At 35.4% G+C, this 72,089-nt stretch overlaps 3 protein-coding genes and 1 pseudogene across 7 annotated transcripts; 3 read left to right on the top strand and 1 right to left on the bottom strand.

Moving 5' to 3' along the window:
- Nucleotides 1-3,708: 3,708 nt before the first annotated feature.
- LOC116533279 lies at nucleotides 3,709-4,321 on the top strand (annotated as a pseudogene).
- A 23,619-nt stretch (nucleotides 4,322-27,940) lies between these two features.
- On the bottom strand, nucleotides 27,941-31,837 carry TFPI2 (tissue factor pathway inhibitor 2). Of its 2 annotated transcripts, none has more exons than XM_032252948.1 (5): nucleotides 31,642-31,837; nucleotides 31,159-31,341; nucleotides 30,129-30,236; nucleotides 28,757-28,927; nucleotides 27,941-28,395 (listed from the first exon to the last, which is right to left on the bottom strand). In XM_032252948.1, the coding sequence occupies exons 1-5, from the start codon at nucleotides 31,727-31,729 to the stop codon at nucleotides 28,319-28,321; spliced, it is 627 nt and encodes a 208-aa protein (XP_032108839.1). In that variant the 5' UTR covers nucleotides 31,730-31,837; the 3' UTR covers nucleotides 27,941-28,318. The 2 variants fall into 2 exon arrangements, with proteins under 2 accessions (XP_032108839.1, XP_032108838.1); XM_032252947.1 differs by having other exon boundaries at nucleotides 30,057-30,236; nucleotides 31,642-31,836.
- A 193-nt stretch (nucleotides 31,838-32,030) lies between these two features.
- Nucleotides 32,031-51,535, top strand: GNGT1 (G protein subunit gamma transducin 1). 4 transcript variants are annotated; one of them, XM_032252952.1, is made up of 3 exons: nucleotides 32,031-32,170; nucleotides 47,034-47,137; nucleotides 51,259-51,535. In XM_032252952.1, the coding sequence occupies exons 2-3, from the start codon at nucleotides 47,042-47,044 to the stop codon at nucleotides 51,385-51,387; spliced, it is 225 nt and encodes a 74-aa protein (XP_032108843.1). In that variant the 5' UTR covers nucleotides 32,031-32,170; nucleotides 47,034-47,041; the 3' UTR covers nucleotides 51,388-51,535. The 4 variants fall into 4 exon arrangements, with proteins under 4 accessions (XP_032108843.1, XP_032108842.1, XP_032108840.1 ...); XM_032252951.1 differs by having other exon boundaries at nucleotides 47,031-47,137; XM_032252949.1 differs by lacking the exon at nucleotides 32,031-32,170 and adding an exon at nucleotides 46,840-46,939 and having other exon boundaries at nucleotides 47,031-47,137.
- Nucleotides 51,536-57,901: 6,366 nt separating this feature from the next.
- GNG11 (G protein subunit gamma 11) lies at nucleotides 57,902-62,502 on the top strand. The gene is made up of 2 exons (XM_032252946.1): nucleotides 57,902-58,428; nucleotides 62,086-62,502. The coding sequence occupies exons 1-2, from the start codon at nucleotides 58,333-58,335 to the stop codon at nucleotides 62,209-62,211; spliced, it is 222 nt and encodes a 73-aa protein (XP_032108837.1). The 5' UTR covers nucleotides 57,902-58,332; the 3' UTR covers nucleotides 62,212-62,502.
- The last annotated feature ends 9,587 nt before the right edge of the window (nucleotides 62,503-72,089 follow it).

Here is a 72,089-nt window from a genome sequence, read left to right as displayed (position 1 = left end):
CTGCAGAACCCCACTCTTAACTCTATTAATGACAGATTCTAACAGGTGTTATTTTCTTGTCAAAATTTTCATTCCTCTCATGACTGTTAGACAGAGACCACCTTCAAACTCAATTCTGAAGATTCACAGTTTGACTTCTATTCTTCCTACCTCTCCTCTCCCTCCTCCCACATAAATCTTCAGATTCCTTTCTGAAGTGGATATTCCGATGGTAAACCTTCATTCTATGTCTTTCTATTGTCCCAACTTCCCCTAGACATTTTACAGTTTGCATTCTTTCTATCTCCACGTTAAAAATTTCTTGATGTTCTTTTCCTTCATAACCCTAAACATGATGTATTAAGTGACATCCTTCTGATGGTGATTAATTCTTTATGGAATATTAATGTGTTACTTTTCCTAGGCTGTAAACATTTTCTAACCTAGACTCATGACTTTAATTATGGGAATAACAGCCTCAATGGCATTCAGGTAGGAAAATATTTTCAAAAAGTCATTAAAAGTATTCACTGAATGTTGTGATGGACATTCTTAAGGGTTACATTTCAGATTTATCTCACCTGTAGGAATCTATCATGTAGCATAACTTTTCTACTAAACATTTTTTATAATTTATTGTGTTTCTTCCCAAATTAAATAAGTTATTTGGCAAATATCTGGTTTATATAATGATGATAAAATATTGATTATAACTATGATAAAATATTGATTTGGGTGACCCTTCCTAAAATGTCCAAATTATCCAATTTGGCTGTGCTCACACCTGAATTTTTTACACAAAGTACAAGACTTTGCTTCACTTTTAGCATTATAATGTGGCTTGTGTAGTTTTATTTTTTTTTTAACTTAGGCTGCCACATATTTGCTAACATACCTTATAAGAATGTGGTCATGAAAAGTAATAAGCCTAGTGAAACATTTCCAGGTTATCACAAACAAGAGGCATTGCCTGTGTGTGTACACAGGTATCACAGCTTGGTCTAATCTCATTAAATCCACTCTATAGGGAGGAATTGTTGCATTACTGCCTATTAGCCTCTCTCAGTTTTCATCAAAGACTCACTGGTAACAATTGTTGGCATAAAAAATTCCCCAAAGCAAAAAGTTTATTCTGTAAGTATCATTTCATTAGGAATTTACATGTAAAACAACAAAATCATAACATGTTTTATTATTTACTAACATCCATTTAACTATTTCATCCAAGTAGTTCAAAGTAATTAAACAGTTTAAAAATAGATAGAAGTCAAATTTCCCTTAAGAAATCCAATTTTAAATATTATAAGCATATGTCTGGTATGTTTATAAGGAAACTGATTTACAGTATTTACTAGCTAATTGATCTTAAATCTGATGTATATCTTATCACATCAAAGGTAAATTGAAAAGTGAATATATAACTAGTTTATCTTTTTATCTTTGGATAATTTTTTCTCTAGACTCTGACTAAAAACGTAATTTGCATGATTTTCTATCAGTCTGTTTATTAGGGGACTTAATGCCCTCATAATGTGATTTACTCAACATGGACAATTATGTATATCTTGAGCATTCCTATTCACATATGTGTTTTTGGGACTTTCTGAAAGATAACCCCATGCCATGTTAATTAGACCAAAATTTAAAATCCCACTAGGAACATAAGGTCATGTTCCCAAAATTCATCTAATTTCCTTCCTTGGCGTATATACAAGAAGATTTACCATGCATCTACATGCATTAATGAAACTTTTAGACAAAATAATCTTGTTATTCATTCTTCGTGTAAGGCAACTTTGTCTAGAAAAACATTAACCTCTTTCAGCAGTCACAGTAATGCTTCAATCATTCTTGGAAGGCTTAATATGAACATAACTCATGTGTCTGTGTGTGACTTATTCCTTCATAAAAATATTTTAAAAATTATTACATTGCTTAGTAGGAAGTTGGATGAGAAGCACCTCCAGGAGCCTCCTGAATAGTACAGTGATCTCTTCAGAGGGTATTATAGTGTACTCCCTTCTAATATTATGTAGCAATTTATATCTCCTTCTGTTTGGCGCCACTATGTCATTTCCACTGGAATTAGATTTACAAGTTATTTTTTTAGATTATTTTGGTGGTATACAATTAAGTTTTTATGTTCTCTTGCTTTTGGTAATTTTTGTTCTTTGTTTTTTGTGGATTTGTGGATGTTCATATAAGTTAACTCCTATAATTATCAAAATTCCTTAGGATAATGTGGTAATCTTCTTATTGCATTTTGCATTCCCCTTCTTCAATTTAGGGTAACTGGCCCTTAAGAATAAATGGATGCAAGATTTTAGGTATTTTTCTACCTCCTTGCATTTTCTTAGACTTGAGTTCAACCCTAATTTTGCATTTAGTTTGGTCTTTAAAGTATTTTACATTCTTGGGTTAGAAAGACTGTGAATGCTGAATAATGACCCACTCTCTTATATCAGGCTTACAGAATTCCAATTAAATTCATCTTGAAAAGGAAGAAAGTGCATAAAGAGAAGATTTCTAGATCTCCAGAACAATTCTTCTACCTTTGCATTGACTCAGTATAGCCATCTGTAATGAACTAAGGTTCAGCATTTTAAAAGACATGGCAACGCCAATTATAGTTACTGGGTTAAGCAAATAACTTTTCGGAAATAGAAAGGCATAACTCCATGGCTGTATCTTAGGGTGATATGTGCACTTATGAGATTTGTCATTATATCTATTAGACAACTCCCAAAGGAAATCTCTATGATGAGTTGTTTTCTATGCCATGAATGTATCCAGAGAAAAGTAATTTACTCCTTTGGTATGTTTCTGGAAACTTTCCTGCACTTTACTATTAAGGTGACCATGACAGTTATTACAATTTTGTTCTTTCTTTTCTTTGGCTGCCATCTTTTGCTCACCCAATATTGCAAGAAATAGCAATTGGACTTTTATGTCTTTGTTTCATAATTTTGTCTTCAAAGCAGATTCAAAGAAAAAATAGATGTAGAATTTCCAATAAATCTTTCTGATCCAATACAATAAATAATGCTACTACTCCCTGGATAAGCTGTGTAAATCAACTTCAGAAAATTATATTCTCATCTTAGACATGAAGTTATGAAGCATAAAACAACAACTGTTTTAAGGTAGAGGAACTAATTATATGCAAGAATGTGCTTGAAAATAAGCAGCAATCATGACAAATTATTTGTTTGTGTGTTGCAATCTAATCCTTCTTGGTTTCAGTGACCTTAGAGAGTTTATTGACACCCACATAATTTACTCTGGAAATAATGATATAACAAGCAAACCATTTTATTTTCTCTTTCTTAGCTGAGTGAATAAAGTCAACAAAAAGATTTTATTGTAACCATAGGAAGAGTCTGAGAATGAAATTTCTCTTTTTTTCCAAAAGATGTTCAAAACCTGAGATGTTGAGAGAGAAAACCTTATTATTTCAAATTTGTTATTTCCCAAAGGTTAAATAATGGGTGAATGGTTAATCTTAGAATATACAAGATGGTATGTTTCAAGGATTAGTCATTTTTGTCAGCTTCGCTATTTTTGGAGTGGCTTAAATCAAGGTATTGAATATAATTCTTACAAATGATGGCACAATGTTAAGACCAGTTAATTGCATAAAGTATTATAAGAATTCTCAGTTTGCCGGAGGTTTCCTGAGCTGGTGTTTCCACGTGTGGCATGAACCTGAGGATATCATGTTAGGAGGAGATGGGGGCTGCGGTGATTCTCGGGATCAGGAATTTCAACTAGAGAACGCAGCGGAATGGGAAACCAGCAAGATGAAGTCCTCTCCGGCTGCCAGACACCCCTCTACCAACAGCCTCCTGCGAGAGCAGATTAGTCTCTATCCAGAAATTAAGGGGAACTTTATTCATAAAGATGACAAGCTGCTGTCATTTCTAAAAGATGTGTATGTTGATTCCAAAGATCCTGTGTCTTGCAGGTAAAAGCTACTGAAACAGGTCGAGAGCCAAAGGAATTCAGATTGCCGAAAGGCCATCTCTTTGATATGATAAATATTAAGAACATTCCCAAAGGCAAAATTTCCATTGTAGAAGCATTGACATTTCTCAATAATCATAAACTTTGTCTAGAAACATGGACTGCTGAGAAAATAGCACAGGAATACCATTTAGAACAAAACCATTTTGAATTCTTAAATATTTTGTTACTTTTGAAGTCACGATCTTCCCTCCTGAAGACAAGAAAGTAATACAATCAAAATGAAGAAAATCACAAAAATTTTCTATGTGTAGTCCTCAACCTTCATCCTGTATATTTTCTCATTTTTCGCATATTCAATTATGTTAATTACCAAGTGTTCTCTCATTGTGCAGCATACTCTTAGTATTTATTGAGCTCCCTGACTTTTCAAGATTGCCATAGAAGGTATTTTGTTTTCTTTTAATTTGGTTTAGGCATATTTCATATGTACATGTCAGCATGACTAATCAGCACATCTGTACCTTTATTAAGAGTTAATTTGTTATTTTAGACACATCATAACAACTTTTAATTTGGTCATATGACACCTTTCAGAAATGTCCTGAATCCCTCATTTAAGTTTTACTTTCCAAGTTAGGTGTTTAGTTCATTCTTCATATGTGATAGTGAAAGCAAAAGCTTTCCTGACTCTTAAGACTGACGTTTTCTTGTTAGGGAAAGAGACTCGATAGCAAAGTAGGCTAATAGTATTTCCCAAATAAAGGCACACAGTAGAAAATAACGAATCAATAGAGTCTAATTAAAATTACTACTCCAGGGAATAAGAAGTATTGAGGATTTATTTTATTTTGAATTGGTTTTGATTATGGAATAATTGTCTTTACAGTTATAAAAGGTAATTAGTGTGTTTACAAAATGCTGAAAATTTCTGCTTTGACAAATAGGTAAGTCCTATAGCCTTCAGAGAGCCAGGCAGCAGTAGAAACTTTCAAAAAAGGAACATTTCTCTGAATTTAACATGGAAATAGAAAAATTTAAAGAATAATTAAATCAAAACATCATGGTAAATGAAATTTGGTAACTATGTATAGTTTCGGATATTAACCCTAGTTGAGACAAGAGAGAAAAAATACAAGTAGAAGCAGAGAACAGGGTCATTGGAAGGGACCTGAAAAATTGCCGCATCATCCATTTTAGCAAACTAACTAGCATGGCATGTACCAGTACTGGGATCTTGAGTGAGAGTATGTGAGTTTATTTAGCTCTGCTTAATATATTACTACTTGTGGGATCTTTGGGAGACTATATCCTCTTTGAGATTGAATTTCTTTTATAAAATGAGTATAATGCTACCTTACTTAAATTTAAGGGTTATCTGAAGATAAATGAAATAGTAAAGGACTACAAAGGACCAAGCAAATATGAATTATTTTTTGCAGTGGAGAAACAAGCACCTAGGGAGAATATGTGACCTAAGGTTTCTATAGTTTATGACCTAACCAGGACCAGAATTTAATTTTTCAAATCTTAGTAGTATGTTTTTTCTGTTGTGACAAAAAGCAGCACACCTCAGAGAAGGGAAAGGGTGTGAATTGTGGATGTATTGAGGTTATCAGTGTGCTTCTGAAGGAATATAGGCATCCCTATATCCCAGAGATGCCCCTGGAACTGATATAGAAGATGCTGAAGAATTCAACATGATGATGGAATGAGGCATTTGTAGTAATGGTGTGAGCAGAAAAATAGACTAAGTGGAAAATTTGTAAGCATGTCTTTTGAATGTAGATTTGTTATGTGAACAAACTACCTAGTTTATTTCAATAAAATTGCTCTAAGAAACCATGACATAACTACTAAATATTAAATACATTTTAAAACTCCTGTAAATCAGTCAAAATTTTATTCCTTTTATCATAATGGTCACTAGTTGAGTCACTAATACGAGTACACTCTATTTCTGGGCCATCTTCTTTATTCACATCTACATTGTGTGGTTAGGCAGCTGTTACGTGACATCAATTGATAAAATAAAGGACTTCTTCCCATACCATTAAAAAAAAGAAGAATTCTCAGTTTCACAAGAGACTTCTGATAGACAAATTAAGAGATTATCTCAAATGTATTATTGAATGCAATAATTATTTATCATAAGTCTTATCCACAGTCTCTAACCATTAGGTACAGATGCACTTTTCTCAATGTTGAAAGATTAATTCTATTAACAAATTTTAAAAATCAGATTTTATTTCTGAAGAGGAAGTAGTCTCCTTTGGCATTTCTTTTTTGCTTCCTAGTCAGATTTAATTTGCAATCAAATTAATTCAAATAAATGAAAATCGTTAAATGTCATAAAATTAAAGCATAAGGGAAGACAGCATGAACAATGGAGACACGATGGATTTGTCAGTGGAATTTATTTATTTATTTGGAGACAGAGTGTCACCGTGTCACCCAGGATGGAGTGCAGTGGCACCATCATACATCACTGCAGCCTCAAACTCCAGGGCTAAAGCATTCCTCCTGCCTTAGCTTCCTGAGTAGCTGGGACCACAGGCATGCACCACCATGCCATGCCAACTAATTTTGTCTATTTTTTGTAGAGACAGGGCCTCGCTTTGTTGCCCAGAAGTTTGCCTAGTCTCAAACTCCTGGGCTCAAGTGATCTTCCCATGTTAGCCTCCCGTTAGCCTCCCAAAATTTTATGAGCCACTGTGCATAGCCAGTGGAATTTTTTTGAAGGCTATTAGAAAATACAAATTTAAAAATTGGTAGAAATGAAGAAGTACTTTCTTGGCCAAATTTACATGAATCTATATACTATGGAAGCAGATGTGATGGGATGATTTCCAGGTAAAATGTACCATTTAATTACACACATTTAGAACTGGAACTTTCTAACACCCTCCTAACTCTGTAGCTATGTAAACTGTTATGGTGTCTAAAACAGTTTGAATCAATACAGGTGAATAGGATTTACTTTTTTATTTGCCTATCTATTTATATGCTCTCTCTTATCCATTTGACATAAACTTATTGAGCATGTACCATGTGCCATGCTAATCCTTCTTGGTTTCAGAGGGTTTATTGGCACTCACTTAATATACTCTGGAGGTAATGATATAACAAGCAAACCATTTTTTTTGCTTGCTTAGCTGAGTGAATCTGGTCCCCCTGTATTAGGCACTGGGGGAGAGACAAAGATCAATAAAAAACAAACTTGCCCTTTAGTTGCTCACAGAGTCACTGGAAAAAGTAACATGTTAATAGTATCATAAGAGCAATAACAGAAGTATGTATAAAAATCAGCGTTCTTAACAGTGCAGGGGTTGATTTGCTCTACAAAAAGACCAGGAGAGAATTAATCTGAGTGAGGCTTTTTTCTTTTTGAGTTTTAGTTTATCGACAAACAATAATTGTATATATTTATGGGGTACAACATGATATTTAATACATATATACATTGAGGAATGAGCAAATCAAGCTAATTAACTCTATCTCTGTCACCTCAACATACACCTCTCAACATCTCTATCACCTCACATACCTATTGTTTGTGATGAGAACACTTAAATCCATTTTTAGCAATTTTAAATATAAAATATGTTATTAATGATAGCCATCTTGCTGTACAATAGATTACTAGAACTCATTCTTCCTGTCTAACTAAAGCTTTGTAATTTTTGACCAACATTTCTCTTTTCCCCACCCATTTCCCATGCCCAGCCTCTGGTAATCATCATTCTACTCTCTATTTCTACAAGTTTAGATTTTTATACAGTTTTACTTTTTTTTCATTTTTAATTTTTGTGGGTACATAGTAGGTATATATATTTATGGGGTACATGAAGTGTTTTGATATAAGCATGCAAGGCATAATCACATCATGGAAAATGGGGTATCCATCCCTTCAAGCATTTATCCTTAGTATTACAAACAACCCAACTCTTGCAGTTCTTTTAAAATGTAAAATTATTATTGACTATAGTCACGCTGTTGTGCTATCAAATTCTAAGTCTTATTCATTCTTTTTATTATTTTTGTACCCATTAGCCATCCCCCTCTGCCACCTACTTCTCCCACCCTTCCCAGCCTTTGGTAACTATTGAGTTCAATTTTTTAGATTTTATATGTAAGTGAGATGATGCTTCAAAGCATTGTTAACAGGAACTGACAGCCAACTGAATCTTGACAGGCCTATATGAGTGTGACAGACAAAATTTCAAGAAGGCGTAGGATGAGAAAATGCGTAGAAACAAGGAAATAAATTGGTTTATTCAGTGAGGGAGAAAAACATAAGAAAAAAGTGGCGAGAATAGAACCCTGGGAATCACCACTATCTCAGGAAACTAAGCAAATGGAGAAAGAGGCATCAGAGATACAGAAGACTAGGATAAAGTCATGTTTCTGAAGCCAAGGGAGAAAAAAATGATCAGAATGAAGGAAGCAATGTCTCAATGCTGGGGAATGGCACGTAAGATAAGCTTAAAAATTATCCGTTATCCACAATATTAGGAGATCAGCAGTGTTTTTCCAAGAGCAGTTTTAGGAGAGTGAAGAGGGCCAAGTTACTAACTTCATTTCCTGTTTTTAAATTAAACTGAAAATGAAGATAAGACTTCCGCCCTTAGAAATTAATTCATGTTCTATTTAGGAACATAAAATACAAGTGTATTTATCATATGAGTTAGCCCTGTGCTACTACACAGTTAGCATTATGCAGTGGTAACTATAAATAGAAAGGAAAAGTTTTGACGGAGGCTGGCAGAGGGACAATATGGAGATCTCTACAGAAAGGAGACCCCAAAACTGAGAGAGGGACACTCTGGGAACTATAGGAAGGAGGATGATATGAACCTTACAATTTCACTAAGTATAATAGAGCATAAGTGCAATCTTTATAAATGAAAGCACTTGGGGATTACTCTATTTTGAGAATGACATCCTATCACCTCTAAAGAGGGAGAATGCTTTTCTATCAGGGCAGTTCCATGAAAGTTGAAACAACTGACATGACAGAAAAGAGAATATTTGGAAAATCAAGGATGTTGAGAATATTTAGATGCAGTTAAGTATTTAGCATTCTGTGAGGTTTTTTTTTTTTAACTTTACTTTCTCCTTAGAAATCAAAAAATTAAATACATTCAATGAGATGTCATTCTATAATATTTTTCACAAATATGTCATGCAGCCATTTTTCTTTTCCAGATATCAGCAGAAATTACTAATCCTGAGTGATTCTCTTTTATTTAAACTTGGTCTTAAGTATGTTTCTAATAAGATGGATGTCGTTATCAAAGAACCATTGTATTCTTGCTCTTTTACTCACTGCATCCCTACTCAGGTCCCTGCATTCTTTGATTTACACAACAGAAATAAGTGTGGACTTACAAGTTATTTTCTATAATTTAAAAGGCCCAACAAAAGTTATATAGTTAGCTGTCATAGGACAACATAAACTACTGTCTAGCAAATGCGATTTGTTGTGGGAAAAAAAAGAAAACCTCTTAAAACACAAGTAAATGGTAAAAGGGTGCTTTTTTGGAGAAAAATTTTGGGAAAACAACATTTTATGCTATTTAAAATTCATGCTAACAAACACAAATCAATAACTTGACAGACTCAAAGTTCAAATCAACAGGAGAGGTGATTTACGTTACATCTATCTGCAGCTAGGACGTTTAGCAATTTAGCATCTGTGTTTTCAATAAAGGTCAATAAAATTCCTTTGCCAAATTCAAAAGCAAGATTAGGAAAGAAAAGAAACTCTTGTCTGAACTACAAACTCTGGCACATGTTTCTAAGAAGTGGGGAATTAATAAAAATTTCTTTAAATTTAATGAAATACTATATTTAATAGGGAAAATGGCCTGACTCGAAATCCAGCCAGTCTCTTTTCTTGTTTTCAATTCACACATAGAAACCAAATAATATGAGATTATGCATTAAGGAAAGATAATCTGAAATACTTTGAAAAGGTACGTTGCCCAATGTATACATTTTTATACTATTTATCTATATTTCTGTCTTCCATTAGCAAGCAAGACAAGATATACAAACATAAAGATATATTAATCAGTTCTGATCACCATCAGTGCAGGTAACTAATAAATATCCTTGGACAAAAAATGACTCTTATTATACATCAAAGATAATTGAAGATCTGTTGATCTAATAGTAGATCTCTCAATTGTTTGTATTGGTAAGATTTACCTAGAGAGAAATAACTGTAAAAGCTGAATTTGGTCTGTACCTCCCAATGCTTTTTGCATTCCTTAACACTTTCTGCAAGTTAGGTTAGTCACCACTGGAGCTGTATAGTGGCAAATCAAATTCAATGGACTGTAAATGAAAAAAAATTCAGCAGATCAGAAATTTATATAGAATGCTCCATTTCTACTTTGTAATATTACTCATTACTTTTTCAACTTGGTTTCACCTTGGTTTCCACTTCGTCCATATCCATAGAAAGGTGACATTAATTTGAAGGTTTACCCTGCCTCTTATGGTACTTTCCTAAGAAACACTGTATTAGCTCCTTGTGTGTGGACAATGGATACCTCAATCCACAGGAACTCAGATAACAAATTTCCAGCACAAAGAATACTGTTTAGTAGGTTAATTCCAGTCCCAGATGAGTACCCAACCCAGCAATGGAATGGTTTTTATTTGTAAGAGGAAAATATCAAACAAGCTATAACTCATCTCCATTGAGTTTCAGGGACTCAGTGTCACCAATCTGAGTCAACTTTGGTTATTCTGATAACTAGTCTTGCATGAGCTGTTCAATATAAAAAGTTTTGGCATGGGCATGTCTTCTTATGGTAATAGAAGGGTGGTTTGTGTCAGCATAACCATCCTGCAGTTATCAACTAAAAATTCTGGACCAAATAGAATTAAAAATCACTAATTTTGACTTTTCTTCCCAGGTCAGTAAACCCTGTGGGAGTCAGATAATAGAGTTTGTGGCAGTAATAATAACTGGAAAACCCCCAAATGAGAAAGCCATAAGAGAAAAGCACAGAAATATAAATATAAACTGGATATATGAACCACATGCATAGGAGAGATTGTAGGCAGCCCTCTGTAAATACCAACTGAAATTCTGAAAGCACTGAGTGGAGATTTTAACTCCTGCCCTCTACAGAGGAGACAAAAGTAGAGACTGAGGCCAGCCAAGCTCTCTTTCTGTTAGAACAAAGTTACTATTTTTTTTTTCAGATGAAAATAACCTATGGTCCCTATAGCATATCATAGACATTACTAACATTAAAAAGACTGGCAATGCCAAGGCTTATGAGAATATTGCGTGGCTAGAACATTCATATGCTGATAAATGGATTATAAAGTGAAGCAACCACTTTGGAGAACAGTTTTGTAGTTTCCTAAAAAGTTGATCACATAACTACCATATGACTCAGACACTCCCCTCCTAAGTATTTACAGAAGAGAAAATGTATATGTGCATATACAAAATTTGTAAACACATGTCCATAGAAGTGTTACTATAATAACCCCCAAATTAGAAATGCTACAAATGTCTAGCAACAGGTGAATGGATAAATTGTGGCATATCCATACAGTACAATAAAAAGAGAGTGATCTGTTTGTACACACAAAAACACAGATGAACATCAAGATAAAAATGCTAAGTGAAAACAAAGAAAAAAATATACTGTATGACTTTATATATATACACACATACACACTCACACATACATTTCATATATTTCCAGATAACAAAATAAGCCATAGTGTGGGCAAAAAAAGCAGATTTGTAATTCCTTGGGGAAGCAGAGTAGTGGATGGATGAATAGATGGATAGATTAAAAGAATCACACAGAAAGAAAACTTAAAGATAGTAGATATGATGAGTAGATATTATATTGATTGTGGTGATAGTTTTATATATGTGTATATGTACATATTTGAATCCATAAATATGTGCAGTTTATCAAATGTTAATTACACTTCAGTAAAGTTATAAATGATTACCAAAATGTAATAAAAATAATAAATATAAGGGTTGAAATAAGTATAAAACAGAGAAACAATGGATAAGATTATGAAAGCCAGAAATTATTTTCTTGAAAATATTTTTAAAATGGCTAAATCTATAGAAAGTTTGATTTTAAAAGAGAGAACAAATACAAATAACCATCATCAGGAATAACAAAGGAGATCCTTCAGGCACTCTAAGGATAGTAATGAAATATTATAAACAGTTTTATGCCTATAAATTTGACCATTTATATGAAATAGAACATTTTTAAAAATACCATTTATCAAAACTCATTCAAGAAAGAATAACCAAAAAATGTCTCAGCAAAACAGGAGATGGTCTTTGCTATCTAGGAGCTTGAAAAGATTTTTTTAGTCTGGAAACAGAACATTTTAAAAAATAAAAGAAAACATGATAAACTGGACTTAATTGATGATCAAACTTATACTTCTCAAGAGACATTATTAAGAAAATGAGTAGCCAAGCCACAGACTGGGAGAAAATACTTGCATAACATATATCTGACAATGGATTTATATCCAGGATATATTTTAAAACTCCTGCAACTCAATAGTAGAAAGACAACTTAATTTAAAAGGGCAAAAGACTTGAACAAGTATTTAACATAAGAAGATATAAAAGTTGCCCAAATCACATGGAAAATTGCTCAATGGCATTTGTCATTAGGAAAATGCCAATTGAAAGCATAGTAAGATATCACCGCTAGAATGACCAAAATTAAAAAAACTAACAACTTTGAGTGTGGGCAAAAATGTAATCAAAACTTTTTTTTGATTACAAAATAAAGCCACACTGAAGTACTGTTTGACAGTTTTAAAAATAATTTTAACAATAACCCAACAATTATCTTCGTAAAATTTTCCCAAAAGAAATAAAACCTACCTTTTAAATACTTGCACAGATTATTCACAGCAGATTTATTCAAAATATCCAAACACTGGAAAAAATCTAAATGTCCATCAACAAGGGAGTGGAAAAATAAATTGTAGAATATTCATATGATGGAATAGTATTCAACAATTTAAAATGACTTATACATACTGTCTCACAGATAAAATGTTAAGTGAAAGAAACTGGACACAAAAGAGTGCATACTGTATGGCTCCATTTCATTAAGTTCTAGGACAAAGTAAACTAGAGGGGAAAATATCCTAGGTATCCTAGGAAGGTTATAATTGTATCCTAGGTAGGGTGTAATGGCGTGGTAAGGTCTAGAAAAGAACATTTTTGGATGATAAAAATATTTTTTGTTACCTTGATAGGGGTATGAATTACATGATTCAGTAGATTTATCAAAACATACTCAATAGAGTTATGCATTTTATTGTATGTAAACCTTACCTCAAAAAAACTGAAACAAAAATAAAAGAATAAATACAATAATAGGTCTTACATCGTAAAGATAATAAATATACATCTGTGAATAATTAAAATTGTCATGATGCTATGGAAATAGGTACCTATAGCTTAGGATAAAATATTCAGTGACCACACCACCCATGGATTCACCGTGCTACTTCTCAATCTGGACAGAAGTGAAAGTGATGCAATATGACCAATGTAATTGATTTGAAACATTGCTTCCTAGAAAGACACCAATTTTGTTGATGTGAAGAGTTTGAAGAATTGTTTCAGGAGATATAGGTAGAAAAATATCTTTGCAAGCATCTGTATAAACTTATTCACTCTGTATCTTCTTAGATAAGAAAACAATTAAAATGTTTCTAGAAAGGGTAAGGCTGTGTGCTGCAATTATCCAATTTTATGACAGATCAACCCCGAGTATTCATTTTCCTAAGAATTTATCTTTAGAGACATTTCCCAGGAGAAAAAATTTAAAAGTCAGATTTTTTTTTTCTCTGATCTTCAGTCTCTTTCTTCTCCATTCATGCTCTCATGATAGACCATCCGTCTGAGACAGAGCGCATCCTTCCCCCATTTCTGATGTTTTGTCTTTTTGCTAGAGCATTGAAGTTTCAGCATGTTTTACATCCAAGTCCCTGAGGACTGCACATCACTCAGGGAAACCTCTGGTCCAAGAAGTAAGCATCACCCCAAAAAGTCTGTCTGAACTGAATAAAGCACATCCTGATGCTCTATTTGGAGGTTTACAAGAGGTCCCTCCCAGTGGACATGCTTCTTCTAACATTTGCCACCACTCCCAGGGCAATCTTCTATTTGGCATTAGCCTGCCACATGACAAAATGTATTAATCTGCATAATTACCTAAAACTCTTTGACACCACTGAGGAACTGCTGTCACCATCCTCCTGACACACTAATGTTGCATCCAAACATAAGTGAGACCTGCATCTGTCATATGCCTCTAGTAGAGGCAGGAGGGGGCCCTAGGTGGGATGACTTTCAGCATCCCTTTCTTAGGAGGAATTTGATGATACCTGTGCTGTCTATGGTAGTCTCCTACCCAAATAGTAGATGGAGTGTTAGAGGCTTTCCTCCTCTCCTTAAATGAGAATGCAAACTAATCCCTTTACCAAGAATTGGCTGATAAAGATTAACTCATGTTCATTCATACCTATGTGCCTTCAGCTTCTGACCTCCCTGAATCTATGCCAACACCAGGTGCATTTATTTCCAAAGCACCACCTTTATCAGGAAGATAAAGAAATATATCCATTGCTATGGAAGTGCACAAATCTACCATCCTAAAACACTGGAGAATCTTGTTCCAGAACCTCTCACTCTGCCTGAAAGTGCCCCTCATCATGCCTTCTCTCTGCCTTCTCCCTAGGAGGGTAGATCCATCAGCCGCTCCCCTTCGGTCCAGTGCATCTCAAGCTTGTTTTGTAACTAAGAAAATCTAACTGCTCCATAACATCTGAACCCATGGTCTTGCAAACTGAACAAACTGATCTAAGATGATTATGCTACCACACCATTAAATAATGCAAAACTCACTGATCTACAAAACATGATTTATGCATTAGGAACATTTCAACATTGAGCAATCTAAATCTCTCTTTAATTATACTTAGCATTAAAAAGAAAGAAAAGGTATTTTTTCCCTTTTTAACATAAGAAGAAATGTTATTCTAAAAGAGAAAAGTTGATTTTTTCTCCTAATAAATGTAGTTTTGCAATTTCTATAGAAAATCAAAGTATCTATTTGTAATCATCCACTATTCATAGTCTAGGAAAAGCTTTAATAAGAAAATGCAAAAAGCAACCATTACTACATGCTAACTTGTACTTCCTAACTCCCTTTCTCTTTGAACCTTCACTATAAAACTAACAGACTTGAAACTCCATAGAATTTATACTGATCTTTTCTCTCATTCTATGTTATTGATGGTCATGAACTTAGCATTTTCTGCTCCTGATTTCTCTCAGGAAAAAAGAATATTTGTAGTATTTGATTCAGAAGTTTTATAGGGAACAAGCACTATCTGTACAAGCCTCTGTAGTTCAGGTAGTGATGATTAATCTCTAGGTACGAAGGAAAACATGGCACATAGAGGAAGCCAGACTAGTTATTTCTTGCTCAAAATAAATAACTATAATGAATAAGCAAAAAGTAACACACTTTGACACAAATAAACTTCTGTTTTTTATTCCCTCAAAAGGAATATTTGACAATTTACTTGATCAGGTAATTGACCTTTAAAAATGATTTTCAAATCTTATTTACAAACCAAGGAATTCAACCTAAAATAAAAGACACTATAATATAACCAGATGATAAAGACTTGAAATGTGATTGCTTAGTAGAAATTCATTTATTCATTCAGAGAATAGGTATTGATTGCCAATAATTGACATGGGACTATTATAAGCATTTAAATATACAGGGGAAAATGGAAACAATAAATGTTTCAGTGAATATGATGGAAGTTTCTAAAACCCTTAGAAAAGATGGCTGGGCTATAAATAATAAAGTCTAGGCCCTACTGGCCAAACCTTAATAGATTAATCTATACTTGACTTCCTTCATCATAAAATGGTTTAACCATTTTAACTATTTATTTAATAAACACCTCTGAGGAATTTACATATTTCAAAAAGAAATACAAATTTTTATATCTATACAATGAAGTGACTTACATGATATCAGTATAAGATATGGAGCAACTAGAACTCTTATACTGCTAATGGGGGTGCAAATTGTTACCACCTCTTAGAAAACAAATGGTAAATATCTTGCAAAATTGAACATGAGCAGTCTGTATACCCTAGCTGTAGCAGAACTCACTAACAGAACCAATACATATTTATGCTCCATTTCTGCAGTGCAGATTTGTGGTTGGGAAGCTGCTGTTCAGCCAGAAACTAGATTCCCCAGCTTTCTCACATCTAGTCGGGATCATGAGATTACTTCCAGCCAACTGAGTGTAAACAGAATCAGTAAGTGTCATTTCCAAGCCAAAGAGGTGATCTTCTGTGTCTTCCCCAGGATCTCTTCCAAGTCTACTATAACACCAAGTGATGAGGATTTTAGCAGCACCACTTGTGGCAATCTGTCCAAGAGAACCAACCAACCAGGGATATTCACATGGGGCTTGCAGTAATGAGAAGTAATATTCGTAGTGTTAAGTTAGTGAGGTTTTGTAATAGTTTCTATCAGCCACTGATCTACCCTAAGATACACTAAGCAATTCCATTCTTAGGTTTGCCTCTGAGAAGCTCTTGAATATGTGCAGAAGAAGATATGTTCAAGAATATTCATAGTAATATTGTTTGTAATAGCCAAAACAGGAAAAAAAGTTTAAATGCTCTTTATAAGAAAATAAATTGTCATGTATTTATATAAAAATCTATACAGCAGTGCAAATAAATGAATTTGTTCAAATACATTACCTTGGATGAAAATCAAGAAGCTAAATATTGAGTAAAAAACTTTGTTGAAAAATAGATACAATATAATTATATTTATAAAAAGTTCAAAAACATGCAAAACTATACAAAGTTTATTTAGAGATACATTCATATGTAGTGAATTATAAAGAAAAAAGAATGATGAACACAACATTATGAAAGTGGTTATAACTGAGAGGAGAGAAAATGAACAGAATTGGGAAGAGGCACACAAAGGACTTGAGAGTCAATGGTAACATTCTTTCTGAATTTCCTCTCTAATCAGGTCATAGAACTTAATGTTAGCATCTTGGAGTTCATCTAACTTTTCCTCAGGCTGTATCTAAGCTGCTGCAGGCTCATATCATCTCAGAGTCTTAAAAGGGGCACCTCTGACCTCTATGGTTATGAACAACTTTACATTGCCCTGCTGAGATTTCCGTTTTCTTCTATGGTTCCCAACTGCCAGCCACAAGGATCCCTTTGAATCATTCCCCAGTGCTACTGCAAGGTCTTGTCAGATTATGCTCTGTTTCTGACATTTTAGTCCCATTCCTGGATGCAGTGAAATCATCAGCTGTTCCCATACGAGGCTACCTAAAGTCTCATGTTTCTTCTAGGAGTTGGAAATCTAACTCTGGCTAATTTTTGTGTTTTTAGTAGAGTCGGGATTTCACCATGTTGGTCAGGCTGGTCTCAAACTCCTGACCTCAGGTGATGCACCTGCCTTGGTCTACCAAAGTGCTGGGATTACAGGTGTGAGCCACCACACCTGGCCTCTTTTTATTTTTAACATTAAATCAGACTACTTTAGCTTTGCCTCCATGTGATTTAAATCAAGTTACCTTCACTGCTATGACAGATATGTTTGAATTCTTTCATATTTTATTATATTGTTTTATTTTAAAATTAATCAAATTTATTTTTTAGAGCAGTTCTAGAGTTGCAGAAAAATTGAGCAGATAGTATAGTACAGGGGGTGCCCATATGTTTCTTCTTTCCATGCACACAGATCTCCCCCATTATTAACATTTTGCATTGGTGTGGTATATTTGTTACAATTGATACATTATTATTAACTGAAGCCCATAGTTTGCATTGGGTTCACTATTTGTATTTTACAGTTAAATTGGTTTCTACAAATATATAATGTCACGTATCCACCGTTACAATATCATACAGAATAGTTTCACCAATCTAAAATTTCATTGTGCTTTATCTATTTATCCCTCCCTCTCTTCTCTCAAATCCCTGGTAACCACTGATATTTTTTACTGTCTCTTTAGTTTTATCTTTTCCAGAGTGTCATATAGTTAGAATCATAAAGCATATAGCCTTTTCAGATTGGCTTTTTCATTTAGCAATATGCATTTAAGTTTCCACCATGTCTTTTCATGGCATGATAGCTCCTTTCTTTTTATTGTTGAGTTATTTGCTGTGCTCCATTCTCTGGATATACCACAGTTTGTTTATACATTCAGTTATTTTTTGTTTTGTTTTGTTTTTGAGAAAGGGTCTCACTGTCGTCCAGGCTGGAGTATAGTGGCAGGATTACAATTTACTGCAGCCTTGACTTCCCTGGGCTCAAAGGATCTTCCCACCTCATCTTCCCGAATTGCTGGGATAACAGGCATGAGCCACCGTGCCTAGCTAATTTTTTAAAAACTTTTTGTAGAGATGGGTCTGGCTATGTTGCCCAGGTTGGCCTCAAATTCCTGGGCTCAGGCAATCTGCCTATCTTGGCCTCCCAAACTAATAGGATTACAGGCGTGAGCCACCATGCCCAGCCCCATTCAATTATTAAAGGACATCTTGATAGCTTCCAATGTTTAGCAAATATAAGGAAAACTATTATAAAGATTTGTGTGGTGCTTATTCCATGACATAGTTTTCAACTCATTGGGTATACCTAGGAGTGTAAATGCTAGAGTATATAGTTAAACTGTATTTAATTTTGTATGGCTGGACCTCCAGCGTTTTTTAATCTCTTAAACTAGTCCATGCTCAGTCTCTAGCAGTTAATCAATTACCATTTAAAAGTGTTCCTACCAGGTGCTGGCTTCAGCTGTGGACTTCTGCTCCTTGGCCTCTGCTCCTGGGGACCTGTGATTCTGTGCACAGGTATCTGCCTTTCTTTTCAATTATCAAGGTGGAAGTTTCCCCTACAACCTCAGTTCTCTGCTCTAAGAAGAGCTGTTGATTTTCAGGTTGTTCTTTTATATTTTTATTTTTTCCTCTTATTGTGAAGACAGACAAAATAACTTTCATGTCTTTGTCAGACTGGAAACTAGCAGTATCTTCTGTTTTTATAAACATATGTATTTCACTATGTTTTATCATCTTTGCTTTATATTTCAGCTTTCTGATATTTCAGAGATTTTGTATTTTTTTCTACTGGGTATTTTGTAATTTCACTTTTTCAGCTTTATTCCATTGTTCTGACTCCAGTTGCTTGGGATAAAAATGATTGCCGGGCGCAGTGGCTTAAGCCTGTAATCCCAGCACTTTGGGAGGCCGAGGCGTGTGGATCATGAGGTCAAGAGATCGAGACCATCCTGGTCAACATGGTGAAACCCCTTTTCTACTAAAAATACAAAACATTAGCTGGGCATGGTGGTGTGTGCCTGTAATCCCAGCTACTCGGGAGGTTGAGGCAGGAGAATTGCCTGAACCCAGGAGGCGGAGGTTGCGGTGAGCCGAGATCGCACCATTGCACTCCAGCCTGGGTAACAAGAGTGAAACTCCATCTCAAAAAAAAAAAAAAAAAAAAATGTTTAAAGTGTCAGGTCTGCAATCCATTTAGTCTCCTGGCTAGGGGAGGAGGCACCACCAGAAACAAAGAAGGTGGTCTTATCTCTTCTTGTAAATATTCTAGTGACAGACTTCATGCCAAACAAACTAAATGGTTTTATAGAAAGAAAGGCCTCATCTACAAAAGGCTCAGCAAGGTGTTCCTGATTGTTTAGAATTGCTTAAATAAACTTGAAATCTATAGTAGATGTATAGGCCATGAATACTTGGGGAATATCATGTAAGCTACAACCATATAAGTATAAAACATAGATGGTTTATGACTTAAATAACTCCTTCCGTGTGGGTATTCTGGGACAGAGAACTTTGGATGCAGCTTAAAAAAAAAAAGAAGGCCTGGCACGGTGGGTAGCTCATACCTGTAATCCCAGCACTTTGTGAGGTTTAGGTGGGCAGATCACTTGAGGCCAGGAGTTTGAGATCAGCCTGGCCAACATAGGGAAACTCTGTCTCTAGTAAAAATACAAAAATTAGCCAGGCATGGTGGCGCACATTCTCAATCCCAGCTACTAGGGAGGCTGAGGAGAGAGCATCACTTGAGCCTGAGAGGCGGAGGTTGCAGTGAGCCAATATCGTGCCACTGTCTCCAGCTTGGGCAACAGAGCAAGACTCTATCTCAAAAAAATAAATAAATAAAAATAAATAGGTAAGTAAATAAAAAATAAAAGACTCAGAATGACCAGCTAAGTGTGCTAGACCTCTCTATGATTTGACTATATCTTTGATTATTTGTATTCTCGATATGATTAATAAAGCTTGATCTCTTCCTCATATAAATCTTGACAATCCAATTCTTTTTAAAAATGATCTCAATTCTTAGATACTAAACTTATTAAAGTTAAGCCTTTCATATTTTCTAATATATGCATTAAATGCTAACAATCTTTCTCTAAGTACCTTCTTAGCTGCCTTCTACAAGTTTTGATAAGTAATATTTTCATTGTTATTTAGTTCAAAATATTTTCTAATTTTCAACAATTTCTTTCTGACTTATGAGTGTTTTTCTAAATTTCCAAACAAAAATATTTTGCTAGTTACCTTCTTATTGCTGATAATCAACTTAATTGCATTGCTGTCAAAGAATGTAACTTTTATGATACCAATATTTTCAAATTGGTCGAGTCTTACTTTATGGTTAATGGTGATGATTTTATTAATATTCAGTGTATACTTTAGAGCAGGGATCAGCAAACTATGGCCCACAGGTTAAATCTAGCCAGATATCTGCTACTATAAATACAGTTTTATTGAAACACAGCCACATACATTTATTTATGTATGGTCTGTGGCTGCTTTTGTGCTACAATGGTAGGATTCAGCAGTGTATCAGAAACCACATCTCTTGCAAAACCTTTACCATCTGATTTTTTCAGAGAAAGGGTGCTGAGTCTTACTTTAGAAGAACATGTATTCTACTGTTTTGAGACAGTGTTCTATTTATCCATTAGATAAAACTTGTATTAACTTTGAGTTATTTAAATAGTCAACATATTCTTAGGGATTTTTTTTCTATCTTGACCTATCAATTACTGAGAAAAGCATATCAAGATTTCCCACTACGATGGTATATTTGTTAACTTAGCCTTATATTTCTGTTAAGTTTTGTTAAGATAGATATATAGATAGATTAAAAATCTGTTTTTAGGTGGGCAAAAATTCAAAATACTTACATGTTCCTGGTAAATTTATTTTGCAAATTTGAATATTAAATGGAATTTTGTTTATATTAATGGCCTTTTAATGGTTGGTATTTGCCAACTTTTTGGATTAGTATTTTCCTGGTATGTATTTAATTACTCTTATTGTCAATTTTTTTGGTTTTTCTTTTTGTTTTATGTATGTCTCTGTTGAACAGCAAAGGGCTGGGGTTTATTATTTATTCCAGAAAAATAATATTTGTATTTAGAATTTTTTCATGGGCATTTAATATAGTTACTATTATATTTAAATTTATTTCTATAAGCTTATATTGTGCTTTCTATTTGTCCTGGCTTTTGTATATATTTACTCCTTTATTTCTCCTTTCTCTTGCCTTCTTTTTAATTGATTATATTGTATTTTTATTTTTCATCTTTAATAATTTAGAAATTACATCATATATACTTACTTTTAGTGATTATACTTAACATTAAAAAATCAAATATCAATAAATATAATTGCTGTCCTAGAATGTCTCATGACAATTAGTTTCTTTTCCACTTAAACATTATTTTTGAACTTTAGTTCTATCATAATTTAACCCTCCTCCATAAAATTGATATTATTGCTTATTACATGAGTTGATTTTATTTTAACCACGTTTTCACTTTTTAGCTCATTTCTTATTACAGTTCAAACTTTCATTTGAGGCCACTTCAATTAAGAGAAAAACCCAGAGTACTTAAATAAACAAGATGGTGGAATTAATAAGAATATAGTTTTAAAATCCACTTATTAGAACACTTAAAAACAGTAGAATTATATTTAAGTATTTTATCTTATAAAAACTGCCCAATCATATGATTTCTTTTACAGATAGATCATTATTGATGTAAAGAAATGCAACTAATTTTTTACGTTGATTTTGTGTCCCACTATTTTACTGAATTCGCTCATTAGTTCTCACCATTTTTGTGGCATTTTAAGGTTTTTCTACACAGAGAATCATATCTGCAAACAAGGATAATTTTACTTACTTTCCTATTTGGATGACTTCTATTTCTTTTTCTTGTGTGATTGTCCTTGCTACTACTTCCAGCAATTTTAAAAGAACTGTTGAATAGAAGTGCAAAGAGTGAGCATCTTTGTACCTTACCTTGTACTGTATCTTAGAGGAAAACCTTTCCATTTTTTCTCACTGATTATGTTGGCAGTTGGCTTTTTATAAATGGCTTTAATTATGTTGAGGAAATTTTCTTCTATACATATTTTTTTTGAGAATTTGTATCAGGAAAAGGTGTTGAACGTTGTCAAATATTTTTTCTGCATCTATTGAGCTAATCACATAATTTTTATCTTTTATTCACTTAATATAGTGTATTACATTAATTTGTATATGTTGGCACAGGTACATATATAGACAATAAAGGATTTTTTTTTTACTATAACTACAGTTAGTAAATCTATTAATGAAGGCAAGAACAACAAAGTTGGAGGCATCACACATTCTGATTTCAAATTATACAACAAAGCAATAGTAATCAAAACAGTATGATTATGATATTGGCATAAAACAGACACATAGACCAATGGAATGGAATGGACATCCCAGAAATAAACCCAAGTATATATGCTCAACTAATTTCCAACAAGGCCACCAAGAAGAAATGATGAGGAAAGATTCGTTTTTTCAATAAATGGAGTTGGGAAAACTGGATATCCACATGCAAAAGAATGATACTGGACACTTATTCTTATACCATATGCCAGAATCAACTCAAAATGGATTAAATACCTACACATAATGTCAGAAACCAAAAAAAAACCTAGAAGAAAACATAGGGGACAATCTTATTGATATTGGCCTTATCAATAATTTCCTGGATATCACGCAAAAGGTTAGGCAACAAAAGCAAAAATAAATAGGTGGTGCTACATCAAACTAAAAGTTTTTTGCACAGCAAAGGAAGCTGTCAACAAAATGAAAAGTAAGCCTACATATGGGAAGAAAATATTTGTGAAACATATACCTCATGGGGATAATATCCAAAATATAAAAGAAATCAGTAGTAAAAACAAAAACCAAATAACCTAGTAAAAAATGAGCAAAAGAGCTAAATAGACATTTTTCCAAAGAAGACATAAAAATAGTCAACAGGTACAAGAAAAGGTGCTTACCATCATTAACTATGGAGGGAAATGCAAATTAAAACCATTATAAGATATCACTTCTGCTGTGCAGAAGCTCTTTAGCACTATTCACAATAGCAAAGACATGAAATCAACCTAAATGTCCATCAGTGAAAGACTGGATAAAGAAAATGTTGTACATATACACCATGGAATACCATGCAGCCATAAAAAAGAATGAGATCACATCCCTTGCAGGGATATGGATGGAGCTGGAGGCCATTTTCCTTAGCAAACCAGCACAGGAACAGAAACCCAAATACTGCATATTTTCACTTACAAGTGAGAGCTATATGATGAGAACACACAGATACATAGAGGGGAACAACATACACTGGGGCCTTTTGGAGGGTGCAGGGTGGGAGGAAGGGGAAGATCAGGAAAAATAACTAATGGTACTAGCCTTTAGTGATTTATTAATATTTTTCTGTTTATACCTAATGTATTGTCCATTTTCATATATTTTTAGTTGGAGATAGATTGATGTAATTTGTAATACACTTTCTCAGTATAAACTGAGAGCATTAAAATGTGTATATCTCTTTACTAAGTTATTTCCACCTTAAGAAAACAGACATGGGTTATTAATCACTTGGTGGTAAAATTCTGCATTACTTTTATTTTTATCCTATGTATTTTATTTTCTATCTAGTATACAATTAGTTTAATAATATATTTTGAAAAGAAAAAATAGCATTAACTTTACACAAAAAACTTTGATGCCCTCAGAATAAAACTTCAAGGAAAATAATTAAATACTGTAGTAGTACAACTAGGAAGTTGCACTAGGTTTAAGCAAGCTCACAGGAGAAATGATTAAACCTGCTTCAGGTTGGGCAAGGAATACTTTATCAACAAGAAGATTCAACTGGCCAAATAGTTACAAGGAGGGAATAATGTATATTTTTTCAAAGAAACTTATGGTAAGGCTTAGAAACAGTGTTCCTTAAAGTGGGATGTAAAGTGTACATCCTAATCATCTGGAGTTGTTGTTTATAATGTGCATCTTTGAGCGCCAACTCAAACCCACTAAATAAAAACCCCTGGGCACAGGGTATAAAAGTCTGCTGCACACCTGGCTCTACAGATGGTTCTCATGTACAAAATTTCAGAATCACGTTGTAGAAAAGTAAAGCAATTTGACATGCTTTGGAAACTGCAGATAATTTAGTGCAACTGAATAACAGGTTACAGATAATGAGAGATGCATCTGGAAAAGCATGTTATAGTACATGCATAACCATTCTTAAATGACACATGAGGAGCTTGGACAGTATGTGAAGATTCCATAGGAAACCACTGAAGAGTTTTAAGCAAAGGATTAACCTGATCATATTTTTTTTCCAGCATTACTCTGGCATCAGTGTAGATGACTAGATATGAGGCAGACATAGACTGGAAGAAAAACTTGGGAGTGTTTTAATTTTTCTGGCATAAGATGAGGATTAGGAAAGGCTTACCTAGGTTTACTTGGTGAACAATTGATCATGTGGGTGAAGTGAGAAGAAATAATTTTGTATGATTCTGATTTTGTGTTTGCCTACTTCTATATCTAAGTTTATAACAATAGATACGCAAAGGATATTTTAATGATACAACTCTGTACTTTTCTACTTTTCCTTATTTTTGTCACAAGACCTAAATTTTACTGGAAACATGAAGCTTGTAAAGATAAGTTCCTGCCACTACAATGAAGTCCATCCGTTCATAAGAAGGCTAATGAAGGATCAAGAGACATCCTTCTCATGTTGACTATTTTAGGTCAACTCCTTGGGGACACTCTAGAGATTTATCTCTGGATGCATCATAGCTAAAATTTTTACAGCCATTATTACAATATATTGACAGACATTCCATAGAATATTCTCTGACAGGATAAAATTGTTGGCTAAAAGCCTAACAAGACTGTTGGGGGAGACAGCATGCACACTTGGGGGTACTGTGATCCAGGCAATTTGGGAGGCCTCCATTGCAGTTTCTATGGTTGAATATTATGACAATGTATGTGCACCGAGGACACATGAGTGCTAGTCCAGGGTAATTTAAAAATATCGCCTTATTAAAAACCATCCCATTTCTGTTTTGACTTTTTGTGTCACAGAATAAGACATTTCTTTTAAGTAGGCTGTCTGTGAAACGACAGCTGTGACTTGCCTTCACACTGATTGTGGAAAGAAGGATTTTCTCTTTGACTGCAGAATGTCCTATGACCACTTTATATATATCTTTATTGAACTAGCATGGTAAAGGTAATAAGGCATTAGAATAATTTTATCCAAAAGATCTACTTCCTACCAATTCTAAACAGAGGGGTGCAAATGTAGGCTGAGTTGTATCTATGATCCCCTAAGGGCTTTGGCTACATGGGAGATAAAGGGAGCAAGTACCAAATCTGGCTTCCTTTTGGGATTTCTAGGAGCCACCAGAATCCTCAGAGGCTCTGAATCACTCACTCTGCAACACCAGAACACACACGAGATCCTTTTCCTATAATCATTCCCACCAAAAACTGTCATAAATTCAGGGCTTACTCAACTTTTTAACGGCATGCTGCTTCTGTCATTGCTAACTATTATTTTTTTCTTAAAGCACTTCTCCCCTTTGCCCTTTTTAAAAAATTTTATTCACTTGTTTGGAGAAACCAGGGTATTTGTCCTGTAGAGTGTCCATAACATTATGGATTTACTTCCTTTGGTTTCTTAAAACCTGCTCCTATATCCCAAATATTTCCCTATAATCTGGCAATATGTTAGTGAGATCTAGAAGATTGACTAACTTTGGGTTTACTGTTTTTATTTCTCCAAGAATACTTGATGGGGAGGGTGTACTTATTATTATATCATATCGGGAAGTAAATAATGTCTATGGATAAACTATTATGGATGTTAAAACAATCTGTGAGTTCAGAGACATCAGCTTGATTTCCCATGAGACTGTCCCCAAAACCTTTCATATAATGGTTTCAGCACCCAGTGACGATGGTTATTACCTAGATTCATACTTTCATCAGCAGTATTTTCCAACATTTTGATGTATGTATTAGGTGGAATTCTATGAACAACTTCCATATACTATTTTCTCTGTGGTACACTTTTAGAAAAAATAAACAACAAAAAAAGGATAAATGCTTTATTCTTTCTGTTAATTCATCAGTTTTCAAAGTAATGAGATAATGCCCTAGAAACCTCCAAAATGTACCAAGAAGGTGTGTGTTTATAATTATAAACTCAGATTTCTATATGTTTATATACATTGTGGCCATTATTTGTTTTGATCCTCATATCGTCTCATTTTAGGTTAGTGGGAGCTCCTAAATGTTACTCTCCTGTCTTTATGACGTGATTCATTAATCTTTGGTAGCTTTCTTGATTTCTGGAGTATGATGATCCAAGCTTGTCTTATATATTTCCTGCCCTGGACCTGGATTCAGCTATTCTCCTAAGAGAACTGGTTCTTTTTAATGAGTATGGAGAGACCACAGTCTTTATGGTAAATGTAACTACTGCTACTGAGTTGTCATTATCTCGAGGACTTTTCAACGGAAAAGTGGGAGATGCAGATTTTTTTATAGAGAAAATCAGTTACGAATTTATACAGATATTTCTAATCACAACTTAAGTCAAAGATTTGTACTTAATTTCTTTAATTTTATACTTATATCTCATTTTCTCTTAACATTGAAAATCCTGACTTTTACTGTTCTAGGACCTGTGTTTCTTACGTGTTCTGGGGGTCAGAAGACATACATATATAGATATTTTGCTAACTCTTCATCCGTAAAATCTTCAACCAGTCCCTTACTGGTGAGTATCTGGTTTGTTTCTAGTTTTCAGCATCAGTCAATGTTCTCAGGCACATACCTATTTGTCAAAATAACTGACATACATTTTTAAATGAAAGACTGTTCAAGCAAAAGGTAAATGCATTTATAATTTTTCCAAATAAGCGGCATACTTTTAAATATGTTCATCTTGCCATGAAAAATTGTTTTATTACAGAGAAAGAAAAAACCCGCTTCACTGGAATAATCATATTTAATCAATGAGAATTTAATGGTGGAATTTAAATTGTTAAACTTATGCATGGTTTCTCATGCATGGTTTATAAAAATAAACACCTTAAGCAGTACAAACATTTGAACAACTTTACTTTCCTTGCTCTCTTATAACTTCAGTGGTCTCCAACCCACTATGTCTTAGGAAAAATGTAACAGGAAAACTTTTAAAACCTTCTATCAATATGTCAACACAAACATATACATGTGAGTGGGGATTGATAGATAAATAGAAATTGTGAACATTTCTGGTTTTAATAAATTGATTAGCTTTTTTAATTGGTCAAGAAAGTTACAATCTTTTAAATAAATCCCCTTATTCATTCCTTGTACTGCAATCTAACACAATAAAATGGAAAAAATATTAGTTGTATCTGCATAATAGCACTTGGAATATTTTTTAAAGTGTTGGTAAATCTCCAACTTTGTCTTCTTGGGCCTAAAATATAATCCAACTTTTAAACGCAAAATGAGTTTTATTTGCTGGTCCTTTTTATTCTCAAATATGTTGAAAGCACACAATTATATTGTCTTGTGCTATTTCAGTTACTATCCTCTTCTGAAATCAGGAATACCATCCCAAGAAATGGGTGAATCATATTTGCTTTTATATCTCACACACTGCAGAATTCAGTCTCACAAACAGTTGAACCATAAATTAAAAATGGTAGACTCACATTTGAATAGCAGCCGGTTATATATAAAAAACATACAAATTTAAAAAGTGACTTGTATCAATAAAAACTGGTGAATAAATCACTAATGATTTGTTTCCTCATGCTGTCATATTATTCTTCAGATAAAACCACAAAGGCAAATAAGCATTCACGAGATGACATTAAAAATGCCTAAACTTGCTTCTTCCAAATTTTCAGGGTTCTATTGAAAAAGGGAAGCTTTGGCATCTTCCTTTGCTTCTTCAAGGCTAAAATCAATAAAACAACAATGAAAATCATACATCTTCCGTTTGTAGGCTCACTATAAATAACCATTTCTGATATGCTTATCGAGCTCACTTCATCTTTTTAAGGACTGTAAAGTCAAAACTCATTATACACTCAGTTAATAACACTCTACTTTTAAGATATGAAGATATAGCTACTGTTTACTGCAGCTAGCCAATAAAAGCATTTTGACAATACTGATTAACACCACGGAGATACTTATGTAGGGGTAGCCTAGAAATGGCTATTTGCTTTTAGTAAAATAAATAAATAAAAATATAATTTTGCTGATAAGTTATTTATAAAGTTTATCTAAAGGTGGAATAAGAAAACATTAACTACCTTTTTCACATGCATGTATGCAACCTTTCCTGCTAACGAAGTTATTGTCATTCCCTCCACAGCCAGTATAGGTGAAAGCCTCACAGGTTTTGTATCTTGGATTAAAATAATAGCGAGTCACATTGGCAGAGCACAGTCCCTCATCTTTTGGACTGTAGCAATATGATAGACCTTTGTAAAAAAGAGAAGAACATTAGAAATGTTATAATACCAGAATTTTAAAATTATGGTGATTACTGAAGTAACTGAAGAAAATCTAATCCCATAGAAGCCTTATTCTGAATCCAAGATATCATACTAAACCTTTAAAAGGTGTGCTTCAAATTGCAGGTAAACTTACGTGCTATATTTTGGTAACTGTAAATTTTTATAAACTGAATAAAATTTCTTCTGAAGCTACATCTTTGTAGTCTTTAAATATAAAAAGAAGTTAAACCCAAATACCAGATATGGTTAGGTAAAAATGGGCTAAGTTTCAAGGACAATATATGGCATGATTTAGTAAACTTTGTTGCGTTGGTAGTTTTATTTTAATGTTTTTCACAGCTCTCATTCTATTATTAATCAAGAATATATGTATATTAATTTCCAGATAACCACTACAATAAAACATATCTACACAAACAAGAGCACATCCACAGCAACCGTCGCCACATTAACTCAAGATTTTGCATATTCAATACAGTATAGCTATAAAGCTTTATCAAGTTCTCTGCCAAAGCAAGTTTTCCTTGTTTGTTGAACTTTTTAAAAATTTTTGTGTCTGGGGGAAATCCTTGTATTGTTTCCCCCTGCAAATAATAAATACTACTCAAGAGACCATCATTTCAAGGATTCAGGGGTGGTGGCGTGAGAGGTAACAGATGGATTGGACAGAAACATATAGAGTTGTTTGTGCTGCAATTTGCAATTACTAAAGAATATAGAAATCTAATCAAAAACTTTAGAAAGAAATTTTCAAGTTTCACCATCTTAATTCTGTATACATTCCACTATCCCACATGTATAACTGATTCTGTACAAGTCTGAGGTCATAACATTCATTAAGGAATAATCTTTTATGTGTGAATTGAGTAGATGAGAAATAGTTCTAAATAAACAATTCAGAAGAGGCAGAAAGCAAAAATTTGAATCATGGCTTTGTCACTTTCCAGTCTTAAGAACTTGACAAGTCATTAACTTGCCAAGTAATGTGAAATCATGAGAATGCAAACCACGTATTTCACATCAAATCGAATTTTTTCCACCCAAATGTCTTAATAAAAAAGTAAAATAGAACTACCATAAAAATAGTATTTACTTTTCTTTGGTGCACAGAAGCCCATACAAGTAGCTTCATCTGGAAACATGTTCACATTCCGGTGACACCAACCGAGTAAGAATTTTTCACATGTCATGGAGCTTAGATTGAAGAAATACTTTTCTATGGACCCCTCACACTGGTCCACATTCACTTGCAGCCGGCAAACTTTGGGAACTTCTAGGAAAAGGAGGGCAATAGAACAATGTTAGTCAAAAGTAGCCTTCTTATTATTACTTTCAAACTTTTGCTGTGTTTTCAGCAACATTCGGGGGCGCGGGGAGAAGTCATATTATTGTTGGGATAGTAAATCCCCAAAACACTCCCATGAATCCAGCTATTTACCTTTTTCTTTACTTTTTTTTCTAAGAGTCCATATTCAGCTGATTCAGCTGTGCTATATCTTTCAAGTTGAGTGGAAAGACTGTTTTCTCTGGGTGTTCTCTGATTGTTTGTACATATGCAGTTAATCAAAGCTTAGTCACATGAATACACGTTTTCTCCTGCCTCAGTTCCTTGAATGGCAAAGCCCCATATTCTCTTACAGGCCTTAACAGATATAATTTAAAAATTAAAAAAGTAAAATATAGCAGTATAATGAATCTCCACCATATCCCGCAACTAATCCAACACGTTTGGGTATCGGGACAAAAAAGAGTTGAGCCAAATCACACTTTAATAATAAAATCCAGTAAAAGTGTTTCAGTTGATGGATAATCGACAAGAGGAAATTATGTCCTCCAGGAGAGAGAAAAAACCATAGGTTTGGAACTAATGATAAATACAGAGAAGCACGTCTGTTGCGCCTAACACATTATTCTCGTGCATTTATTATACTCTATGATGAAGTAACAAATACATCCCTTAGTCTGCCCAGGCATTGAATTATGATCAATGTCAGTTGGGAGACAGGAAATGTGTTAGTGGTTGTAAATTAGTGAATACTTTTGAGAAACTGAAAACCATGGGGTTTGCTTAACACGAGAAAACCCAGGCTACAACTTCCTGTAGATAGCGATACTTTGGAAACCTGCGAAGTTGCTACTGGCCGCCTACGCAAGGCGCGCACGAGGGAGTCCCGGGTGCGCCCGGGGGCACTTACTCTGTATCCACCAGCAAGCGTTGTCGCAGGCCTCCTGGGTTTCGAAATTGTTGGCGTTGCCCTCGCAGCCCCCATACGTGAACTGGCGGCAGCTCTGAGTGTACCTGTCGTAGTAGTACCTAGGAATTCGGGACTGGCAGGGTCCCTCGTCTGGGGGCAGGAGACAGATCTCCGCGTTATTTCCTGCAGGAGGGGCAGAAGGAAAGCGAAAGACAGGGAAAGTGGTTATGTGTATCTCCTAGGAGGAAGGGGCATCCCGGGGAGTTCTGTCCCCGCCGATTCCTAGCGGAGGGGCCTCTGCAGAGAAAGTGCACACTTGGGGGCCAGTCCCACTTCCCCGAGGCTCCTCGGATCGCGCCTCAGGAGCCTGGAGGAAGCGAGGTTTGGAGGGCGGGTGCGCGGGGCCCCTTGGCCCGCTGCACCCTCTCCGCCCGCACCAGGGGAAGCTCTTTGGGGACAGAGGCTCCCAGAGTGGCCAGATACCTGTTGGCTCCTGAGCAGCATCGCCCAGTGCAGCCACCGTTAGGAGCAGGAGCAGAATCGACAGTCCCACAGGGCGAGAGGGGTCCATTGTGCAGGGGGACTAGCCGCCCGCTGGGCGAGGCGTCTTAGAAAACGCCGGGCAGGAGGAGGCGCGCAGCGTCCTGCTCCAGTCGGCCTGAGGTGTCCTGCTCCAGTCGGCCAGAGTGCCAGCTTTATGCAGGGCGAGCGTCCGGCCGACCCCCACTGGGGCGGAGCCAGAGGGGTGGCTGATTCATGCCGCGGGGGAGGGGACGGGGGCTGTGACCCCGCTGCCCCTGCTGCAAACTGTGTAAGAGGGAGAAGAATTCCCTGCCAAGTTGAAAGGTTGAACTGAACCTGACTCCCAAACTTTCTCCTGTTGTCCAGGCTGGGCTGTTCAGAGGGAGCGTTTGTGTCAGTAATGCGAAATCTCCAAGCTAGGCGGAAATGACCTGCGGGTGATTGTGCCTTGAAGAAGCCCGAATCTACCTTTTGAAGCCATGAAGTCCAGGTATTTGAAAGGCCGGTGGAGAGAAAGTGTGGAATTCTTGGGTCAGAGGGGAGCGGGATTCATTGCAATAGACTATCGGATTAGACTAGAAATGTAAATATGTGTTTATTTATATTTATTCATACAGATTTCAATTGAGTTCTAATTTACATTTAATACAGGCTTAAAATATATCGTAGGTGGGCAGTTTGATAAATTTTGACAAGCGTATAACCACCAACAAAGAATTAGAACATTTCAGCTGGGCGTGGTGGCTCACACCTGTAATCCTAACATTTTGGGGGGCCAAAGAGGGCGGATCACCTGAAATCAGGAGTTCGAGACCAGCCTGGTTAACATGGTGAAACCCCATCTCTATTAAAAACACAATAAATTAGCCGCCAGTGTTGGCAGGCGCCTGTAATCGTAGCTACTCGGGAGAGAGAGAGAAAGAGAGAGAGCGAGAGAGAGAGCGAGCGCAGAGAGAGAGAGAGAGAATTAGAACATTTCCATCACCCCAGACAGAAAGTTCCCACAGATCCTTTCCCAAACAATCCTTCCATTCTCAGGTCTGGGACAACCAGTCTTCTCATTTCTAGTACCACAGATTAGTTCTGCCTGTTCTTGAATTATGTATAAATGAAATCATAAAGTATTCACTGTATGGTATTTCTTTCTCACAGTTCCTGTTTTTGAGATACACCCAGGTCATTGCATCAATAGTCTGTTCCTGTTCCTTTTAATTCCTGTGTACTCGTCCAAAATATGAACGTACCAAAATGTATGAATATCCTACAATGTATATGTTTCTGTGTGTATCAATAGTCTGTTCCTTTAAATTATTGAGTAATAGTCTAACATATGAATATACCACAAATGTCCTGTTACTGGAATTTGTGTTTCTAGTTTGTTTGGGGGCTCTTTTAAAGCTGAGTTGTGTGGACATGCAAATTTTATTACTCTTGGATAAAATACTTAGGAATATTAGATACTACCAAACAATTTTTCAAAATGATTGTACCATTTTACACCCCCACCAAGCATGTATGAAGCTATGTTTTTGCATGTAGCTATAATTTTGGAGATGAAACATAGAAGTCCAGAGAGGTAGTCTTGGGGAGTTCTAAAGATTTGACCACATCAGTGCCTTCCCACACTTCCTTAATGTCAGTACATTCGTTAAAGTTCCCTGTTCCTTTGACATATTAGCTTGTGATATACTTTTTTTAAAATACAATTACCTACAGTGAAATTTTACATAAAATACTAAAGACAATTTTGAAGACATTTTAATAGATTCTGTTAACGAATGTCTCTTCCCTTCTTTTCTCTTGTCCTATTCAACATTCTCAAGTAAATAATTGTTCTTGACTTCTGAGGATACTGGGGCGAGTTTACAGGAGTTCACTTTCAAGTTTTCAGGAAGCCCTGAAACGTACAGGACAAACTTGCTCAAAGTGGGTTAATAATCCGAAGTATTTTGCACATTATATCCTTGTGACAGTTTTCAGTCATTCTCATGTCATATTACAGGGTCATATTCCTAGGAAAACCAGCTTGATCTGGAAATGCTGTCAGCTTTGATTACCAGATACCTATGATTAAGAATGATAGTTAAAACCATAGGGTAAATGTTTAATTTTTTTCCTACCTCTTCAGTAGGAAAAAAAAAAATGGGATAGGGATGGCTTGTATAGTTCACTGATTTCTGTGGTGTAAATGCTCTCACTAAGGTCAATTTCAAGCTGCCACTACAGAATCACTGACTGCAGAGGTGGGAAAAGATCTCCAAGAGTCAGAGCTCCCCAGAGCCAAAACCTGTGTGAGCTGGCTTTAAGGCACCAACTGCTAAGACACAAAGCCAGTTTTGGAATGACACATTCAGAGTAGTCAGGTTAGACCCTCCCAGTTCCTTCAAAATATTATTAGGGGAGGGAAATTTTACCACTCATTTACTGAGAATTATATTCAGGAGACAAGTTAACTCAACTTCAAACTTACCTATTTCCATCTTCTGAATATAATTAAATAAATCTTTAAACTAGACTAACATAAAATTCAAGAACTGATACTCAGTTTTCATGCAGCACTGACTACTGTCATTCCTCTTTGTTCTAAGCTGCTGGACACTTTTCGATCATCTTTTGCTAACACAGAAAAATGAACCCCTAGACACAGTGGCTCCTGCTAGTAATCCCAACACTCTGGGAGGCTAACTCAGGAGGATTTGAGGTCAGGTCAGGGGTCAGAAACCAACCTGGGCAACATAGCATGATTCCATCTCTACAAAAAAAAAGTTTAAAACTAGATATACACCTGTAGTCCCAGCTATATTGGAGCTGAGATGGAAGGATTGGTTAAACCCAGGAGTTTGAACTTGTGGTGAGCTATGGTCATGCCATGGCACTCCAGCCTGGATGAGAGAGTGAGACTCTGAATCTGACTAAAAATAAAGGAAAAAGATTAGCCCTTTTGAATGAAGACAGACGTTTTGGGAAATTGCATGGTGCTGTGGAAAAAACAGAGTTGGAATTCAGAGATACCTGGATTTTGTTCCTAGTTACATTGGACAAGTTACTTAAAACTCTCTGAGCCTCAGTTTCCTTTTCTAATAGTCATAACTCTACCTCACAGATGTGTCGTGAGGATTAAATAGAAAGTGCTTATGCATTCAAAGATGTTGTTTTAGTCCCTAACACAATGGTACAAACTTCATCCAGATTATCCCATATCCTACTTCCCATTGAGAGCCTTGGCATACAATTTTGAGATGGAGCATCAACTCCCATCAGGAAACAGAGCAACATGAACTGGCCTTATGGAACTGAAGCCTGTGGCCTTGCTCCCATCAGCTGTTCTCTTAACTAAGCTCATGAACCACGTCTCTGCCCACAAAGTGGTGACACTGATCAGATACCACTTCCTGCTAGTCTCTTCTAGGGCAATGAGCTTCAGGGGGATCTCATACAGAGCAGAGTCCTCAGCCCACTCAGGGCTGCTGTATAAGGCATTGAGTGGAAATGGAAGGGGGGCAAAAATAGGCCTCTCACCTTTCTATGGTGTGGTCTGTAGATGAAAGTTTTCCAACCTTTCAGTCCTGAAAGATGCTCTAGAAATGCTGGTTTCCTTCTCCTTTCCCATGCCAAACAGGGGAAACCTCTATGATGGCTGATGAAGAAAAGAGAATTAAAGAAGTGGAATTGGGAGAAGTTTGAGATTACCAAGCCAGATTATTAAAAAAAAAAAAAAATACTACTCTTAATTGCAGAATAACTGAGTGCTTTTAATATAAGTGAAAAAAGACATCTTCCAACATAAGGGTAATCTGAATTTCCTGGAGACTACTTTGACGTTACTGAATTACATTTAGGATATTTTGGAAAGAACAACATGACCACCACAATCAGCCTCCAAAGGGATGTCATAGCACTTCTATCTCCTTAACCCAGTCTCTAGGCCAAAATGTTGCCACAAGGCTGAGGAAAGTAATTCCTTTGCTCAAAGTCAACAGGAAGTGCCAGGCTAAAGATAACTGGGAAAAACAGTCATCCAGATTGATTTGTCATTGCTACACCAATTGACGGCTAAATTGTCTGTGGCTAAAGACAAAGGCTCAAAAGAGTCTGGGGTTCTGTAAAAATAAGGCATGAAATTGTTATAATTTGAATGCTGAATGGAACTATAATATATTCACTTTACAGTAGTGTGAACTGAGATTACCTGCCATGGTTGTTGGCAGACCCGAGACTAGAATCCACAGTTCTGGATTCTTAGTTTTATATTCTTTCTAACACACCCAGGCCTAGGATCTTTCTACCATACCAAGACCTTAGAGTAGAATATGAAATAACAGAATTTAAAAATGCAAAAGCTACAGTGAGTCCAGGAGCGCCTCTGCATGTGTCAAATTGCTGCCTCTGATCTTTCTCACTACCACTTCTCTGGGTCCCACAACAAATGAAATTGCTTTTGAACTGTTTAGCCCCTCCCATACCTTGAGTAGGATGCTATACCCACTGGGAGTCCTGCAGACTCAGTACATGAACCAAGAATTTAAGAAAGGGATTGTAGCAGATGGTCTTCTTCTCTTTCAGACACCTTAAAGAGAAGTAGCATGTCTGGCTTATGAGTGAATGATGAGAATTAACTGAGTCCAGTGAGGTGGGGATACATATTATGTAACATAGCTATTTAAGGAATTACACTGATAACTCCTCAAAAAACAAAGACAGTTTTTGCTGCCTGTTAGTTTAAGCCCTGCCAAAATAAAAGTTGAAATGACTCCAGCTGCCACTTAGGAGGATCTTACACATCTGCTAAGAAAGACAGTTAATCTCTTCTGAGCAATAAACGGTCATGAGGGTTTTGCTTAAGTTTAAGCAACTCCTTCACCAACTAGGTATTTTTCTAACTAGCTGGCCTATGTAAGAAACATTTACTCTAATGCACCCTTTGTCAGGCACAGAGTGCACTTGAGAGCTATACAATAAAATGAAGCCACATGAAAGGATGAGGTATCCTCTGTGCCTAATTTTATGAATCTCCTTCTCCTTAGAAAGTTATAACAAGGGTATATAACATTTCTCTTACTGTGTTCATACCTTCATTCATCTCCCTTAAAAGGAGCTGATTAAATGTTTAAAGTGTGACAAACTTTATCATAGGCATTTGGGATACAAATATGAGGGATTTCATAGCATAACAGGGTAGATGAATGAACACTATATAACCCAGTTACATTACAATGCTCTTAGTACAACATCAAAAATATGTACTAGGTTGTATAGGATTATAGATGAGGAAGTATATAAAATGTAAGCAAAGCTCAATTCCAAATAAAATCCAATCTATGCAAACATACCTGACACTACATCTTTTGAGCCTATGCAATACAGAGACTCATTCCTTCATCTATTTGTTTTGGTTGACTGTTTTAGGTGCTGTGGTTCTAACAAAGTATTGCCTTCTGCAGAAGAGCAGAATCTCAGAAACCTCTTCTCTCTGCTTCCTGGATGTACATTCCCTTACTCACGACGCAGACCATCTTTTCTCTCACTTAGATTGCTACGTCTTTAACTGTGAATGGCATCCAGAAGATTGGGGCAAATTTTAGACGATTTTATCTAAGACCTCCCAACTCAATGGAGCCTCACCACCTAGCCAAAATTCTAGACTTGGTTACTAAGCCCCTGGCACATCAAGAATGGAGAAAGAAAGAGAAATGTTCCCCTAATCCCTATATACCATGTGGAAATCTCCTTAGCAACCACAATACTAGTGGACATATACTTAGTGAAAGTTTGCACTATGCCTTGAATTTTTTGGCTCATTAAATCCCATGCAATAACCACTTGAGGGAGATACGTTACTCTCCCTGCTCTGCATATGAGAAAGCTGAACCTTTTGATAGATATGTGATTTTCCCAAAGGTATTCAGTTAGCACAGGCAGTTTAAATCCTGATCCCCTGGTCTCATTGACTAATATATACATTCTTTTGTTCCACATTAATGAAGGCCAAAGTCAAGCTTATTATATATGTTTTCATGACCCTCGTTCAGTACTCAGAGAGTGCTATATCAGTTTTCATTTCTATGCAAACATAAAGTTCATAATTCATTCATTGGGGAAACAGTTAGTACAATTTAAATACATTGCCATAATGCTTTAAGAGGAGCATCTGCCAAAACTGATAATCAGATTAGAGGATTGAGAGAGTTAATCACTAAAGTTCTCATTTTCAGGGTTATATTTAGCAGAAAGTAATGGACATTGACCTTTCAAATGTAAAGACACCTTTTCTTTCAAAATTATTGTCTTTTTATAATGTGGCCAAAATATTGTGTTAGTTATATATCAATTACTACAATGCTATATGCCCTCCAAATGCTCATTTGTTTTGGCTTATGTTGAAAAGCTTTTGTACCTTAAATCACACGTGAGGGACAATCTGCTATTTGGGGCAGGGAAAGGCAATAGCCGCAGTCTGAAAGGAACACACATCTCCTAGGACTCTCACTACTTTTTTCTCCTATTGACTATTACCTGAGGAAAAACAGTGGAGCTGAAAAGTTTGCATTAGAAGAGAATTGAATATGTTAGCCTGGACTACATATTCTGAACCAGCCAGGGAAGGGCGAGTTATTTCTTTCAGCCAGCTGGATCTCAGGTATCTTTGGTCTTCCTTTCTCTTACAATGGAAGTAATGTTCAGGACTAATCAGAGACCAACCTCTTATCTACTGCTCTTCATCCTTTTTTCTCTTATTTTCTCAATGGCTTTACTCCTTCCACTCTTCAACGGCATCAGCTCTGCCCCCTCTTACTCTTTGACACACACACCCGGGTTTTAATAATTTCCATCTAGAATGATCTGTCTCTGACTTTTCTTCAACCCAAAGTTAAAATTTATATTTGGCTCTACATTCTTCTCCTGTAAGTGTTCCCACTTCACTGCTCCGTTTTCCAGACAAACTTATCAAAAATTTTACTTCCACGTCTTCCTTCATTTCCTCATCTCTCTTGCTTTTTCCAGGTGCCTCTAATTAAACTTCCTTTGAGAAGAGTAAGAGCAGGAAGTGCTATTGTCAAGAGCAACCTTGACACATGCTACTAGACCTCTCAATATATGACACCCAAAGCAACTTTCTTTAAAATCACTTAACATCACATTTCCCATAATATTTTATCTGAATTCTTTTTAGTGTTTGACAATTGCAAATACTTCCTCATTCTTTAAATGTTTTCTCAGTCTTCATGATACCACATTCTTCTGTTTTTTTTTTTTTTTTCCTAGTTTGTTGACTGCTCTTTCTCAATCAATCTGCCCTCTTGTAATAACCATTAGCGGGTGGGTGACTCAAGGCTCAACCCTGAGAATTATTTTCTAACCATATTATTTTCTTGTGTAATTTCAAATACATATACATATAAACCTTGCACACACATATACACGTGTGTGTGTGTGTATATATATATATATATATACATATATATGAATATATTTGTGTGTTGTCTTGATCTCTCCTCAAAATTTCAAACATTCATGTCTATTTAGTATCTCCATTTGGATGTGTAATAGAATCGCAAATATTTTATGTTTTAAGGTCTTGATTATACATCCCCAGTCTTCCTCCTTTCTGTAAATGACCCTTCTACTTAGATTCTCAAAGCATAATCTCTGGAGTCATTCTTGAGATCTTCCACTGCTTAATTACTCAATCAGTCAATAGTCCTTTTAATTGTACCCCCAAATTGCTTTTTTTTTCTGATTCAGAGTTTCACTCTTTCATCTAAGCCAGAATGCAATGGTGCAATCTCAGTTCATCGCAACCTCCGCCTCCTCAGATCAAGTGATTCTCTGCCTCAGCCTCCTGAGTAGCAGGGATTACAGGTGCCCAGCACCATGCCCAGCTAAGTTTTTGTATTTTCAGTAGAGACAGGGTTTTGCCATGTTAGCCAGGCTGGTCTCGGACTTCTGACTTCAGGTGATCCACTTGCCTTGGCCTCCCAAAGTGCTGGGATTATAGCCAAATTACATTTTTTAATCTGTTCATATCCGTTTATAGCCACAACAACCAATGTAGTTCAGGTATGCAATTTCTAAGGAACCATTACATTAAGTTCTTACCTAAACTCCTTGTTTTCACCTTTGTTTCCCAATTAACCCCACACAGAAGTTGGAGTACTTTTAATACATCAAATCAGTAAAAAAAAAAATACATTTTACTTATCTAATCCTCTCACTGTTACATAAGCTCTGTGAGAGCACAAAGCTTACCTGTCCTATTTATCACTGTATTATGGAGCCAAAAATAAGACCTGGGAAGTAGGCTCTCATGTACATCTGTGAAATAAACAAATGACTTTGTATTAGCACTATCCCTGTTCTTTACAAATGTCTTGAAAACTCAAATGGCAAGTGGAAACAGAGAAATAAAGTTGTTCTGGGAAAGAAAGAAAGTTGTCATAGAATATATTTGGTTGTCTATAAGTCACGTGTATCTTGAAAATAAGCTAACATGTTGAGAGAGAATGATAACCATGTAATAAAATAGCAACTGTTAGAAAAGCAACTGCCTTTCAAAAATCAACTGTGATAAAAATTTGTGATCAACCTGACCAGTTGGAAAAAAAATAAAAGCTACCTTTTATTTGACCATAAAAATTCAACTGAAAAAAAATGATATATACTGAGGAGTTATAAACACAGCAAGAGATAAGAAAGCTGAATTTGCTGCTTTAACCTCAGGCAGTCAAATGAGTGCCTAGCTCATGGTAATCACATAATAAATATTTGATGAATAAATAAATACTAGGTGAGCTGCTGTCATTTTACTGGCCTAGGTGGAAAGACAGAGGAAAAAAAGAGTAGATACATAGAGATAAAGGCATTGCATGTTGAGTATTTATCAAAGTGTCTGTTATATGATAAATATAATATCATTTATTTAGTCCTCAAGACAGCAAACTCACTGTTCTTTGTAAATTTCAGCTCATCTCCCTGACTTTCAAGTGCTCCAGAGTTTAATCCTTTGTTCCCTTCTCTTTCCTATTTACCTTTGGTATTCTCCTCTGTTCTCATGGTTCTCCCCAAAACTCTGGCCTCTTCCCTAAACTTCAGACCACCTACTCAATGAATGGCTAACAAGTCTCTGAGATTCAGTGTTACCTTTTTATATCTCTGATCTCAGGAAATAGCAAATCCCTTCTTTTGGTTGCTCAGACCAAAAACAATAGTGTCATCTTGATTCTTCTCTTTTCTCTCCCTCCCTCCCTCCGTTTCTCTCTCTCTCTCTCTCTCTTTCATTCTACACCTGATCTGTCAGCACATCCTGATGTCTCTGCTTTTAAAATGCATTTAGCATCTTAGCACTTGTCCTCATCTTCACCTTGACTGCAATCGCCTCTTCTCTGCTTCTACACTTGCCCCCATGAGCTAGCCTCCAAATAGCTCCCTGCTAAAGTATATGATAGATAATGTCACTCTGTTACTCAGAATCTTCCAAACTTCCCTAAGTCACTCATAGTAAAGCAAGAGACTTTACAGTGGCCTGTAAGTCCTATACGGCCACTGGTTTCATATGCTACTTCTCCCTTGAATTCACTGGGCTCCTCATATTAATACTTGTCTACCATTGTCTTGTATTTGCTGTTCCCTGGAATGATTTTCTCTTTGATACCTACAAAGCCCACTCTCATTTCCCTCAGATCTTCACTCAAGTAGCATTGTCCACACAGAGGGCTTCTTTGGCCTTCGTCTCTATAATTTTTACATTGTTAACACTGTTCTTATTTCTTTCCTGCCTTATTTTTCTCCTTAGCACTTATCTCAATCAAAATTTGGCATATTTTACTTTTGTATTTTTGTGAGTGCCTATCTCCTTTACTGAGAATGTAAGTTACTCAAGGGGAAAGGTTTTTATCTGTTTTTTTCCTCTGCTGTATCTCAAGCACCTAGAATTCTGTCTGGCACACAATAGGCATTCAGTAAAAATTCTTAGCTGTTATCTTCTTATAATGCCAAGTAAAATGTCAGGATAAAAAAGAATAGTATAGAATAAGTAAGTTTGCATCCGTATGATTACAAGCTTATTGTGCATAATACAGTGGATTTATTTCTGAAAAATTATCAAACATGTATACATGTTTATAAATCAAATAATAATTAAAATGTGCTGGCAACATAACTATTTCAAAAAATCTGTAATTAATCCTCTAAAAAATAAGTTTTAAAAATAATTTGACTAATTTCTCCCTAATCTAGCTTTTCATAAATTAAATATTTTATTTATCAGGTATTCTTACTTCAAAATACACTTATGTGTAATGTGTAAAAACAAACAGAAAACAGGTGGCCTTTCAACTTTACCTCAGCTCATTTTTAATTCTAAAATAGCAAGAAATGTAATAGAAGCTCTGAAAGACATCATGAGACACTTAAACTACTCTATAGAGTTCTATCTTCCCAAAGTGTTTAATACCACTAAAATGTGGTGCGTTTAAGGAAGCTTCCCCACCCCTCTACTAATGACCTCCATGATCTGCTTGTATTGCTAAGCATAGCTGCCTTTCTTTTCTACACTTTGTCAATGTAACAGTTTTCTTTGAGAATTCTCAATGTATTGAGAAGTAACCATTAAAAATGTTTTATGTTTTTACAGAAATTGCCTCAGCAGCTATGCTGTGTTGAACTGCCATTTCCCAATGCGTAGCTACTCCTTTAACAGTCTTTAACAATCGTTTAAACTGGTATCATCATTGTGGGTCATATTTGGCTAATAAAAACTCATTCTAGTATTTAAGACCAAGAAAAGTCAAGGCAATGTACGTTTCCTCCACCACTTCTGGAGCTCTATGACCATGAATTCCATCTAATTCAGAGTCTCATTTGTCCAAGAAATGTTTCACAATGGCCTATTTAAAACCATCAATATAGGGAGGCTGAGGCAGGAGGATCGCTTCAGCTCAGAAGTTTGAGATCGCCTGGGCAACATGGCAAGATCCTATCTCTATTTAAAAAAATTTACATTCACTGGACATGGTGAATGTAATATGCCTGTAGTCGCAGCTACTCAGGAGACTGAGGTAGGAGGATCACTTGGACCTGGGAGGTCAAGGCTGCAGTGAGCAATGATTGCACCACTGCACTCCAGCCTGGGTGACAGAGTGAGACCCTGTCTCAAAAAACCCCACCAAACCCATCAGTATGGTACCTATATTAGTTAGGGTTCTCTAGAGGAACGGAACTAGTAGGATATCTATCTATCTATCTATCTGGGAGTTTATTAAGGAGTATTAACTCACACAATCACAAAGTGTACAATAGGCTGTCTGCAAAGTGAGGAGCAAGGAAGCTATTCTGAGTCCCAAAGCTGAAGAACTTGGAGTCTGATGTTCAAGGGCAGGAAGCATCCAGCGCAGGAGAAAAATGTAGGCTAGGAGGCTAAGCCAGTCTAGCCTTTTTATCTTGTTCTGCCTGCTTTTTATTCTGACCATGGTGGCAGCTGATTTGCTTGTGCCTGCCTAGATTAAGGGTGGATCTGCCTTTTTCAGCCTACTGACTCAAATGTGAATCTCCTTTGGCAACACCCTCACAGACACACCCAGGATCAATACTTTGCATCCTTCAATCCAATCAAGTTGACACAGTATTAATCATCACAGTACCTAAATTATATTTATAAAATACAAAAATGCAGCAAATTATATAGAGTAAATACAATATGAAAATATTCATCATGACTGTACATAATAAAATAGATATTTTTGTGTATAAAAAACATCTGGACATAGCAGCTGAGAATAAAGACTGACATATATATCAAGCCCATGGCTACAATGAGTGATATGATTTTCTGAAAGAGAAAAAAATTATTGGTGCATGGTCTTCCTTTTATTATATGCATTATTGTAAAAAGTATAATAACCATGAAAAATATTTTGTTTCTACGTAAAATAGAGTTTCAAGATTCAAAGAACTGTAAGTACGGTTTTTGCCTATGTGGAAGTCTGACATTATATTTGACAGTCATGCTGAATGTGTCACATTTCATCTTATGCAGCAAGATCCCGGAAAACGCAATATATCTGACCTTCCTTATCCATACCTACAAAAACGACAGAATACCTTTATAAACAAGCTGATATATTTTCATAAGGACCCCTAGGGGGCAGTATTGCCCCCATTGAGAACCAGGGATCTGTGAATTGGCTACAGCTCTGAAATAACTCCCCCACTCCTGCCGTCTTCTCTTTTATTGGCCCTTCAATACTCTGATGGTAGTGCAGGGTGGATGAAGAAGTGAAAGGGCAAACATCTTTTTACCTGGGGTATGGTTTCCCCTGGGGCTGGCTGTAATAGCAATCTTAGCTTGTTTGGCTATAGGTCTTCAGTCTTCCCCTTAAATTTTGACTAAAGGTGGGGTGGGGATGGTTGGCAAAAGGGTCAATAATCTGATCTAGTCTATTAGGACTTTTTGTGGAGAGGTTGACCAACCTGAAAGCTTAGAATATGAGAGGCAGCCTTAATGCTATTTGTCATCAACTCTGGACTTTCTATGTCATTCTGGGGTATGAAGAAACAAATCCACTCCTTTATACTAGTTTGAGAGAGATGTGCTGGAATGAAAAACACCCCATCTCAGAAAACAAACGCCTGTGTTGTAACCCCAGCTCAACTGCCTCTCATTGTGTAATTTTGGGCATTCAAACTCACTGGAATGCCTTTGCTGCATCTGCAAAATGGAATAGGGGGTAAAGTAGATGATATTATATTTGAATTATTTGGACCATTGACTTCAATAGAACACTAAACATTTGGAATCTCCATGCAGATAATATTCACTGTCCTTCTTTGTGTACTTGAAATAAATAAAAATTTTGATCCCCACTCTGATTTTTTCATGTGAGACCCATGCCATCAAATCTGGTAAGAATTCTAGAATATTCTAATAATATATTTGCTTTAAACAAAGTGATTTTAATGTTTAATATTATTGAGCATGGTGAATCACAGCATTTTAGAGTTAAGAAATTACGATAGGGCAAGAGGAAAAGTTAGCAAAAAGTGGTTTCAGAAGTCTAGCATCATTCTAAACCCATAGAAAGCTCTGGAAGTTTCACAATTGCAACAAAGTTTTTCAGCCCAGAAGCAAGGGGGTTAGGCTGATAGAACCCCACATCAGCCAGACTTTTGCTCCAAGGCAACCTTAGGGGTCAGACGGGAGAGCATAATCTCCCAGGCATCACCAGGAGAAGTGTTGCCCATCAGCCAAGAGCCAACATGTGCAAAAAGTTTACCCTTGATAGTCAACACCTGCAGCTGCTGCAGACTAGGTATCTTACCCTGGAAAAAAAGGAAAGCTGAGCAGAGCAACCGTAGCATCTGCAATGCATGATATCAAAGGAGCCAAATTATGTACACATGATCTCCTTTAAGCTTATCAATAATATTACCTATCTCCTTTAATAGTACCTATAAGATCACCTATATTATATGACAAGGGCCATATATGAAAGTACGGTTTGAAATTCTAGAAGTACAACAGAGTGAATAACACCAGCTAACACGTGCGAGTGCTTGCTCTGTACTACATGCTGTTACAAAGTCCTTACCTATGTTACCCCCATTTAATCCTCTCAGCAAATTTACAAGGTAGGTAATATTATTGCCCCTATTTCCCTGTAAACTAAGGCACAGACAGGTTAAGTAACTTGATCAGGATCTTACAGCTAGCAAGCACCAGTAAATGGTTGTTTTGTTGGCAAGTATGTGAGAGGGCTTCCTGGAGTACAGAAAATGAAATTCTAAACCCTACCCAAGATCTACTAAATTAGAATGTCTAAGGTTGGACTCATAGCTTTAATGAGTTTCCTTAAGTGATTCCTGCACACACTGAAGTGTGAAGAACCATTATCTAGAGGAATTAAAAGTTTTCCAAAATGAAGAAAAGTTGTGCAAAGAACAATGTCAAAAGGTAAAAATGATCATCAAAAATATGAACTTTTATATTTAGTCTAAAGGAGTGGGAAGGAAATTGAGATTAAAATTTGGGCTCCCAAATACAAAACAGGATTATACAGGAAGAAATAACCTTTCTATAGTCATACTGTTTCTTAAAGAACAGAATAGCAAAAATAAAAACATAGGAAACATTGGGTTCAGATACCTGTAGTGTATTATTTTCTACCTCTAGAAAATAGTTGACCTATGTAGGCATTTGTCCCTTAAAAATATCTTAAAGTACAACTTATCCAGAGAAGAACAGGGTATTATAAGACTGGAAAGGGAAAGAATCTTTCTTCAAAGGTTTTGGAAATGAAAACACCATCTAAATACAAGGAAATAAGTTAATTGCTGATATATTACTAGCAGAATATTTTCATGTAGATGTACAATGTTATGTTCTCTGAAATAGTGTGTGATCTGAATATGCTTACTTTTACAATCATACTTCATTGTAAAAATTGGACTAGGGAGAAGAGGGAGACACTATAGGCACAATGCCACTTGGCTACATTGAAATCTTTCCCAGGTAATTTCACAGGAATATCATCAGCTACTGAGCCTTTTTCCCAATTACCCACTGGTCTAACTGGGGAGAAGAGGAATTGTGAGGAGGGCAGAGGAGTCTGTTCTTCTAGTAGGATGTCTATTGGTAGATCACACTTGCTATGTCCCCTTTAACCTGCTAAATTTGCTCATTGTTGTTACTAGATTCATTGTGACAGTTACAGGCAAATTCCAGGTGTTGTCACAAAAACACTTCTAAGTAATACATTCATTTATTTCTGATTAAGAAGTCTGTTTGTTTACTATATTTCCATTTGATGGGTACAAATTTCAATCCACTGTTTATAATGAACTTATAGTGATACTTTTTATGTGGTTCCCTTTTAATACCAGATTAAATACTCTAGAGATTTAGGGAATTAGTGGACAGTCCTCCAAATGACCTCAAACTAAGTTAAATGACATAAAACATGTGGTTGAAGGGTTTTGGAATTGAAGGTAAGGATTGGAAACCCCAAATTTTACACTGTACGAAAGCCCAGGGGCGAGGAGCAGCTTTAAGTATTTTAAATTATATGCTGTCTAAACCCACCCCTCCGGACAAACCTACTGACAGGTGTCTAGGGTCAAATGCCTGACTTAATCATATTAGTGAAGATTAGGAAGAAGCTTTAAAATCCCAAGGCTAGTGTGCACTGCCAGAATTGTTAAGAGAGAGAGCTCATGAGAAATTGGTTATCGTGGAATATTTAAAATAAAACAAAGAACAGTTTACTTTGTAAGTTAAGAGCTGAGTGAAGTGTTGGCTAAGACTGACTTGAAATAACTCCAGCAATTCATGCGTAGGTGCTAACCTTCTACATTTTCAGCAGGCCAAAAGATGCCAGTAATCAATATTGAGGACCTGACAGAGAAGGACAAATTAAAGATGGAAGTTGACCAGCTCAAGAAAGAAGTGACACTGGAAAGAATGCTAGTAAGTTACTGCTTTCTTTAGAATTTTATTTTAAGCTAGAGATACTGTGGGAATACCAGGTTAGAAAATATTGACTGAAAAGGCTCAATGTAGTTATAACTAAATTGTTCATATAAAAATTATCAAAGATTAAGAAAATTAATAATAAATCACAATCATCTCTTGATTTAGATTCTAAATCAAGGATGTTGGTGAACAATTTTTTTTTAATGGCCAAACCCAATCCATAGCTTCTTTTTGTGTGTGCACTAAGATGGGAATGCTCTTATATTTTTAAGGACTTGTAAAAAAAAAAAAAAAGAGCAAGAAAGAAAAGAAAAACGAAGAGAGAAAGTGGAGAATATGAAACAGAAACCGTATGTTAGCTAAGCAGTAAAATGAATATACACATGCAATACATACAGGCATTTTGTTTTTACTTTTCTAAACCTCTCTTTGTAATGCAATATTTTGATATTGATATTTTGATAGAATGTTTTGATATTGCTGCAATACTTTAAGCTATGATTTCATCCCTTCCTGCACTGTTATGGTCAGTAATAAATGAGTACATTCTACTCTTCTTTGGTAAATTAGGATGAGTTCAAACATAAGTACTTACTGGTTTCTCCTAAAAACATCTGACAAATCTTGGAAAGGGTTACCTACAGTTCACTGCCAGTAGAAGGAGCAGAAATGGCAAAGGGATAAACTACTGAACAAACCAGTGACTGACAAAAGCTTGGAGAACGTGGATATGTATTTTAGATCTCTTCATTTTAGGAAAGTTATTAATAGTAGAGTAAAACCTCCACAAGTGGTAACAGCATATCTTACATTTTAAAAACATCTCATTTTATCAGGACAAAGTAAAAAAGGAGTTTGTGTTATCTTCATACCTTGTTCAAAATGCCTACTCCCAGTCAGAACTGGGATTTTTGGCTTCATCTATGTTTATAATAATCTCAAACTCCCCTGTTGCTCTTTCCATACAGGCAAAACATGTTTTGCTGTAAAGATAAAATTAAATCTAAAGCTTAGAACGTACACCAAACAAGTTAAAGTCCTTATTTTTACAATTCAGGGTAAATAAACTTTTGGGGTAAAGAAAAGTTTTCTCTTTTTAAGTAGAAATATCCAATTTTACTTTTTATTATCAGGATTGCTGGTTTGTAGGCAAAGTGGCTGTCTTCATGTTTATTATTCACTTGTGGTAAGTTCACCTTGGACTCTTTATTTTGGGTAAATATCACATACATCACCATTCATCAGGCTTTGGAGTTCCTTTTCCCTAGTATTCAGTGTCTCTCTTTTCTTGGAAATCAAAGCAATTTAATAGCAGACTGCAAAAACTCCATATATACATACACAAACACATACATATATATATATATACACACACACACACACACACACACACACACACACACACACACATACGTATACATGTACTCTCTTAGTCTGTTCAGGCTGCTGTACCAGAATACCATTGACTGGGTGTCTTATAACCAACAGAAATGTATTTCTCACAGTTCTGGAAGCTGGGTCATAAAAGATCAAGGCACCAGCAGATTCCTTGTCTAGCCAGGGCCTGATCCCTCCTTCATGAACACCTGTCTTTTCACTTTGTCCTCACCTGGTGAAAGGGGTGAGGAAGCTCTCTGGGGTCTCTTTATAAGGACAGTAATCCTGTTTATGAGAGCTCTGTCTTCATCACCTAATCACCTACCAAAAACCTCACCTTGGGGGTTAGGAATTCAACAAATGAATTTGTGGAGGACACAAATATTCAACTTGTTTATATATATATACACACACACACACACACACACACACACACACACACATATATACACAAATATATACACACACATATATACATATATACACATATATATGCATATATACACACACATATATACATATGTATATACACATATATGTGTATCAGGTTGAATATTTGTGTCCTCCAAAATAAATATTATATATATGTAGAAATATATGTAATATATAGAAATATTTATATAATATATAATAAATATACGTATTCTATTTAAAACGGAACTACCAGGTCCTGATCCCCTAGCTCTGATGTACAATCAGTACAGTATGGTTAAGTGGATATACTCAGTATGGGTAAGTGGTTAAGTGGATGATCCGTACAGTATGGTTAATTGGATATACTCTGAAACCATATTCCCTGCTCAGATTCTTGCTCCACAACAACTTTCTGCCTGTGTAACCCTTATCTATGTTTTATAATTTACCTGTGCCTCTGTTTCTTCAAAACAGCAGTAGTAATAGCTTCTAATTCAGAGGACGATTGGGAGGAATGAACAAGATAATATATGCAAAGCTCTGAGAACAATGCCTAGTAATAGCAGGTGCATTATGTCGTTATATTATTATCGATTTTATGAATGAGACTGATTCATATTATACTTCAATCAATTTTTTTTAGTAAGACAAGTCTTTGCATCCAGTTTCTAAAGCTGACAGATTTGCAATGCCTATAAGTCAATGTAATAGGCAATGACTATAGACAATCTTTGTAGTAATAGCTAAAAATTGCTACCATTTGATTATGCATCTTTTTGTGCCAGGCACCTGTTAGGCATTTAAGGCAACCAATGCAGCTATTCCTATTTTATACATGAAGTAAATGAACCTTAGATGAACTGCCTTAACTTAGGCTCTATAGCTAGTAAATGAGAAGAGCCTTGTAATCCTGTATTAAACTACATACATTTCTAATAAGCCTCATTGAAATAATTTTTAAACCTATACACATGTAGAATTTTAGGTTGTTTGTTCCTCCCATTCTCATATCCTCAGATCCTAGCCAGGCACTGTCAAAACCAACCCTTCACTGACTACTGAATTAAGGATAGCAATTTATACCTCTGTTCCTGTCACCTGGGTGGAGCCAAAAGTAGTGGCTTTTGGAGGAGAGTGTGGGACCATTGAGGAAGAGGGAAAAAAAAGTGAATCTAAATTAATGCATATGTCAAAAGTTTTGTAAATCTGCAAGTATCATCCTTTGAAGGAAGAACCTAATCTAACAAATGCTTCCTTGCCAGAGTTGAAAATAATTTGTTCTAATATGTAGATAATGAGTTTGCATAGTTGTAAAATAATCTTAAGTCTTATATCAAATGTTCCTTTGAATTTACATACAAAGTGACAGAAAGATTTCATTTGGAAAACCAGTAAAATGGTGAAATAACGTATGGAATGGCCACTTAATAGACTGACAAAAATGAAGTAGCTCGGTATTATTGTAATGAAAGATACACTAATTGAAAACAAAACAAGTTGACGCTAAAAGAGTTTGAATAATTTGATTTTTGTGTGTGTGTGTGTGTGTGTGTGTGTGTGTGTGTGTGTGTGTATTTACATATGTATTGAACACCACCTCTCTCTAGAAGGAATGTTAAGTGGGACATTAACAGGCTCTAGCTGAGTCCATTAAAATGTTAAGACCTGATTTTTTACTAAATCATTACTATAATGGTGCAGATAAGTGAAGAGCAAGCTCGTAAACAAAATGAATAATTCAGTCCAGCAAATTATTCACTGAGCACTAAAGAACACAGGCTCTGTTCTAGATGCCTGAGATACATTGAACAAATCCCTGATCCCTTGGAGCTCACCTAGTGTACCGCCATGATCAATCATTGTAGATGAGTGTGAAGTAAAATTACATGTGTCTACTTCTGAGAATTCAGAGATGATGATAAGCCTGGAATTTAATAATTATTCATTACTTCCACTTTTACAAGTCACATGTTTGGAATGAGGAAAAAGATTTAATCAACATGAACTCTGGTGACACCCTTGACTTCTGTTGCCAGCTGTGTTCTGATCCCTGGGTCTTGTCTCTTTTGAAGTTGGAGGCAGTGTCTGTTGGGAATCTTTAGCTGGAGCATGGCCAGCTATTTTTCCTTTGTCTGGAGATATATCCAGGAGGACTGGGAAGGGAGCAACTTTCTTCTTTCCTACAAAGTACATGCATTGGCAGAAAGCAGAGAGAATCATACAGAAAATATACAACATGAAAATTTATTGTAATAAATAATTACTGGCATCTGGAGTATTCTGCTTTAAACTAAATGAGTCATCCCTTTTTCTTACCCCTAAAGGTATCCAAATGTTGTGAAGAAGTAAGAGATTACATTGAAGAACGATCTGGCGAGGATCCACTGGTAAAGGGGGTCCCAGAGGAAAAAAATCCCTTCAAGGAGCTCAAAGGAGGTTGCGTGATTTCATAATACAAAAAAAAAAAAAAATCCTCGGGAATATCTCAAATGTTAATGACAATTATGGATTTTTCTCATATGTGATACTATTACTAAGCACGTATATGATTTTTAAATTTATAGATGCAAGCTTTTAATAAAAATTGGGATGAGGTAACCCATCAGTCTATGTTTTTCTTAACATATGTGGCACAGGGTTTAATATATAATTGACAATAAATATTGCTTAACTTTCTTTAAAAAGAATTACTATGTTTTATGAATGAGTCTGTATTATTCTAAGTTGTCAGCATGTATTTACTGTTTTATGTTTTTTCACTTCCCTTTCAACATTTATAGCTTTCTACCCAGAAATTTTATGGTTAGACTTCTATTTTTCTTCCCAACCTTTCTCTTGCTTACGAATTAGGAAGCTTATTCCTCTGATACACAGGTCACCTATCTTATGACTTTTCCTCAGAATGCCAACTGGCTTAAGGGTTCAGCCTATGGTCACAGAGCACAGTGAATTTAACCACACCAGAATCATGGTTATGAGCGTGCATTTAGGAGACAGACAGTTCTGGCTCTGCCACTTTACTGCCTAACTGACTTTGGATAAGCTACTTAATTCTTTCTAAATTTGTTTCTTCTAGCATAGGATGAAGAAAATAATGGTTGTATCTTCAGTTTTGTATGGGGGTTAAATAGTACACTAAAGCAACTATAACAGCTAATTACCTGGCCCATGGTAAGATACAATAGGTGTTAACTAGTATTATTACTGAGAAAGGATCTAGACAAAATTTCCAAAATCCTTTAAGATACATGCTATTTTGCCCTATCCTCATGAAGAGTCTCAACAACACAGTCTTTTCTATAACAAGGTGAGCACACATGATAGAGAAATCGCCATCACCTACATCAGGTCCTTCTGGCATCCAGAAGTTTGCATGAGTCACATTTCACTACCTGTGTGTTAATGACTAAGAGATAACTTGCCTGTAACAAATGACAAGTTGTAGTCACCCAAATCAGAACCACTTTTGTTGTCAGTGTTTTCTTGTTGCTGTCTCACAGTGTTATTTTATATACTTCAATGATCAGAATACTCACAAATACTAATTGTCATCCTCTATAAAAACATTTTTTAGAGGATTTTTGAAATCCTCTAAAAAAAAACATTAAGATAATCTATTACTTGGTCTGGAAGGGAGTCTGAAAGTTGTACCAACTTTGGCTCCTAGCACAGTGCCCTCCAACTCTGACCATCATAAATGCTCAACAAATATTTGTTGACTCTTGTCTAACCCCTTCATTTTGAAATGGAGAAAATAAAGTTTCAGAGAAGTGACCTGACACATTTCTCCAGTCAAGACTCTGGACTTCTGGCTGAACAGTTAGCAACATACCCCACCATGTGTCTTCATCAAATCTGCTTTGAGTATTAAGGGATTCCTGGATTAGTTACTGAATCTCTTATCTATTTTTCCTCAGGAAAAGCTTTTTTTCCTCCTATTTAAATTTACAAAACCATCTCCATACAGCTCCCCCAACCTCTACCAAATGCATCCTGTCTCTCTCTCCCACTCTGTTTTCCTCCATAGCACTGTCACCATCTGGCATACTACAATTTATTTGTTTATTTAATTGTGGTCTGTCTCTAGAAGTTTTCCATCTGCAAGTTAGTATTTATTGAAGTGTTCCATATATCCCCTCTTCTCTGATTAAAATAAATACAAAGTAAGTATTTGCTATGGCATTCAGTAACATGTAGAATATGGTCGTAACCAACATCTCTAGCTTTCAGTTTACAACTTGAGACAGATTTTGAAGCCCAACAATGTTATGTTAAAACCTCGACTCTTCTTCCTTGCAGTTGAGAACTTTGGACAAATGACTTCAGCTCTTTGAACCTACTTTTTTCCTTTCAAAAGGAAAGTACAAAATTAGTGATTAGGATAGATTATCTGAAATCTTATAATCCCTCAGATCAGAAATGAGTACATTGAAAGTAGCCTAATAAATATCCACTATAATTATTATACTTCCTGTGGACAACATTTTCCCACAAGCTGGAATTTGGTCACACTGATCCCTCCACCTGAAATCTCCCTCCATTCCACCCCATTTCAGCCTTTTGAAATCCTGCTCTTCTTATAAGACTGTCTCTCCCATTCTACCTCAAGAGTATTTTGTGTATCTCTTAATTCATTTAACATTACTTTACTTTCTCTTATTGTAATTTCTATGGTTGTCTTAATTTCAGTGCTATATTGGAAATTTCCTAAGCCAGAAGCACTGTTCATCTTTGTAACTGTCATATCAACTAACAAATTGTCTGTACAATGTAAACAGTAGAGTACAATTCCTGTTGCTTAAAACACAGATCGTCAGCAGGTTTTGAATAAAAGAGAAATCAGAGGAAGGAAGTATAGAGAAAGATAGTCCAGGAAGGTGGAAATGAAGTCATGACTGTCCCACAGGCTACTGAGCTATAACTGTCAGTGTTTGCTCAGAATTTGTTATTTCAAGGCCGGGGTAACGAGATTAAAGAGGATGAAGTAAGACTACAAGGCAACAAAAACCACTCCCAACACAACCTTAACATATGACTCTTTAACAAAATTTTCTGGTGTCATTAATGAGAATTAGCTATTATAGATTCTACAATATATCATTTGAGCTACTTGGACTTTAAAGGTACTTTGCACACACAGGTGGGTGTAAGCTTTAGTAGGAAAAAAAAAAAAAAAAGAAAAGAAAACACCTTACTGTTATTTTAATTTTGACTGGTTTTATTTTAGCCAGATTTTAAAACCAAGCTAATATCAAACTTCCTAAATTCCTAAATAAAGTGTTAACATAAGGAAAATAGTAAACTCAGTAATGAGAATGATCAATTATATATAATGGAAGTTAAAGTTGTGTAGAAACAAAATTGGTAAGAGAAATCATTTTTAAATTTTTTTTTTTATTTTTTATTTTATTCGTTTGAGACAGAGCCTCGTTCTCTCGCCCAGGCTGGAGTGCAGTGGCGCAATCTCAACCCACTGCAACCTCTAGCTCCTGGGTTCAAACAATTCTGTACCACCACACCCTACTAATTCTTTTGTGTTTTTAGTAGAGAAGGGGTTTTGCCATGTCGGCCAGGCTGGTCTCCAACTCGTGACCTCAAATGATCCTCCCACGTTAACCTCCCAAAGTGCTGGGATTACAGATGTGAGCCACCATGCCTGGCCGGAGAAATTATTTTGATATCATGAATTATAAGTAGTTGCTAAAATACTCAGAGCATCAGGCATAGATCATCCTTTGACTTGGCATTCTCTTCATCTAGAAAAGGAATCTTAAGGCCAGTGTAGTGGCTCATGCCTATAATCCCAGCATTTTGGGAGGCCTAGGTTGGAGGATTTCCTGAGGTCAGGAGTTCGAGATCAGCTTGGCCAACACCGTGAAACCCTGTCTCTACTTAAAAAAAAAAAAGAAAAATAGCTGGACATGGTGGCTCTCACTTGTAATCCCAGCTACTTGGGAGGCTGAGCCAGGAGAATCACTTGAACCCAGGAGGTGGGCAGAGGTGGCAGTGAGCTGAGATTGCACCATGGCACTCCATCCTGGGCAAAAAGAGCAAATCTCCATCTCAAAAAAAAAAAAAAAAAAAAAAATGTAGGTAGGTAGTTACAGGCAACAAATGAGCTCCTAAAAATTGCCTCGTGATTGTTTTAACAGATATCAAATATCAAATGAACCAAGAGCGTGTAAAATGTGTATTAAATACTTTCTTTAAAGAAACCATCATTTCAATGGCCTAACAGTCACCATGCACTTTTAAATTTTTGTTGTTGTTGTTGTTGTTTGTTTTATAGAGACGGGGTCTCATTATGCTGTCTAGGCTGTTTTCAAACTCCTGAACCTTTGGTCTCACGTGATTCTCCTGCCTCGGCCTCTAAAAGTCACTCTATAAATTTTAGAAGAGCAGAATTTGAAAGGTAACCTAGTTTACTTATACCAAATAAAGAAGCAGAAAGAATGTGTTTCTTGCAAAAGTCACAAGATAAAATAAGGCCAGAATCCTGGTCTTTTTTTAGTTCAAGTTAGTATTAAATCAATTCCAGTTTAACTGCCTTCAATGTTTATTTTTATTTATATAGATTTTTAACAACATAATAAATTAGAAAAATTATCAAAAGCTTGTTTTTCCTATTTTTGCATACCAAAGTAAAAATTTCATGGTTGTTATTCTTTTATAATTTAAAAGTGAAAATGGTTACTTTTATTTTTATCGACTAATTTCTACGAACCTGTGAAAAGATAGTGGGCTAATTCATAAAAGTTCATCTCTGGTTGCACCTGGCATTTTACTAAAGATTGGTTTCTACCCATACTACTTGTAAAATAACTTTTATTGCAATAATATGCAAAGTGTAAGTAAAAACAAAACATTTGGACATGGATAAACAACTTTTAAAATTTATTCAAAACTTTTGAATATTGCTGATAGGCTATTTCTGCAAGTATACATGAGAAATTGCTTAACATGGTTCTTCTCTGGAAGGTAAATTCAGTGTTCAGGCAAGGAGACTATACATCCTTTTGTTTAAAAGAAAGTGTTCTCATTATTTTACTATTTAAAATCCAACAGCAACAACAAACCTTTTTCAGAATGCTGTGTGATCATGCAATGTCAATATTTCGCAATTCACTTTAATCAATTTACTTAAGATATTAGAATATAAATTATTTAATAACAATAAAAAAAGAAGACTAATAAGTATTTTGTCTCTAATATATCTCATAATATGATGGGAAAAGTTAAAGAACCAGTATGGGCTTATAAATATTTATCCCTCTATGCAACTTGATGATTTCATGGGAAAGAAGTTTCCAAGCCAAAATAATTCTATTTTTATGACTTAGAACAAACACACATTAATTTATTTAACTTAGGTGCTGTACCTTTTAATTTAGGCCACATTCACATTGATTACTTTTACTAATTTATTTAAGGTACTTTTAACCAACCTTTTAAATTTAAGTAATAGAAAATTTTAAAAATGAATTTAGTGCAGAAGAGAGAGATGGACATTTGTCTCATCTCACTGTTTACTCACAAGTAAACTTCAGCAGATGATCTAACTACTTTGAGACTGGGAAACCCTGTATTTCAAATATTGAAAGTGAAGCTCTTAAACATTTTCTTTGTGAAAGTGACTTATCATATATAGACATACAAATACATTTAGAGACACAACATAGCTCAGCTGACTGACCACCTTCCCTGCTTTATTACACATTTTACAAATTAGAAAACCAAAAGCCAGAAAAATTAAGTGACTTTTTCAGTGATGGCCTGTGGCAGAGCTGTGACAACAAGCCAGGAGTTTTCATTAAGTGACTCATTGTTATTTTCATTCTAATTTATTCACTGAGGACGAGTGAAGCCGGGCAAGAAACTAGGAACAAACAAATACTCCTGCTTCCTAAACAGGGAATGGTCATGGGTGTCTAGGGTCAGCTACTGTGAAATATTCAGTTAATGCCTCCACTCTTCACTTGCATTTGACTTTATGAGGCAGGAAGTTGCCTCTGGAAAGAAAGAGAAATATCCAACTGCTTGGGAAGATTTCTTACATTCATGTTTGATTTTTCTTCTATTCTTTTGAGCACCATTAACAAAACTTTATAGTTAAAGGGAAAGTTTTATTGCATGTAAACATTTTTCACATCGGATACTTTTCCTGGCTTTCCAGAGCAGCAGCTAGATAAATATCACTTTCCAGAAAGTGGAGAAACTAATACTAAATAAATCTACTGCCTGCATCCAGGAAGGTTCAGGAGCTAGAAATTCAAAATCCTTGGTGTCAAGTGTCACCCAAATCTTGGGGTTGGGGAGTGGAGAAAGTCTTTCTGGTAAGAACTTTAAGATTTCTGCTTCTGTCTTCTCTTAATCATCCTTTGATGCGCCACTCTGCAAAACATTGCCCCGAAAAAATAAAAAAATAAAAATTCTGCTACTGTTGAGGATGCAGATGATTATTTAACAACAGAAAATGTCTGCACAACTTGTAAACCATATCACACCCTGTTGCACCCTCCTCCCCCAAAATGTATAAATCCATATTAGGCCTTGAACAGACTGGATAGATACACATCAGCAGATACACATCAGCAGAGCACTGGTGGGTATTTCGATGATTAGAGCTGAGCTTCATTTTCTTTTGAGCCTTTTCTTAAGCGTCCATTTCCCACTATGCATTTATTAGGTTGGTGCAAAACAAATTAGTTTTTGCCCTTGCGGCAAAAATCCCAATTAGTTTTGCACCAACTTATATATGCACCAACCTATATATGTAATTTTCACCAACCTATATATATGAAAAGCTATATCTAGCATATTTTTTAAACTCTTGGAGAGGTGAAGGCCAGTTATTTCCTGCTGGGGTAGTGTCCTTCTTTTCCTTGATTCACAAACAAACCCCGGATGTGACTTGGAAACCGAAAAAGGGGCGGCGGGGGGTAGGGGTGGGGGTGGGGGCTCGGAAAACAAAAAGTAAAACTTCTGCTGTCCCCAGCCCTGCAGCCCTAGCCCAGCCGTCCCCCGCGGGCGTGGCAGGTACTGAGTCAGGGCCTGCTCAGGATAGGCATCCCTGCGGGGCGATTGAGCAGCAAGAAGCTGCTTGGACCCAGTCTCAAACTTAACTCCGACCTAGCACCCGGGCAGGCCTCCTGGGTTGCGGGGACTTGGGAAAAGGCAAGGAGTTCTCAGGTCCTAGGACGCTGGGCGCTCTCGCCTGACGGGGCGTCCCAGAGGAAGCCGAGCCCTCGGGGAGCTGGGGACCGCGGCGAGGCTGCGGTCACGTTCTGCGCGGGTGGGCTGCGGCCAGGACCCGCTGTTATTTCGGAACGCGCCGAGCTTCGCCGCTCTTCCAGCCGCTCCGCTGCCCGAGCTAGCCCGGGCCCAGCTGTGGGGCGAAAATGCCTGCCCTTCACATCGAAGATTTGCCAGAGAAGGAAAAACTGAAAATGGAAGTTGAGCAGCTTCGCAAAGAAGTGAAGTTGCAGAGACAACAAGTAAGTTGGCTGTCCTGGAATATTTCCTTCTCTGAAATGAAGCAGGGTCTGGTTTTTCCTGCTTAGTTACAGTAAAACAAATAGTTTGGTTTATTTTTCCCCCCTTAGCTTCTCTTCTCACCACCCTTTGGCAGTGCCCGGGGACTATCAGCTGATGTGGGGAAATCGTACGAGGTAGAGGAGAGAGTAAGGATCTGATAAGGAATTTAAAGCCAAATGTCCTAACTTTTAAGACGCCTAGGAAGAGAAAAATAGACAAGAAATCTTGCTTTCCATTAGACAGCTGGTTTTCAAAACGCATTTGTTGGAAAAAAGCGGATCGCTACTTGGTTCTTTGATCTTTTACACTACTAGAAAGGATGACATTTGAAGGAAATTTTCTAAAACCATATTTTAAAGTCTTACAACTACATTATTTAATTTTGAATTTCACTAGCGGCCTTCAGTGACATGCAAAGAACAGTCCACCGGAACTTAGGGGCAAAATATTAGAATTTCTATTTTTCTTTATTTGTACATCTCATCCTTTTATAATTTTCACTTTATGTTTTATAAGTATGTGATTAATACAGTTGTATCTGTGCTTATTTATAAATAATTATACATACACTGAAGTGCATATGGAATTTTTTTTAGTGATCACAATTTAAAAGTTTTAGAGACTGCTAATAGAGATTACCATTTCAGTGAGAACGTATGACCCAGTATTCAATACTCTCCACTGCAACGTTTTGAGAGTTTTGTAAGTTTTACTTCAATTTCTTACTGGTCATCAGGACCTTCCTTTAGACACTAATTCCTCTTCCTGTTTTAACTCAATCAGGCAATCTGTAGACTAGGAAAAGTCTTTGATTAGATATCGTTTAAAGATAACCTTTCCTCTTCAGCAACAAAATTTTGAACTGATCTTATTTATTATGGTTCAGCACTAGAAAAAAAATTAAGAAAAAACAATGGAAATGAAGCATTATAATATGCTCACTGGCCTTCCTGTTCTAATATAATAATTCTGTTAATGGAAAGAGTCTTTTTATTCTTGAGCAATGATTAGAAGATACAGGCATTTTTGTGTTTTACTTTTTACATATTTCTTTTCTCAAATTTAACCTTTCACATCCAAATCCCTGCTCTTGCTAGCTTTTATAATGAGATGTCCCTTCTAGCGTCTTAAGAGTTTATAGCTTTAAAAATACCAGTGTGTTTAATGGGGAAAAAAAGAAGTTATGCTACCCAACCAATAAGCATACTTCTTGAAACCTTAAGTGACTCGTTTTATGGATGGCAAAGTTCCCACTACAGCAAATGTTGGCCACTTAGATATGTTCACACAATAAACCTTAGGAGTTACATATTAAACAGAGTTTCATATACTGAAGTATAGCATTGCCTACACAAAGTTCTAATATCTTAATATTTGGTATCACTGTGCAGAATTTAGGAAAAAAGACAAATATCTTTTACTTATTCAGAATTTTAGGTTAGCTATTGGACAGGGATGTGGATGCAACTATGTAAAAATTAACTGTATCATCCATTAGCAGTTTCTCCCTGCTAGCCAGCCTCACCCTTTAGAACACAGCCTGCGGCATCAACTTCCCATCTCCAGAAACCGCAAGTGTATGCCAGAGAAAGAAAAACCATCGGGTACATGTATCCTTAGGAAATACAGAAAGAGGCATCTAAATCTCAATATAATATATAGATATTTGATTATACACTTGGAATTATACATTATTATTGCTAGGCAAGCATTGGAAGGCTTAGAGAACATTCATCTCCCTCACTTTAATAAAAACTTGAGTCCCACAAAGGGTAACTAGCTCCTCATTTAACACCACAGAGATAGATAGTGATAGGGCAAGTACTAAAACATTCTTCTTCTCGTGCCCAGTCCATTATTCAGTCAATAAATAGTTAAAGTCTGGGGTATGTATTCAGTCCTCAACTCAGGTCCAGACAAAATTTGCAAATTGCATTCTGGCTGTAGCTAAATATTTATTAAACATACCCTCTTGGTTATGGAAGGAAATGTATCAGAGGAGTAATTACTCACATTTGGAGGTTACAGACCTCTTCTGAAACCTAAGGAAAAAACCTTGTAAGAAAAGATTCAATGTAGCAAGCATGAATCTTGTTCAGAAATTAACATGGGATCATAGACCCTAGGTTATAGACACGTGCATTATCAATTTTGAGAATTCACTTAAAAGGCACACACTCTGAATGTCAGCCACAATTGAGAGCAAATGTTACCTGATATAATTGTACTTGAAAGACTTTATTTTGCCTGATTTTAAGTCACAGAACTGTATCACCTAGTTTTCAATTTGAGGTCGGAGGCTTCCACACCGGTTTGCAAAAGATAATAATTTTGGGCATGGAAGTAAAATATTAACATTTCTATTTCTGTTTAGTTTTAAACCTCACCCATTTATAATTTCCAGTTTATGTTTTATAATTTCACATGATGTATTAACAAAGTAGTATCTGTACTTATTTGGGATACATGTTTGCATATGTATCCCAAAATGAATACAATTATTTAACTGCAAATAAGTACTTATTCAAATATGGTCAAATAATTACATTTATTTAATATAAATACTTATTTGTAGTTAAGTACACTTATTTGTAGTTAAATAATTATATTTATTTATGAAGAATTATACTCATTTTGGGAGACATATGCAAACATGTTTTAGTTGTAACCATTAAAACATTTTGAGGTTACTAATTTAGATTACTAATTCAGTGGAAATGTTTGCCCAGTTTTCAGAGGCCTCCACTGAAATTTGCTGAAGGTTCTATAATTTTCACTTTTAATTTCTTACTAGCAATACAGGCCTTCATTAAGACCCTAATTTCTTTTCTTTTGTTTTTATTCTTTTTTTTTTTAACTCACTCTTGCAAACTGTCTTTTAAAGATAGGCTTTTTGAAGAAACTATTCAATTTTTTCTCCATGACAGAAAAAATTTATTCTCAGATAAGCCTAATAAATCTCAGATAAGTCTTTTATTATGATCATTGCCCTCATGCAGCAGGAAAAAATTCTGAGGAGCAACACAGATTTCAATATTTGGGCAGCTCCAGTCTTTCCAGAGTCAGGCTTTTTCGAAAGCTTCTATCATTTTGTGAAATTTCAGAACATGCCCACACCTGTAAGTAAGAATTGTGGCATAACACACCCCAAAACATTTGGGGATTATCTACTACCACACCTGCTCATTAGCATGGACAATTAAAATCATGTTAAATTTTAATTCCTAAAATGTTGCAGACATGTCATAATTGTATTTTGGCAGAGAAAGGAAGTCAATTGAGGCACAATGGAAAAAAGATTCCTGGAGATGAATTATTTAATGCAGTGGATTTCAAACATTTTTCAATTTGACCAATGACCAACATTAAGAAATATGTTTTACATAAATTGTATCATAGATACAGTGATAGAATAAAAATATTAGAGTGCAGACCCCAGATTTTATATATGTACTATAAATATTATATATATATAAACATAAATATATATATATATATGTAAAAATGTTTAAAAACTGCTTATCCTCAATTATACTAATTTCATTAAAGGGTAGGGACAAACTTTGAAGAACCCGAACCTAACGTATTCTTTTTTTTTTTTTTTTTTTTTATTTTAGGTGTCTAAATGTTCTGAAGAAATAAAGAACTATATTGAAGAACGTTCTGGAGAGGATCCTCTAGTAAAGGGAATTCCAGAAGACAAGAACCCCTTTAAAGAAAAAGGCAGCTGCGTTATTTCATAAATAACTTGGGAGAAAGTGCATCCTCAGTAGAAGAACTAGTTTGTCTTAGTTTTACCAGATAAAACCAACAAACTTTTTAAGGAAGGAAGAAAGAAATTAAAAGGAGACTTTCTCAAGAGCCATATAGATAGGGTTATGTATAAAAGCATGTGTGCTACTCATCTTTGCTCACTATGCAGGCTTTTTTAAGAGGGCAGAGAGTATCAGATGTTCAATTATGGAAATAACATTACTTGAGCATGATACTTCTTTCAGTATATTGCTTGATGCTTCAAATAAAGTTTTATCTTGGGAAGATGAGTGTTGGTGATTTAAGAGGGCACTTTTCATGCATTAACCTTTATATTTCTCCCCATAATTTTTTGGGTCTTTGGAATATGTTTCAAAATATTAGGTGGTCTGGCAGACCACATCTCCAATCCAGTTCTCTGTGTCAATGCTTTAGAGTGCTGAATTCTGACTCTGGAATGTGTTTGATCTAACCTGAACTATTAAGAAACCGAGCAAGTAGAATTCCGGTAACGTTAACAGAAGTCAATATGAGTCAGGAACAAGGCCAAGCCATATCATATCTTCCCCAGTTTATCATCATTTAGATCTTGTTAATAGTGTTCCTGTAGTAGTAAGACTGGGTTGGGAATCAGGAAGAGTGTCCTGCCTCTCTGTAGCATGCGGGCAGGCTAGCCCTGGCTTTGAGGGCCAGTACTTATGCCTGCACAGAGCTACATCTCCCACATGCTCTCCAGGTCTTGGGCATGCCACTACTCCAGTTCGGTGGCTTTGGTGCAGCGCAGACACTTGGATCTCTGCATTCAGTCTTGCCAGCATTTTCCTACAGGCCTGGGACAAACATGCCTCTTTTTCTTCTCCTCCAAAGGAACCAGTGAATCTTTGTCCACTTTAAAAATTAGTTGGTCTTTTTCTTACTGATTTGTAGGAATTCTTCATATATTCTGGCCATTAAGTCATGGTTGATGTTATGTGTTGCAAATACCTTCTCCCAGTCTGTGGCTTTACCTTTTCACAGCGACCTTCCCTTCAGTGATTTTATCCTGCAGGTGCAACACGCCAGAGTATAACTCCTCTCAAGCTCATAACAAAAGTACCTGATGCCCAAACCTCAGAAAAAGGGACCTTTCTTTCTCTTCTTGAGCCTTTTTCCCCTTTCTCTTCCATCTTTGGAATGCATATTACTCCAAGTTTGAGCCAAAAGAAAAACATGGAAAAACCCTTGCTGGTTAGCTCTAGCTCACATGAACTTAGTTATTAACTTGCCCTGTAATTTTCAATGTGGCACCAGAAGCCAGTGTTTCTCCTGGGCTAGATCTTTTCTCCCACTTAGACATGTGGATGTACCTTACTATTAAGTCAGAGAGGTGCCTGTAACCTATAGCAGCTTTCTAAAGTATATCAGCGTCCTTGTTCTGAAATTCCTTTCCTTTCTTCCTCTGGGAAAGAACAGGATGCCCTGGACTTTTGAAAAATAGGTTACACAAACCAAGAGCAGGAACTATTTCCTTTAGTTTCCTGACACTTTCCAAGCGATGACGTCAATTGAGATTACTGGGAGCCCAGGGATAATTTTAGCCCAAAGCATGATCTACTTACTACTCCTAGGAAGGGTTTAAGAACAGTAAAGGTATATTTCTTCCAAACACTATAGAACAATTAGTACTGGGGTTGGATTGCTACTATTAGTCATTTAACATTTAACGTGGCATGAAATTTTAGAGCTTTGCTATCTGTAAAGTTTTACTTTTATTAGTAGTTTCATTTCATTGCAGTCATAAAGTCTTCTTTTGTTGCCTGTGAAAGCAAACATTTATTCTGGTGACTGGCAAGGCAGATAAATCACATGCTTCTTTCATGAAGAGCCAAGACAATACATTTATTCCCTAACTTCTTAAGAGCTGTGAATACAAGTCTATATCCTGGTTTCTATTAGCACATTCCGCTATCCATTCATGTACACTCCCAAGTCCTAGCTTTTGCTCTTCATGTCTCTTTCAACGATATGATCAGTCAGCCAACTTCTGATTTTTCCTGAATAAATATCTAATCTTGTAGGGGTTTCTATTGAATCTAATTCTGTTTCTTTTTCTTACTGTTTATCATTTTAACTCAGCCAACACATAGAAGTACAATAAAACTATTTTAATGTTCAAATGTTCAACTGCTAAAATTTATTAGCTTATATCAGAAAAAGAAAAAAATTCCACCACTATATATTTGGATATATTATAAATGTAACCTTTGGTGACTGAGAATTTGTTAAGTAGAATTTAAATTATCCAATTTATTCCAAGTGTATGGTAGTGTAACTATTTACTATTTGATTAAAAATAGTTATCATGCATTGTATAGAACCTAGAGACTTAGGTTCTATAAACTCATATAGAATTAGAAAAATCAGGCCAGCCAGCACTTAGGGAGGCCGAGGCAGATGGATCACGAGGTCAGGAATTCGAGACCAGCCTGATCAACATGGTGAAACCCTGTCTCTACTAATAATACACAAAAAATTAGCCAGGTGTGATGGCATGCGCCTGTAATCCCAGACACTCAGGAGGCTGAGGTAGGTGAATCACTTGAACCTGGGAGGCAGAGTTTGCAGTGAGCAGAGATTGCATCACTGCACTCCAGCCTGGGTGACACAGCAAGACTCTGTCTCAAAAAAAAAAAAAAAAAAAAAGAAAGAAAGAAAGAAAGAAAAAGAAAAAAAGAAAAATCGGGCTTTTCTATTTCTAGGCAGAAGCAGCCTTACAAGTTTACCCACACTTGGTATTGTAAGACAACTTATTTTTGTATGTGAGATGCAAATTAATATCTCACTATTGTCTAAATTTGCATTTCTTTGATTTCCAGTGATTTTTAGTCAGGTTTCATATATGTCAATTTTCTCTTTTGAAGTTGCCTGTTCTCATCCTTCACTCACTTAAAAAATTAGTTTGCCTTTTATTATTGAGTTGTAGGAAGTCTTTATACATTTTGGTCATTCATCCTTTGTTGGATATATCAAATACCTTCTCCCATTCCATGGCTTTTCACTTTGTCTTAGCTCTTGATAAGCAAAAGATATTTAATTTTACTGAACTTTTTATTTTGAAATAATTATAAATTCACAGGCAGTTGTGAAGGAGTTACAGGGAAATCTACCGCATTCTTCCCCTAGCCTTCTCCAAAGTTAACATTTTATACAACTATAATACAACATCAAAACCAAGAAATTAACATTGTATACCCATACTGCTAGTTCAGTTTTCAACAGCATGCATATATTCCTCTGTGTGTGTGTGTGTGTGTGTGTGTGTGTGTGTGTGTGTGTGAGACTCTATGCAGTTTTAACATGTGTAGCCTGTGTGCCCACTACCACAATCAAGACATTCCACTGTACCATCCCAACAAGAGTCTGTCTCATTGTTTCTTTATAGTCACATAGTCACACTCATCTCTGTGCCCCCATCCCTAGCCTCTGGCAACCACTAATTTGCTCTCCATCTCTAAAATTAAATTAAGACGGCTACATAAATTAAATCATACAGTAGATATCCTTTTGAGGTTGGCTTTTAACATTCAGTATAATTTTTTGTGGTTCATCCAAGTTCCTTGTGTGTATCAATAGTTTATTTCTTTTTATTGCTGGGTAGTATTCCATGCTACAGATGTGCCACAGCTTAACAATTTATCCATTAAAGAATGTCTGGGTTGTTTTCAGTTCTCTGCTAATGCAAGTAGAGGTGCTATGAACATTCATGTATAGATTTTAGTATGAAGATAAGTCTTTGTTCATCTGGAATAAATTTTTAGGATTACATCCACTAGGTTCTATGGTAAATTTATATTTACTTTTAAAAATCTACCAAACTGTTTTCCACAGTGATTGTACCATTTTACATTCCCATCAGCAATGTATGAGCAACTCAGTTTCTCTACATCTTCATCAATATTTGGTGTTATCACTATTTTTCATTTTAGCTTTTCTGGATAGTAATATCTTATTATGGTTTTAATTTGTGCCTCTCTGATGGCTAATGATTTTGAACATTTTTCATGTGTTTGCTGTGTGTATATCCTCATTGATGAAATGTCTATTCATGTGTTTTGCTTATTTCTAATTTGATTATTTATTTAATGATGAGTTTTGAGAATTCTTTATATATTTGAGATACAAGGCCTTATTAGATATGTGATTGGTAAATATTTTCTTCTATTCTTTATTTTGTTTTTTAAACCTTTCCATTTTTTTTGTCTTATAGAGTAGATGTTTTCAATTTGATGAGGTCCAGTTTATCAATTTTTTGTCTTACAGATCACACTTTGGGTGTCAAATCTAAAAACTGTTTACCTATTTCTCATCCCAAAGACTTTCACCTATGCTTCTTCTAAAAACTTTATAGTTTTGTTTTATATTTAAGTCTGTAATCCATTTTACTTAATTTTTGTATGAAATGTGAAGTTTAGATATAGGTTTCCTTCCTTCCTTCCTTCCTTCCTTCCTTCCTTTCTCTTTCTTTCTTTCTTTCTTTCTTTCTTTCTTTCTTTCCTTTCTTTCTTTCTTTCTTTCTTTCCTTCCTTCCTTCCTTCCTTCCTTCCTTCCTTCCTTCCTTCCTTCTTTCTTTCTTTCTTTCTTTCTTTCTTTCTTTCTTTCTTCTTTCTTTCTTTCTTTCTTTCTTTCTTTCTTTCTTTCTTTCTTTCTTTCTTTCTTTCTCAGTGATCTAATTGCTCTAGCATCATTTACTGAAAAGGGTATTTCTTCTCCATTGAATTGCTTTTGTTCCTTTGCCAAAAAATTAATTGGGCATATTTGTGTGAATCTACTTCAGGTATTCTTTTCCATTTATTTTATCATTTATTCCTTTGCCAGCTCCACACTGTCTTGATTTCTACCACTATATAATAAGCAGTAACATCAGGAAGAGAGATTCCTCATACTTTATTTATCTTTTTCAAAATTGTTTTGATTATTATAGGACTTTCTCTTTCCATGTAAAATTTTAGAATGTTTATGTCTACCAAGTAAATAGATGGTCTCAGCAGTAGACTAGAGATGATAGAGAATAGAATCAGTAGGCCTGAACACAAATCTATATGATTTACTCAATCTGAACAGCAGAGAGAAGATAGATTTTTTTTAAATGAGCAGATCCACAGTAATATGTAGAGTAGTAACAAGAGATCTAGCACTAGCATAATCAGAGTCCAGAATGAAAAGGAGAAGTGTGGGACTGAAAAAGTAGTAATAGAAAAGTAATGGAAAAAATGTACAGAATTTTGTAAATGATGTAAATCTACAAATTTTAGAAGCTAAGCAAGCCATAAACATAAACCTGAAAAAAAATTACACTTAGACACATTATAATTAAACACTTTAAAACCAGATACCAAGGAAAAATTTATAAAAGTCCAGGGATAAATGATGCATTACGCATAAAGGAAGATGAATTCGAATTAAGTGGATTCCTCATCAGAGACTGTAGAGGCCAGAGGAAGAGGCATACCATTTTTAAATGCTGAAAGAAAAGAGCTGTAAACATTAAATCCTTTATCGTGAAAGGATTCTTCAGGAATTCGGAGGAAATAGACATTCTCAGATGAAGGAACATTAACAGAATTTGTGGCTAGCAGAACTTCTCTTGAAGAATGGCTAAAGGAAACTTCCAAAACAAAAATGAAATACCAACAACCAAAGTGCATATACCCTCAGGAGAAAAGAAGAATAAAAGGTAAAGAATAAAAACTGAAGCAGACATTGTAGGCTGTCTTTGAACTTGTCAGTTTCTTTAATCATACTTTATGGCTGAAGCAAAAGATATAATACCATCTGATAAGGTGTTCAATATTAATAGACATAAAACAACTATATTTAGAAGGTGGAGAGAGTAAAAGGATTTAAATAGAACAACTGTAGTTCTAAAAAAGCAGTATTTAAAAAAAAGAACTGTAGGTAATAAATCTATGTTCCTGCCTAGATAACCTGCCTTGAGAAAGACAGCTGGATTGTTTAAGGCAGAACATGCTAGATACATAACAAGCTGATTCAAGTCATGGGAGGTCCAATCTAGTAGTGCAAAGATGTGATTAATCAAGATAACTACTTGGCAGAAGAGTGATTGGTCCTGGTTCCTATGCTCTGGAACCCAGCTGGTGATCTGGGGCTTAGGAACAGGAATTCTGGTACACAAAATAGTAAAAAACTTGGAGGGAAATTGTGTTATCTGTTGAGTGCAGATGAAGATAAAATCTCTCCTACAAACAAGCTGAGCTCAAAACAATGTTGCAGGAAATAGAGTTTTGGACAGAGGACTTGACAATCTGTGAGGCCAATATCATAGTTGAACTATTAAGTGTAAGATAGATGGGAAAACCTTGGAATCAAGGGAAAAAGAGATGGGATAAAACAACTGTACTTGGAAGCAAATGAGGATTGTTAACCAAGCAGAATCTAGGGCTTTACTAAGTTATAGACTTTCAAGAGAGTTACCACCTATATGTTAGAATCTAGATAATTACAAGAAAAAATCCAAAGGAAAAAAAATTGAAAGCTTGAAGAGAAACACAAATTCATTAAACTTACTTATAAGTGGGCCTACTATAACTATCATGTTACTCTTAAAATAAATATTTTAAAAACACTATCTTACAAAAGGAGCCAAAACACAGTTTTATTTTACATCATAAATCTGTGTTGTCATATGACATAAATACAGGTCTGTATTTTCATGCAACCAATACATTCTATTTAGAGTAAACTCATGTAACATCAGATTAAATTTTAAGATATTTTTATTTATTAGTATCATAAATGTACTATGCCTCCTTTAAACAGATTCTCCATACACAAGCACACACACATTCACATTCATTAGTGATATTGAAAATGAAAAATAATGGTTTCTTTAAATTCATCAAGATAATTTATATAATCAATTAGATTTAGGTGAAATTAATAGGAATTCTCTTTGTTATGCACATTATATACACAAAAGAAGAAATAAGAAAAAATTTATGATGATAACAGTCACTATTGCATTCATGATTATCTGTTCTTGATAAGAATGGGAAACAGCAAAGCAGGTATTAGCATTTGAATTGAGATCTCTATTTCTCCATAATTTTATTTTGCCTTTTCTTTAAAACAGAAGCTACTCAGTGAAGAGTGATTTGTCATTATCTATCTACATTATAAATCTATTTACCCTTTCATCCAATGATCCGAGCTTGGCATTTATATATGTTTCTGTATGAAATATGTACATTTAAGATTATCTATTGCAATATAGTCTATGTTAGTAAAATATTGGAAATAACCCAAGTGGACTTGGAAATAAGCTATGATACAGCTACATAATTCAATATTATGTAGCTATAAAAAAGGAAGAAGCTGTTTACACATCACTATGGAGAAAGATCTCTAGAATTCATAGTTAATTGAATAAATGCCAGATGTAGGTGACGGGGGGATGGAGTCAGCAAACCACGTTGCCATGTGTGTACCTATGCAACAATCCTGTATGATCTGCATATGTACCCCAGAACCTAAAGTACAATTAAAAGAAACCTGACATGATACCATAAAAAAAAGACATAATGAGACATAATGCAGAACGCTGTATGTTATCTGTTACATTTTGTGTAATAAGAAAAACATGACAGTATATTACTATCTGTTTTTATTTACTTAGAGAAACATTGGACATTTATACAGGAAATTAATAAAAATTGCAACTTAGGACCAGTGTCAGATATAACAAGGTGGGAAGGATGAGACTGGGACTTCTTATTGTATATTTTTCTATGAAGTTTTGAATTTTGGACCCTGTGAATATATGACCTGGTTTTAAAAATTTAATTATTTTAAAAATAAAAAAGCAAAATTTATGTTGCCACATTCAGGCTTTGGAGCATAAATATATTTTGGTATTAATGTCCTATAAATCAGAACTAAATTTGTGTAGCCAACACTACCTGACTAGCATTATATTTTGACACATAAAGCTTATCCTCTGAAGTAAGATAAAAATATTGGATCAGTAGTAGCTATTTTCCACCTTTATTTTCTTTAACCTCTCCTAAGAATGACAGTCAATGAAAAGTAGCCTAAATTTCTAATGTAACAGACATGTAGAGCAGGGAAGAAACAGACGTTATTTCTGGTTTAACAGAGAGGCACTGGATAACCACAAAAGGAAACCTCTATGGAAACCCTCCTGTTAGGACAAAGCCTTATTCCTTACTTATGTATTGAGATGTCCAAAACAGAGAAAATCAGGAAGTGTCATAAACACCTTTTCTACTTGAGCACATTTTGCCTGAGGGAATGAAACCACAGAACAGCAATTATGAACCATTCATTGGCACTGGGAGAGTATGGAAACTCATTGCCAATTTTCCTTTTTCTTTTAGTTCATACAAACATTAAATGCTGACCTCTTTTTCTTTAAAAATATACCTGATATTAAAGAGTGCCTGATTTTATTGAACAGGCAAAGTGGAGGGAGGGAATAAAAGAAGTGAATCATAAATTTCAGAAATTGGCCCGTAAGTTATTGTGTAAAATTTACAGTTAAAACAAAGAAAACATGTCCTTATAAATTTCAGCAGTCATAAAAAAATAATTTATATTGACATTATGTATCTATATGCTTATGTCTTCAACAACAAAAATGTATGAAGTTCCCACTATATACTAGGCACTGGTCTAGAGCAAAAGGATAAAGTGGTGAATTACACAAAGTCCTTAATGTCATGAAATATACAGAAAATATAATTAGTCATATATAGGTGGAATTTACAGAATACATTATAATATATAAAATAGAATATATGGGAAAGTGTGTTTTTTAAATGATGATGATAAATTATACATGTAAATGCTTCATATTTTCTTGGCACTGGAGTAAGCTTTTGCACAGAATATTAAATTTAATTCTCACAAGTACCTTATAGGGTAAATAATTTGCACAGTCATACTGCTAGTGCAAATGGCAAAACTGTGCATTAAATATGATGTACTACTGTCTCCCTTGTAGAAGCCAATACATATGAGGAGTGAAAAGAGCTATTAACTCAATAACTTTCTGTAGTGGCTTTTGGCATAATTATAGGCAGTTCATATAGCCTCAGAAGTTTAATCTTGATACATGACATAACATGTTATAGTAGCTTATTTTAGTTGTTGTTGTTTGGTTGATGGATTAGTTGGTTGGTTTCCCTAATCACAGCCCAATATAAGCATAACTATTTTAACCTATACCAATCAAGTGGGTGAATTTTGCTTTCTTAACAAAAATTATATCTTAACTCAAAATCATTATGAGCATGATTTAAAACTCTAATTATACATCAAATAGCCTTCTATTCATTTATTCTATAATGTAATCTCTCAATTTAGCATCCAAAATTGTCTGATGGAAGCTACATGAATTACAGAAGAGTGCATGAAGAAATCAATCAGAGCCTACAAGGACTCTTAAGTGACAGTCAACCAGCCCTAAATAATTGTATACAGGTACCAAAGAAGATTTTCTAAGAAGTGATCAATTAGATCCTTTGTAAAAACTTGTATGATTTCTTTAATAATATTAGCCATAGGCTTTAGCTTTATCTCAGCCTTGTCTCATCACCAGTCTGAGGCAGATGATTTTAATAATCTGCTTCACAGAGATGGTTTGGGAGTTAATGGGCTTAATTCACTAGGCTGTGAATAGAGATCTTTAAATCTACTAAAAAGATACTCTTGGCTTTCCACTCATCACTGTTTATCAGTAAGCAGCTTCAAATCCTTTTGGGAAGTAATCAAAATAAATATCAACATGTAAAACTATAAGTATTCTAAAGAATTTGTGTATTCACTTAAACTGTCACAGTTCTGTTTAATA

This window comes from Sapajus apella, unplaced genomic scaffold (genome assembly GCF_009761245.1).
Source record: "Sapajus apella isolate SASKATOON/1434 unplaced genomic scaffold, GSC_monkey_1.0 scaffold81, whole genome shotgun sequence".
In the NCBI taxonomy this organism is placed as follows: domain Eukaryota; kingdom Metazoa; phylum Chordata; class Mammalia; order Primates; family Cebidae; genus Sapajus; species Sapajus apella.
The sequence above is the reverse complement of the archived record's forward strand: the minus strand, read 5'-3'. Positions and strand labels throughout refer to the sequence as shown.

Bases quoted from the DNA above. Each gene is read 5' to 3' on its own strand.
- TFPI2 (XM_032252947.1), bottom strand. From the start codon at position 31,729: ATGGACCCCTCTCGCCCTGTGGGACTGTCGATTCTGCTCCTGCTCCTA. The intron at 31,342-31,641 runs GTATCTGGCCAC...CCCCTCCTGCAG, and splicing joins TGCTGCTCAGGAGCCAACAG to GAAATAACGCGGAGATCTGT. The intron at 28,396-28,756 runs GTAGTTAATGTT...TATTGATTTTAG, and splicing joins CATACATGCATGTGAAAAAG to CCTTGAAGAAGCAAAGGAAG.
- GNGT1 (XM_032252952.1), top strand. From the start codon at position 47,042: ATGCCAGTAATCAATATTGAGGACCTGACAGAGAAGGACAAATTAAAG. The intron at 47,138-51,258 runs GTAAGTTACTGC...TTACCCCTAAAG, and splicing joins TGACACTGGAAAGAATGCTA to GTATCCAAATGTTGTGAAGA.
- GNG11 (XM_032252946.1), top strand. From the start codon at position 58,333: ATGCCTGCCCTTCACATCGAAGATTTGCCAGAGAAGGAAAAACTGAAA. The intron at 58,429-62,085 runs GTAAGTTGGCTG...TTTTTATTTTAG, and splicing joins TGAAGTTGCAGAGACAACAA to GTGTCTAAATGTTCTGAAGA.